This window comes from Cryptomeria japonica, chromosome 10 (assembly GCF_030272615.1).
Source record: "Cryptomeria japonica chromosome 10, Sugi_1.0, whole genome shotgun sequence".
Taxonomy (NCBI): domain Eukaryota; kingdom Viridiplantae; phylum Streptophyta; class Pinopsida; order Cupressales; family Cupressaceae; genus Cryptomeria; species Cryptomeria japonica.
The window spans coordinates 894,922,118-894,994,206 of NC_081414.1; positions in this window are offsets into that span (position 1 = coordinate 894,922,118).

Consider the following 72,089-nt stretch of genomic DNA (forward strand, 5'->3'; position numbering starts at 1 on the left):
TGAATTCTTCCATGAAGAACCAGTCAGCCAATTCTATTTGACTTCTGAGTTGAATGCAATCTCTACAAGACACAGGCAACCTAGGCATTGGAGTGCTTGTAATTTCATTATACATTGGTGCCAAAAAGAATTCTACAAAATGGTTGTAGTTCTTTCAGTTATCATGCATCCATATCTTTGGGGTCCAATCATATATTGGACACTCTGTTCTCTTCCCAGTCTTCTCATCAATCTTATAGCTCACAATTTGAAGCTTGTTGGTCTTGAATAATGCATGATACTTGGATAGGAGGAGATAGCACAAGTAGGATGAGAACCTAAATGTCTTAAAGGAACCTTTTTTGATCATCAGTAATTGTTTTTGCATGGATTTTACAATGTGCTCAATAAAATTATATCTTACTGGCTGACCTGCACAATGGATACTATAAATCATTTCAAGAAGGCTTGCACCCACTTCCCTATCATTTTCCAATCCCAGGCAAAATGACAACAAGGAAATAGTATCCCTAACCCATAGAACAAAAATGTTAGAATCATAAGGAGGCTTATGATTTTGATCCAACACAATACCAGTACCAATGTTTATTAGACCTTTGATAAATGAATCTCTGCAACTTGGATTGAGACTCTCATAATTCCCTACCAACTTTTCAAGGTCAATTTGGACATTTGAGTTTTGGGCTTCAAATCCTAGGTTCAACAAACGAGAAAATTCTCCCTTGTTTATGGATTAATTTCCTCTTTTGTATTTTTATTAACAATTGCTTTTTTATCTTCATCATAATTTTCGGCGGAGACCATGACAAAATCAGGGCAAGGGAATACTTCAGGTAACACCATGCTTCCCAATCCAACATCCCACGATGCAATTTTATTTGTTTTTTGTTTTAACATTGAGTTGAAAACAGTAAATTTTGCACTGGATGCATCTATCGCCTTACTAGACAATGTATATCTAATATCTATGATACGCTTTTCACCATGGATAGAAGGGTCATAAATATCATGGTATTCATCAGTGAAACCTAGTGTTTTAACCAGTTCAGTTAGGTGCATTTTGTTTTTCACTTGGCTTCTTGTTGAACTACTGCTTCTCATTTTCCCCATTACTATTATTGTTAATAATTTAAAATAATGCTAGATAAAAACCTGAAAATGCTAACCCTCAAATTGGACCATGAGATTACCAAAAGCAAAAAATGCTAACCCTCAAATGTAGGTGTTCTAGATTTTACCTGGAAATTGGAATTTCTAGTTCACTAGATTGGTGCAGACAGTCTCTGTTGCAACTTGCATTCCTCAATCTAGTAGTTGTTTCTGAATCTCCCTCAATTTACAGGTTTGTCTAAGAAATGAAAGATGATTATGATTTATGAGTCTCTTATTTTGAAAACTCTGAAAAGTAGAAAAGTAAAACCTAAAGGGCAAAATATCTAGAATCATGTTGTAATTTTATTAATTACTATTAATAATTATTCGATGCCGGAGGAAAAAACATTCATTACTTCAGTATAAATTCTGAGGACATTAAGAATCATGTTGTAATTTTATTGATTATTATTAATAACTATTTGATGCCGAAGGACAAAACATTCACTACTTTAGTATAAATTCTAATGATATTAAATGTAATACATTCAATTCTGGGCGCAGTTCTCCCAAATGTGTTCACTTCCCACATTCGGGCCGAAATCCACCCTAATCCATTGATCTTTTCTCATCCAATGGACAAGGGACCAAGGTACCTGTTGTGACTTTACGGGTTTATTTTTTAAGTCTGTTTAATAATTTTAAACTTTCGCCCAAAAAAGTGCTTTATAGAGTTACTTATATTTAATTAAATTTAAAACGTTTCAATTTCGGGTGAAGTTCTCCCAAATGTGTTCACTTCCCACATTTGGGCCGAAATCCACCCTAAGTCGTTGATCTTTGCTCATCCAATGAACGAGGGACCAAGGTACCTATTGTGACTTTATGGGTTTGTTTAATAATTTTAAACTTTCGCCTGAAAAAGTGCTTTAATAACTTAATTATATTTAATTAAATTTAAAACATTTCAATTCTGAGTGAAGTTCTCCCAAATGTGTTCACTTCCCACATTCAGGCCGAATTCCACCGTAAGTCGTTGATCTTTACTCATCCAACGGACGATGGTACCTGTTGTTAGTTATCATGGGTCCCATGACTTCTGCCAGTTTTCAGACATGTCACCATACTCGTGTCACTTTTCTGAGAAAAGTTCTCAGAAATCTGTTCACTTCCCACATTCACCCCAAAATCCACCCTAAGTTGTTGATCTTTGTTCATCCAACGGTCAATGGTACCTATTTTAAGATATAGTGGGTCCCATGACTTCTGCCATTTTTCTGGCATATCCCCATAATCATGTCACTTTTCAGGTTTGATTTGTAGTCTATTTAATCATTTTAAACCTTTTCCCAAAAAATAATAAATATAATTTAGTCTATAGACTTAATTATATTTAATTACATTTAAAATGTCCAATTCCCTAGCCGTTGATCTTTGTTCATCCAACGGTCCATGGTACCTATTTTAAGATGAAGTGGGTCCCATAACTTCTGATAAATACTAAGAGGGGGGGTGAATTAGTATGCCAAAAATCTCTGCACTAAAACACTTACATAGTCTAAAGATAAACCGATAAAGCAGTCTAACAGTTAGATCGGTTACCACACATTCAAACCAAAATGCGAATAAAGCATTCACCCACAAAAGCAATACAACCATAACACAAGATATTTGACATGGAAACCCAACTGGGAAAAACCACGGTGAGATGGAACTCACAAGTCACTATCTGCAAAATAGAAACTAGACCGGTTAAGGTCTTACAATGTTCTTCACCAGAACAGATCCTGTTAGGAATCTCAATCTCTGTGAGGAGATAAGTCCAATTAAAGACTACCTTGTTAGAGGATTTTAGATTCACATGTGTGAACCACCTTGTTAAAGGATTTTACAAAGGCTTTGAGGCCTACCAAGTTAAGGGTTACAGACTTGTCAAAGATGTGAGTAATCAACAAGTGTTTGATCTATTTAATACCACAAACTGCTTGGTTAGATCCAGTATTGCTCACAGATAATGCATTCCAGCATTACTTCAATCTTCTCTCTCTCTTCACAGTTACAACTTGATCTTCTCAGATAAGATCGTTCTCAACTTCCACCTTAAACCCTAGCACGACATTAACCCTTTCAGCAACAACTTAAAACCCTAGACATGATGTCCTTTTAAAGGAATCTGATTTCATGTCGGTCCAATAGGATTACATTACAATTTCCTAGGTTCAATGCATCTAGACGTACTCAGTAACATGACACAAAAAGCACCATCAATGTGTCGGCACCATCAAACAATCGATGGATTGGTAACTCATCACAAAATGTCGATTGGTAACTCATCACAAAGTATTACCGGTTCATACAAAATACCGGTTGCTGGTTTGACAAAAATGAAGACTAGTAAGAATGTGTTGTGCCACTTTTCTCCCTCATGCCTCTTGGGATCTATGAACCACTTGGGGTCGACATGCTACTTCAGACTGGGAAACACATTTTGTAAAATCACCACTAGTCTAAAGACTAGTGTACAACATACCGGTTGGAACAAATACCGGTTGAGCACAAGCTCATACACATAAAGGGGATCTCAATACAAGTGTGTGTCCATCAATGATAATCACAACATAAACAACAAAAATGCCAACAATCTCCCCCTTTGGCATTGATGGCAACACTTAGGAAAATAAAAATTTTGACATCTAAGTGTTTTACAACAAAAACTTGCCATTAACAAAATTGCTCCCCCTAAGCATATACACTATCCCTTAATTAACACAGTGTATAGCAATTTTGCTTACAGAGCATAATTATTGAGACATTAGAGCATATAGCATATATCAAAGCATATATCAAAATGTCAAAACCAGATAATTCTCCCCCTGTGTTAGAAGATCAAAATTTTATAACCAAAAACCAGATATACTTCTCCCCCTTTGCCAACAATGACAAAGTACCGCTGAATAACCCTGTTTCCATATATATATATAAAAGTTTATTACAATAATGAATAATACTTGTCAAAAACTGATTTATAGTCCTGCAAAAATTGTTTCATGGATAGAGACCAGGACTCAAGTAGGGAGGTTGCCACTTCCTTCTCTATCTGCATCTGGGATACTTGTTCTTCCATGGCATCTACTATGCTCAGTTCTTGTGTGACTATCAGGGCATCCAGGTTCAGATAACACTTCTAAAGAATTTGCAGTCATGGAAGTAATAGCAGTTGAAGCTCCTGCAAATCCCTAGACCATGTACTGATCTCTTGCTCCATCTTGGCTGAAGGGATCTGGAACCAGTGAATGGTTTGCCCATATGCTACAAAGGAATCATAAGGTGTCTTAAATGTGCCCAAGTAGGACTGTAAGTCTATTTGAAGCTTTTGCTTCTTGGCTAACACATCATCACAGAACAGATGAGGTTGATAGATTTTGTTGAGTAGCAAGTTTCCCTCATCTAAGGCATTCCTTATGTCCTTTTGATCTTTCAGCAATTCAGTCCTAAGCTCATTCATCTTTTTCACTAGAGCAACATTAAGAGCCTTTTGGTGCTCTTTCTTTACATTGGCCTCTGCTGCTTCTTCCAGACTCTGCACCTGATCAACCACTATAGTACATAGAAGTTTGAGCTATGCTAGTGATGATTCAGTGTCAGGAAGATTAGTACTGGGGATTAAACCGTTAAGTGTGTCTACAGCCGCCTGAATAATATCCTGTTCCTTTTTCCTATGAATGACTTCAAGGCGCTCTTGGGCAACCTTGATGCTCTGCATAAGCTCAGGCTCACTTGCAGATTGGAGATCAATAGGACTTGAGATAGTAGTCGATTTGGCTTGGCTCCCTGTTGCCTTAGGAGTCTCCATCTGTGTGCTCTTCATTGCTTCAATTGTCTTGTCTACTTCTTCCTTCTTTTTCCTCTCCTTCTCTTCTTTCTCTTTCTCTTCTCTCTTTTTCTTCTCTTCCTCTTCCATCTTCTTCTTGTCTTCCTTTTCTTTCTACTTCTGCTCTCCTTCTGCCTTCTTCTTTGCTTCCTCTTCCTTCTTCTTTTGTGCTTCCTCTTCCTTCTTCTTTTGTTCTTCCTCTTCCTTCTTCTTTTTCTCTTCCACTTCCTTCTTCTTCTTTTCTTCTTCTTCCTTCTTCTTCTTCTCTTCTTCTTCCTTCTTTCTCTTTTCTTCCTTATCCTCTTCTTCTTTATTTTTCCTATCATCTTCTTGCTTCTTCTTTTCTTCATCTTTTCATTTCTCCTCTTCCTTTTTTCTCCTCTTCCTCTTTCTTGTTTTTCTCATCTTCATCCCTCTTCTTCTTCTCTTCCTGTTCCTTTGCCGCTTGCTGTGTGTCCTCAACCTGTTCACCACCCTGTTCGGCTTGTAGCCCCTGTTCAGTTCCCTCATAAGGTATGTCCTGAGTGACATCTTCTACATCCAGGGCATCAACATCAATAGTATCGATTGGTTCTTCCACCAGGTTTCCTTCCTCATCAGAAACCTCATCCGGTTTGGAAATAACTAGTTCTTTTTCTGCTTGGAGGTTGGCCATTCGTGCTTTGTGAGAGTTGATAGCATGAGCCATATGCTGATGAGTATCTTTTTTTACAATATCAATTCTCCCCTCCAACAACCAGAGTCTTCTTCTCCTTGTGAAGAAGAGACCTTTATTTTGATCTAGGGCATCAAATAATTGTGAATTTGATAGTTTGGGAAAGTACTGTGCAAAGACTTTCTCCCTAATCTCTTGTTCTTTTTCAATGGCAATGCACCATTTATTATCTAATGCTTTAAATAATGAATCCAATGTCTGAGATTTAATCTCTGATGGTGATCGGTCATTTTTACACAAATAAAGAATGATTTCCTATAGTACTTCATCTTTCTCCTCACTATTAAATTAATCATAATAGTCTACTAAATCATGAAGTGATTTTCTCCTAATATTTTTTACTGTTCTTTGATAATGTGTCAAAGGTTTGTATGAGGAGATATCAATATTTACCAGTGCGGATGCTGCCGGATCATTCTTCTTCACCTTCTTTGTTTGTCTTGCCTTCTTCGGCTTTTCATCAAACTCGGTTTCTTCGGAATCCAGTTCATTTTTCTTAGTCTTCCTCCTTCTTTTGAAGACTTTTGTCGGTGTTACCTTCGGTTTCTTCTTTGCTGGTGACCGCTTGGTCACTCTTGGAGTTGCAATGGTAGTCGGTGCCGATGCTGCAGGCACTACCTTGGCTTTCTTAGTTGTTGGTTCTTTTCCTTTCTTCACCAATGGTTCTTCAACTGATGCAATCTTCTCCAAGTAGGTTCCGGGCCTCTTAGCCTTTGCATCAAGAGGTGAGGTAATAAGGGTTGAGGCATACCCTTCCAGCATGTCATACATAACCTCATAGCCCATTGGCTCCACTTCCTCCATTCTAGGCTCAACAGACTCCATTAAACATTTGTCCACCTGAATAGTGAAATAGATGTCATCTTCATATTTCTTCACTATATCACCTAAGATTCTTACCCTCTGACTCATCTTTCTTCTAAACTCATCAAAATATTTGTTCAGTACTTCAGGGTAGCTGGTTCCAATGGCTTGAGCGCTTTCCTTTATCTGTTTGGTTACCGGTTGGTCAGGGGACCACTGGACATCTCCTACACTAGGAAAGTAGCCTTGGAAATAGAAGAACAACCCTACCAGTAGTTGTCCAAACTTAAACCTCAGTGAATTATCCTGTTTGATTGCCTTAAGATTCAATAGGAGTTGCCTTTGCATACCGGTGCATAAGTCAAAAGATACATCCTCTTTTATCATCCGGTAAGCGGCATTTACCACTGCACCAGATACAAAATTAATCCTGCTGGCTGAAAATGTTCTGTAGCCTATCACCATGCAGGCGTATTTCACCAGATCATCCTTGATAGGATTGACTGTCATACCCCATGAATCACTGGTTGAACTGGTGAGCTTGGCTATTTTAGTTTTGCTCACTTTTCTCAGGGCTGGCACTTCCCCTATGTTATAAAAATTGATGATTGCATGAATTGCCTGAGGCGTAATATCATGCGTCCTGTCCAGGTACATCTTGTCACCATGGACTTTGCTCAAAATAATTCTGACGTGATCCTCCATGAAATCTTCTAGAAAATATACTGTGTTGTGGAATTTCTTCTTCTCTAAGACACTAAACTCTGGTTTTATCTTTTTGTCCTTGCCACAAAATAGACCTAACTGAGTGTGAATGGCTAAAGACCCTAGGTCTTCTATTTTGCAATCAATATAATAAGAAATTCCCTCTTCAACTATGACTCTAGTTGGAACTTGTGATAAAGCATTATATTTGCACTTCCTCTGAATAAAACTTTCAAACTCTATGGATGTACTCAAACTGGTATGAGATGTGAAAGCCATTGTAGAGTATTTCAAGAACACAAAAAATACCTTTCAAACGTGAATTTAGGGCTTCCTGATTCTGCTTTACTCCACTCTCCGTCGGTTGCCAAATCACTGCTTTGTGTTCTCCACTACCACTTGCAAACTGGATTTGAATCTCTTTCAAGGTTTGTCAATTTCTTGAAATATAAGCTCAAATCGCCTTTTCTTCACTCTCCACTTGAAAACTTCTCTTTGCTCGAAATCAAATAATGAGAAATGATTTGAAAAATGCTTTTATACATGTCTCTCACCTATAGCCATTAATGCTCCTCTATTAGGGTGTAAACCCTAATTTGCCTTTTTACCATTTCTGGTCTTCTGCCCAGCGACAGGTATCGCATACCGATTAAGGTCTTTTATCGGTGTAAACTGGGGGTTCGACAACATTTCACCATTTGCTCCCCCTAAGCCTTTGAGGCTTAGTTTGCTAGTTCTGACATTTCCACACTAGGTGCAGAAACCAGTTCCTCTTCTAACATTGTTGGTTTCTTCCTCCATGTTTTCTTCATGTCACCTTGAACTTTTTCAACATCGATTTCTCCTTCCTAAGTGACCGATATATCATCAGATATACTTTTTCTGCTTCTGCAAAATCTTGCAATGTGACTCGGTTTGTTACAGTGATAGAAAACAAGTCCAGGTGCTCTCCAAGGTCCATTGTACATGTTTCCATTCTTCCTTCTGCATGTTGTAGCAGTGTGACCATGACCATGATAGATCATATAATTTTCTCTCCATCTGGTTAATGCTTGATGACCACTGCTTCTTGACTGATGATTGAAGACATTAAATCGATTGTGATTCCGGTTCACAAAAGGTTCAAGACCAGTTCCTTGGGTCCTCTGAGGATATCTTCCAGTGTTATCCATCACAGACCTGCATTCAAATGCTCTATGCCCAAACTTGTTGCATGCATAACAATGACCATTGAACTTATTGGATCTAGGTACATTGTTGATAAAATAAGGAAAATTATTGTAGGCTTTGCTCCTACATACATTGGCAGTGTGTCCTTTAAGACAGTTAAAGCAAACAGGTTTGAATTTTTCCTTACCTTTTCCTTTGAGTGTTGGTTACTTCTTTGATGCTTCAACATTTGTTCCTGAGGATTCTCCTTCCTTATGTCCAAAGAAACCAAGACCATTGGTATTCTTTTCCAGTCTAGATGACTCAAGCTTTTGCTCTAGCTTGATAGTACTTTTGCCGAACTTAGCAAGTATTTCCTTTGACTCAAAGAGTTCTTTGGAAATAGCAGTGTTTGTCTCCATTAGACTTGCATTTTCAGAGATGGCAATGTTCAGTTCTCCTTGCAAGTCTTCCTTTTCCATTCTACTCTCATGAAGGTGAGAAGTCAGTGCACTAATCTCTTGTTTCAACTTGGAGATCTCATGATCTCTATCCTTTATCCAATCTTCAACTTTTCTCCAGTTCTCAAGCTCTTGACTAAACCGAATAGTTAGTCCTTCCAACTCCTTTCTCAAATTGGAGTTTGAATCATTGAGCTTATTTACTTCAGTAATCATGGCTTCCATGTTAGCTTCATCTTCAGAACTACTTTCAGATAGTTCCATCAGCTTCTTTGCATGTTCTCTCCTTTTTGCTTGAGATGCCTTGTATTTGACCATAAGATCATCATAGGCTTGCTCAAACTTAGTGAGCCATTGAGTAAGTTCCCTCATGGTGTATTCCCCCATATCTCTTTCCAAGTGGTTAAACTTATAGAAAGGTAGGCTTTGATACCAATTGATGAATACTAAGAGGGGGGTGAATTAGTATGCCAAAAATCTCTGCACTAAAACACTTACACAGTCTAAAGATAAACTGGTAAAGCAGTCTAATAGTCCGACCAGTTACCACACATGCAAACCAAAATGCGAATAAAGCATTCACCCACAAAAGCAATACAACCATAACACAAGATATTTGACGTGGAAACCCAACTGGGAAAAACCACGGTGAGATGGAACTCACAAGTCACTATCTGCAAAATAGAAACCATACCGGTTAAGGTCTTACAATGTTCTTCACCAGAATAGATCCTGTTAGGAATCTCAATCTCTGTTAGGAGATAAGTCTGATTAAAGACTACCTTGTTAGAGGATTTTAGATTCACATGTGTGAACCACCTTGTTAAAGGATTTTACAAAGGCTTTGAGGCCTACCCGGTTAAGGGCTACAGACTTGTCAAAGATGTGAGTAATCAACAAGTGTTTGATCTATCTAATAGCACAAACTACTTGGTTAAATCCAGTATTGCTCATAGATAATGCATTCTAGCATTACTTCAGTCTTCTCTCTCTCTTCACAGTTACAACTTGATCTTCTCAGATAAGATCATTCTCAACTTCCACCTTAAACCCTAGCATGACATTAACCCTTTCAGCAACAACTTAAAACCCTCGACATGATGTCCTTTTAAAGGAATCTAATTTCATGTCGGTCCAATAGGATTACATTACAATTTCCTAGGTTCAATGCATCTAGAAGTACTTAGTAACATGACACAAAAAGCACCGTCAACATGTCAGAACCGTCAAACAATTGGTGGATTGGTAACTCATCACAAAATGTCGGTTGATAACTCATCACAAAGTATTACCGGTTCATACAAAATACCAATTGCTGGTTTGACAAAAATGAAGACTGGTAAGAATATGTTGTGCCGCTTTTCTCCCTCGTGCCACTTGGGATCTACAAACCGCTTGGGGTCGACATGTCGCTTCAGACTGGGAAACACATTCTGCAAAATCACCACTAGTCTAAAGACTAGTATACAACATACCGGTTGAGCACAAGCTCATACACATAAAGGAGATCTCAATACAAGTGTGTGTCCATCAATGACAATCACAACATAAACAACAAAAATGCCAACAACTTCTACCATTTTTCTGGCACGTCACCATACTTGTGTTACTTTTCGGGTTTGTTTTTAAAGTCTATTTAATCATTTAAAATTCTGCCCGAAAAAAAGATTTATAGTCTATAGACAATAGAATTAATTCTATTTAATTAAATTTAAAATGTTCAATTCCGAGCAATAGTTTGAGATAACTATTAAATATAATGTTAATATTATTTGTAATTAAAGATGTGCAATAGTTTGAGATAACTATTAAATATAATGTTAACATTATTTGTAAAAATTTGAAATTCAAAAATAGTATAAAACATGAAACTTAGTTTCTAGAATAAAACAAATAACTAAATATAAATATAAATTTTGATATACAATTTGAAAGGTAAAATGTTAATATTAAAAAGAAAATTTCAATATTAAATCTAAAATATTAATTTAAAGTTTAACAAAATTCTTTGAACATATGTTTATGATATATAATTTTAAAAAATAGTTTAGAAATATATATAAAAGTTCAACATAAATTTAGTGTATTGATTTAAAAAAATGTGCAACTGCAGTCCTCAACCTGTTAAGGCGAGCAAATTTGGAAAGTACAAATGCCAAGGTGGCAATTAATTGTTGCAGAAGGAGTTGCCTGCGGCATGCCGCACGAACGGAGGAAGGGGAGGATGGCAGGAAATCTTTTTCTTGATCTCATGGCATTAATGTCTTATCATGCACATTCATTACCCGACCTATAAGATAGAGGTAGAGTTTTTTACCTTTTGATCTATGTACCACTTTTTGCTTTGAAACAATTGCAGAACAAATCTATAGTTCGTAGAATCATACCTTCTGTAAGACATTTTTTGCAGGAAGTGATTTTGAAATTGTAGGTGACAATGGAGGCCAATTCCACACTTCGAACAGACAAGAATTTGGTGCCCTTTTCGGGCAAAGTATCTAATAAATGAATGCAAGGAATGTTCAGGTTTAAGGAGGAGAATTTGTGGGTGGCAGCTCGACTGACACTTACAAAGGAGGTGGCACATATCAATCACCCGTATCGAACTAACATGGAGGTTTACTCTTTGATTATGACGTGGGCTTGTGAATTTGAACTAAAGGTGGAAAAGGTAAAACTCACATTGGTCAAATTGATTGATGGGGAGTTTTTGATTAACCTAGATTCAATATTGGAGTGGGTGGTGTCAGGAGTTGGCATTCAAATTAAGGAAGGGGATGATGAGGAGGAATTGCTTTCTTTTATTTGTGGCCCAGAGGATGAAATCAACTACCAGTGTTGTGAACGAGCCCGAGTGGGGTGGGAAGCAATGAAAATCTTTGTGAAATTAACGAGGGTGGATGAAGTCTAGAAGGCTTTGCATGTGGTGGCAAGGATGGAGGTTGGTAGGGCATTGAGAGATAGGGCTGAAGAAGGAAGGACCATACAGCTACTGGCAAGCTTGGAGGGCGACCCCAACTTCGGGTGCCTAAACTACATTCCAAAAATGAAAGTTGAAGAGGAAAAAGGGAAAGACAAAGCATCAACCTCCAAGGAGGGAAGGGACTGGGAGGAGGTGACCCAGTGGGATAGTGAGACTGAGTGAGCGGCCTATCGGCAATGAACTAGTTTTTTTGTCTGCTTGCTATAAGTTGTGGGCAAATTTTGTATCTTGAAACTTTTGAATTAATAGAATGAAAAAACCTTTACTGATAAACTTTTGTATCTTGATACTTTTGAAATTTTGTATTTTGAATGACTCTATAGTATATATTTATAAAATTATAATCAATGTACAAATAATTAATGGAACGAATTGAATTTTAGTTTTTTATAGCATTATATAAAAAAGACCACGATATTAAATTTATTTCCATTGTTTAACGAATAATTGAAATAACGTAGCTCATATACAAAAAGCATTTGAAAGAAATTAATTAATAAAAATTAAATAGAATTATAGAAAGCATTTTTATATCCATAAGACTGTAAGAGGCAAACTGAAACAAACTGGAATTTGAAAAATTATCATTAATATTTATGCTTTTGAAATTTACAATTTTTTCATCAGAGACTTGAGTCCCCCCAAAACTTAAAAGACAAAATGAGTGAGCCACTGGCACTTAGCTTGTTAGGGTTCAAGGACATAGGAAAAAAAACTACAGGTAGTGGAATTGTTTACAATTTTGCCCTAAGAATCTGGCCCTCCTTCCATGTAGAATTCTTCAGACAGCATAAGCTGAGAGAATTCTTCAAGCCACATGTAGTTTGGAAAGTCGTCCAGGAGGAACCATTTCTGGAGGAAGTCCCTGCCAATCCGTGCCCATTTTCTATGACGCGTCAGCTGCTCTATATTCAGGTTTAGGAGAAATGGTTGCCTGGCCACTGGCAGTGTTTGGTCAGGGAGGAGAAGTTTGGATAAATCACTCACCTAAGGGATCCCCACCCCTACTTCTGCAAGAACGACAAGAGTAATGTCATCTATAAGGAAGTCTTCCTTAAAAACCTTCCTCAACAGCATCAGCATATCCACCTTGTCTCCTCCCAAGTCCAAAAGAGACACTAAGAAGCGGGATGTAAGGTTTGTGTTAACATAGTACCTATTTTCGTTTCACAGAAATCATCTGCTCAGCACCATCGGTACAGCCTCATTGGCGAACAACCCAACCTCCTTGCAGACTGATTGGAGGGTTGGGTCTCTAATGGAGCCTAGAAAGGCCCTTTGGTCCTCTGCAGAAATGCTTCTCAAGTGGATGGGAGTGTCCATCTTGAGAAAACAGATTAACAAATTAAACAACCTGACTAGTGAGCCTATAAACCTAAAATACCGTGAGCTCTGACGATTTATCTACCAAATGGCAAAGGCTACTTGAAGATGAAAGAAGCAGAGATCGTATATAAAATGTTGAAGCTCTTGATTGTAATAATTACTTCTTTAACAGTATTAACTGCTATAATTTTTTTTAAATCTTTCGTATCTCTGCAAATCTTTCCCATAAATGCATGAGTGTGCGAAATTGGAAACAGCTATGAAACAGTACCAAATTGGCAAATATCACATTGGAAGTCATGGGGACAGCATGGATTGCCGTAAGTGAATAGATATATTAAATGAATGAAATTATCAATCCTAATTCATGACATTTGATACGTGTCTATTGAATCCAATTCCATTCCGGGCACTTTCTGGTGAGCCATGTTCTCTTCAAAAAATTGGGTCCAAATAAAACTTCAACCATTGATCTACAATCATCGAACGGTTTAAAATCATTGATAGATTTTAGGTATGTGTCACCCTTTACATGTCAAAGAGGTCATGCTTATTGATACATCATGAAGAGTCCGAACTCAATGTATTATGTGATGTGATGTGCCTTGTCTATTAATGGCAATAAATTTATGAAATCGCCAATGGATTATATATTGTACCATAAATAACAAAATATTCACCAAAACAAATTAAATAATTTTCAAGTGGTGGATAAAAATCGCCAATACATTTAAATAATTTTTCCTTCAGAGTAAAATTTTTCGTTCATACAATTATATATTTGTTCCTTTTAACAATAATTATTCGCCTCCCACAATAAATATTTTCCCCATAGAACAAGGTATTATTCGCCAGAAATTTATGGCATTTTCATACCCTAGAAAAAAATCGCCAATACAAAATATTTTTTTCCTCATTTAAAAAAAAAATTCGCCATCAATATGAAAATTTCCCCCTGAAAATAATGTCTGATTCGCTAGGATTTAACATAGTTTCGTGGGGGGGGTTTCTTAAAGTTATCCCTAATGATTAGTTAAAGGTACTTGGGGGAGATTCTTTCCCAAACATGAAATTCATTTGATTAACTGATTAAGGATGAAGGTCTAAATCAAACTTTGACAAGGAATTATTCTTAGGATGAGGTTGATTGATTGATTGATTTTGGATAATTTGATTGATTGGATTAAGGATCGAAGTTGATGGGTTGAATAATGTGCTAAGTCCTTTAAGGATTGAGGATGAAAAATGATTAGAGGGTGACAATGATTATGGAAGAAAAGAAAATTATGGGGGAAAGGTGATGAAGTGAAAGGATACCTTAGGTGGACCAAGACTCAATAAGTGATTGGCAAAGAAGGAAAATTGTATGAAGGGATATGACCACCCATATTAGTACGGTAAGACAAACCTAAGCTTTGGTGCAAAGCATGGCTTCTCAGAGAGTCATCGACATCAAACTCATTGTTGTGACCATGGGTATAATAGTAAAATCAGTGTAGGAAGGTCCTATGTTTCAGCAAGAGTTTTCTATTGATATATAAGAACTTTTGGTGCTTAAGGAGTTATTTCAAACTAGGCTTCTTCTTCTTGACTTGATGATGGATTGACTTTTTGGGATGTTTGATTGACTTGGGCTTATGGAACATGAAGGAAATTGTGAATTTTTTATGGAAAAATGGTCAAATATGGGAAAATGATTGTTTGTCAACTACTCTTGTCAAGAACACATCAAATAAAGTATACACATTGGCCAAGTGTAATACTTAATAAAAAGCATGGAAATGATGTGGGCCTAGATTAGCCCAAACAAATTTTACTGGTTTTGACAAAATGAAGACATGCTTTCAATCATACAACCTAAGATGGAAGTTGGAAACCATTTGATGGGGTCCCCACAACAATAAAATACCTCCAATAAGAGAACATATAGAAATTCTGGTAGCACTGGCTCCACTCCACGACAATTACTTCTCAAGCATACTAGATTCTCTTACCCCAAAGATCTAAAGATCTATGCTATAGGGAATTCTTGTCTCATCTTGATGTGGTAAATGGGGGGTATCTATGGGGTACAATCCGCACACCCTGAACCATCAAACGTGGGATTGGGCTACTAAAACAAAGGTTCTTAATGTAATTTCTAAGGGATCACCAATCCAATGATTGATTCTTGAAGAAGACCACTTAAGGCTCTAACTAAGCTTATCGATGCAGAGGAGGCCTCCACATACATTGAATTCACTCAGCACTTCAGTCACCTGACTGACTTATTTATATAGTGGCTCAAAAAAAACTGCTCGAGATCATGCCAAGAGAGACGATATCCCCGATGTGTCCCAGTTCGAAGTACACTTGTGGGGTGATGAAATCCCCAATCAAGAATACCCCTCACTACAAAATAAAAGATGAGTATTGTTGGTCTCTTTTTCTCTTACACCCAAGATCCATGAAGGCGAGGGGAGAGGATACTCAAATGAAATGGTGGGCCTACCCAATAGATGTGCAAGTGCACAAAACATGGAAAACACTCGTTTATTTTAATCCTACATGCAAGGTTATCTATTCTATAATGTGAGAAAATATACTAAACTAGTGGGAAAAAATATTCTTTGACAAGCGGGGCAGCACAAAAATAGTTACTATTTTGAAATCAGCCTTGGACAATCAGAAAATACCTGCAAAAACTGAGAATGAGATTAGTAAGTAAAATTCCTAAGCCCTCAGCATAGACACTGAAGCATAGGTGCAGACGCTGAAACAGGTCTGCCTATAAACAAAAAGCAAAACAAGTGGGAAAAAAAGTTAAAATTTGAAAATTTTAATATGATTAATAAAATACTATGAGCGCAAATGTCATTCTAAGGCGTAGATGTTAAGTGTTTGCGCAAATGTCAAAAGCCTAAAAACACAGACAAAGTTAGCCGAATTTTTTGTAAATTTTTAAATTAAAATTTAGGAAGGCTTTTTTAGGTCCAACATAGACATTGAACCAAAGTGCAAATGTAGACCGTCTGTGCAAATGCTGATGCATCAAAAAGATCAAGAGCTAAGTCAACTAGCCTAAAAAAATAAACTAATTTTTAAAACAAAATAAAAAGAGTTAATCTAGATTTGTTTTTGTTCCTTTTAAATTCCACTTTTTTGTTCTTTTTAGATTGTAAAAATTAAAAAATGAAGCTTTAAAATGAGTGTCAAAAGACACTATGCGGAGAAGTTGATCCAAGCATGGAAACGTTGATGTTCAGACCTGCAAAAAATGGCAAGTTAAAAAATTTAAAATCTGCACACAGACATTGATTCAAAATGTAGACATTGATGCAGCAAAGCACAGATGTTGATTCACAGTCGCAGTCACTAAACTGGAACCTACAACCTAAAAATTCACAAAACCTCAAATTTTAAGGTTAGTAACTAGGGATGTGGGTCCCATCGAGTATGCCAAAATTAAGAGGGTTAAAAACTTCAAGTGATGCAATGGTTAATTAATCAAATAAAGCATCAAAACACTAAAATTTAAACCATTATACCTTGAAATTTAAGCTTCTCCTTTGGATTGAGCTCTTGGTGATGTTGAAGATACACCCCTCTCCAGCTTGTTTCAATTAGCTCCTTGTATGATTGTGGATTTCTCATCACACATAACAACCAAGATGATGGGATGGATGAGTGAGGGATAGAAAGTGGATGATGGTTAGGTAAGTGGTTATGGATGCCTAAGTTGCCTATAATATGGATGCAAAAGAAAATGATTTCTAGGCATAAAAGAGCAACATGAACTTACATGAGTATGAGATGTGGAATGAAGGGGACAAGACCCCAATTTATAGATTGGAAGGAGGAGGAGTGGAAAATTGAGATTGAAAATCAATTAAGGGTTGAGATTGAAGGAGATAGATGAGGTGAATTGAGAGGACATGGTGTGGAGACCAAGAGATTTGCCATAAAGGCATTTCTTGTCTCTACACTCCACAATGTACATGGGGAAGATATCCTCAAGTACATTGGGAAGGCAAAAAGGAATAAATAATTCCTTGGGGGAGGATAAGAAAATTAAAAACTCCCAAATAATGAGGTGCATTAGAAAATTATAATGGAAAAGGAATTAAAAATTTCTTGGAATGGTGAAGTGCATCGGAGGATGAGAAAATTTGAAATCCTTGAAATGACCAAAGTTGGCGCATTTAAGGTTTGGAAGGTGGAGGGGACAAAACCATTTATGGCAAATAGTTGAATTTCCTGTAATCAAGGTGATTAAGTTGTGCAAATGATTAAGGAGAGGGATTAAGTTGGTCAATGAGTGATTAAGAAGCAAGTGGGAAAGTTAGGAGGATGTGACATGAGGAGAGAGAATGAGTAGAGGAATTAAAAAATAGAGAATAATGTTAATGAAGCTTCTAGAAGAATTAATTATCCTAAATGAGGGATTAAGGAAATTGATTTGTAGGAATCACTTTAGTTAAGTTAATTATTTCAAATTAATTAGCTTAAAGAGGATTAGGAGAATTAGATATTTGAGTGACTATAGAAGAATGGGAATAATTTATTTATTTGATAAATCAATTATGTGACTATAGTGATACGATTAATTAAATTAAATTTAATTAATATTGAGAAGAATAAAAAATAACATAATTAAATTAATTAAATATTTAATTTAATTAATTTTAGACCTCTACAGGAATCTTGTCCCTATATAGTCTTTCACGAGTCTTGTATTCATTTTCAAGGTCCCCTATGTTGACGAGCCAATCAACATTGGCATTGAGAATAAAGATCTCATCAATCACCTCCTTGGTGACAACCACCAATCTTCCTCCTTTGGCCACAATCTCTCTTATCAGGTTTGTAATTATGAGCAATTTATGCAACCAAATCAATGTTTACAAAAACATTCAGGACAACTAATATTGACAAATTGTAGTTCCAAATGTTAGACACGGGCACCCATTCTTTTTTCTTATTATAGCCCCTCCTCTAGAGGCTAAACCCCCATGGTTCAATTATGGGGTCCCTACATCGAGTGGTATGATCAATTATAAACTCATCTAATTAAGAACCTAGCTTGGACCTCTTTTGAGTCTTTATTGACCCTAGGAGTTGTGCAATTATCTCCTCTAAAAATTCCATGTTGCCCTAGTTGGAGGATTCAACCATCTTCTTAGACTTAGGGTTTACATAAATTGGTATAGGCACTTGCTAGGGTTTCAAAACAAAATTCTATAGAAAGGACTCCTTAGTAGAACTTGATAATACTGTAAATTATAAAGCTAAAGCCTTAAAAGAAATCACAAAGATTACTAAATGTGCAAGTGCAATTGTTACTATGCAGAAACCCTAAGCAATTGAAATTTTGAATTACGAAAGCTATATAAAGCATACTAGAATACCACAAGAGCACAATGAGATCAGAGTGAAATGAATTGAATCAAGAATCCACGTTATAATGAAAAACTTAGCTCATTAACTGTAGGCACATATGTAGGTAGAAAGGTGCGAAGTAGCCATTAAGATTCATATTTGAATGTTGTGGCTCCAACAACAAATTCTCCTTTTAGGCGACGATGAATAGAAAAGGGACATGTAACCTTATCTTATATTTATAAAATAGTCACTATTTACAAGCTTTTCGGGCTTGCAGAGCTAGGTTTCACGAGCATATTTCATTAGTTGTGCAATCATTCTGAGTTATCGATCTCATCAGTTATGGACGCTTGTTATCTCGGCTACATGGTGGACATGTCGGGTCCATACTCTTTTCATGCCACATAATGACAGATATGTCACGATCTAATTGGTCTGCGTCTAACGAGTCATCTATAGTGGGGCATGTATCTATGCCTGAATGTCATGAATGTATTAAGCTAATTAGAAAAGAAGAATGAATCACCAATTCTCAACTAATTAACAAACATCAAACATAATCAATGAAAATCAATACAATAAATGAGAAATGCATTCAAATAGAAACTCCCTCATTCTGCATATTTGCTTCCATTGTGCTTCTCCAGTTTGAGTGGTTGGTGGCTCTCAGGTATAGCACCAATTTCCTGCATACAAATATTTAGAAGATTTTGATTCTGTGATTCTCAAAAGCTAGATTGAAATGATGAAAAGAGGTTGAATTTATAGATTTTCAACACAAAGGAGGTCAGAAATATAACTCAAGTGTTGATTGGGAGACAACTGAAATTGATTGATCAGTTAACAGAGTTGATTGATTTGTTAACTCATTTGATTGAGTAGACAACTAGATTGATTGGAGAGTAAACTGAATAGATGGATTAGTAAACTCGCTTGAATGATTAGTGAACTGAATAGACTAGGGAGATGACTGAATTGATGGATTAGTCATAAAAAGCTGATTTTGAGTTAAAAGGGATGATTGATGAGTTAACTGAGTTAACTGATTAGACAACTCATTTGATCAATCAGTTATGATTTTAGCATGTGTTGTAGGAATTTGAAATTGAATTTGATCTTCATTTTCAATTTGGATTTGAATTTGGTCATTCAAATGTTGAAATATACATGAAATTAATTGAAATTCAGATTTGGGGAAAATGTGAATTTGATGATTTGGAATTAGATGAAATTAATTGAAATTCGAATTTGGGGAAATATGAATTTGAGAGAAATGAAATTAGATGGACTTAATTTATAATTTGGGGAATTGGAGGAATTTAATTATTTAATTTAAATAATTTAAATGAAATTATTTAAACTTAGGAAATAGAATTAATTAAATAATAAAGATTATTTAACTAAGGAAAAGGTTATAATTAATCAAATAATTGATATTTAATTAATAATTGAGATATGGTTAACTGGTTAAAATGATTTGAGAATATACATAGAATAATTATAAGTGTTGAAGGGCAGTGATTAGAAAAAATAGTTAATTTAATCAAATAATTAAAGAATTACTTAATTAAATAGATGAATAATTAGAGTAGAGTTAATGAGACATTTTTAGGTGTCTGTAGGGCCCTTGTACCATGTCCATCGAGTGGGGTTGTGGAGTTAGGTCAGTTGAGCATCTTTCACTAATCACACAAGTTCATGAGAATCATGACTGTTGATCACAAGGAACTTGTACAACAAAGAAAAAAGGACTTAGAGCATGACAATGGGCTATCTAATGTGTGAGGATAGTCAAAATAACAGATAAAAAGGCTTAAGTCATCACTAAAGAAATTGGAAATGGGTTGTAGCAAGTCAACAATCAAATATAACAAAAGAGAAAAAGAAAAATGAATTAAGACTAGGGTTTAGTATTTAAGAGTCAAGGTTTAGATTATTATGTCATAAACCTAGATAATTTTAGCAAACGAAGCAAAAAATTTCACATCCCAGCACACACATAAAGGGAAAATATTGTGTTGCATAAGGGATTTCCCAAGTCAAACATGTTGAACACAAGATGTCACTGAGAGGGGGGGTGAATCAGTGATTTCCAAACTTTTCCCTTTTCTATCCTATGTGTGTATACTGGTCAACAAATATCACTTAAAGCAGACATACTAGTTAGATGGGGACTCACACAAATAAAACCAAACGTAAAAGGGACATCACATAACACCAGATGTACGAGGAAAACCCAAGATGGGAAAAACCTTAGTGAGAAGTGTTGCTAGAGACTACTGCTCCAATCCAGCCTCACAATGAAAACCTCGGTTACAACATTTAGGACACCAACCCAAGGATTACCACTTCTACTTTAGGGAACCAACCCAAGGAGCACTAACCCTTGCACCGAGCTCTAACTCAGTGATTACAATATCATCTTTTGAATAAAAAAGTTATCTTCTTATTACAAAAGAACTTTGTAACTCTCATGTATGTCTCTCCACAAGTTCTCCTCTCTTCAGATCTTTGCTAGTTCTCTCTTTGCCTTTTCTTTGCAAGAACCTTATCTCCTGTTGCAACCCACTCTTTGTTGCACCTTGCTCTCTGCTTCACCCTTACTGGTTCAGTCTCTTCTTATTCTTCTATGTTAGTTCTATTCTCTACCAGTCATGCTCTCTTTCAGTTCTCTTTTCTCTCTGCCACACTGTTGGTATCCACCATCGATCTTGATAACTTAGTCATATATCTAACATATGATTCTTGTCAGTTCTCTGTGTTGGAAATTGACACTCATTTGATTGGTTTCAATATGTTGTCATTGATGGAAACATGTTCTGGCTTTCATATCTTGGTTTGGTTGTTTACCGACAGACACTTCACCGACACTGGCACCGACTCCAATAGGTATCATCACCAGTAGGAGGAACTCTATGGGTTCCGAAATTGTAGGCTCACATGACTTCATCAAGATAATGGTACTGGAGGCTAACATCAATTTGGGAGATCCGACAATCAGCAATTGATTTTGATGTTTATGTATATGTAATTGAGCGGACATGTATATTTATTTTGTAATTATCTATGCACACCAACATAAGGCATGAAGGATTGTAAGGGTATATAAGTCAGTTGATTAGATAATTTTGTGAGATGAGATAAAAAGGATATGCGAGATATGTGAGAGAGATCATGTATGTGAGGATATTTATTTAAGAGGTTATTCCGGTAAGGGTTTAGAGTAGCATAACCGAAACGGATAGAGCTTAACCAAAACTGTATTCAGGCATAGGAGATGTTATCATTGCAGTTCAGTCATTCTTCCAGATTTTTATGTAGTTAGTGAGACTCCTTTTTATGATGAGCACCGTGCTCTAGGCTATAAACCTTCCTGCAAGTGTAGGCCCCCATATTTTGTAATATCTTTTCATATGGCTAGTGGATTGATATTGTGGGTCAAAAATCCCACCATGTTTTTTCCTCTTTGAGGTTTTCCATGTATAATTGTTTGTGTTATGGTACTCATTTGTGTGATTGGATTCTTGATTATTTTACTTCTTTCATACTTATATGTACCGGTTTACCGGTTGGTGAATGAATGTTTTAATAAGTGATGAGTTGAGACATTAGCATCTTTTTATTCCCAAAACTCGTAAGTTTTTCTCATGTTTTGATTTATATGATGGGATAGTGATGATGTATTAAAAGTTGACTATATGCATTTCAGATGTTAAGCTAAACCTATTAAATCATGTTTTATCTTTGCCAGTTGTTCCTGCAGCCATGTGATTCATTCCTGTTGCCATGTGGATTGTCTTAGGCAATATCATGTGTGAAATTAATAATTGTTTTGACTAATTAAAATAGATGTGTATGTGCTTGTATGTTCTTTCTTTTGAATTGCAAGAATAAATAAGATATTGCGGTGAAAGCTCTCCAGTCACACCAATTACAGTAAGAGATATTCAAGGAGGTGACTGAAAGATCAAATCAACAAAGAAGATGATGAGCATAAGGAACAGAAGAGGAGAAGTAGGCGCGCAATACTCATTGGTGTCTTACTCAAGTGGAAATTAGTATTATAAATACCGCCATGTTATGTTATCATTGTGGTTTTGTTTAGATCCACATTATCAGTGGCTTAACTCTGACTATTTCCCTTCATGAATATTATCTGCCTCTTCTCATTGGAGTGATCTGTGTTGTAGGAAGTAGTTGTTTTCTTTTAAATAATGGTCTTTGTCTCTTTTCAGAGGATAGAAAAGAAAAGAGAAGAAAAAGAGCAGAAGATTTAGAAATAAATTTATAGAGTGTTTTGAGTTTCTTTTGATTTTGAATAATGTATTGACTTTTGATGAACAATGAATAAAGATATGTTATTCTGATCACTTAGAGTTATTTTGGAAGCCTGGAAGCACTCATCCAAGGTGGGGCACTTGGTGAGTGTTCCTATGCCTTTGTTAAAATTAGTTTTCTTCTTTACCTACAATAGACATTCTTGCATTGAGTGTTCCTACAACCAAAGCAAACAAAGTAATTCTTGTTTGACAGCTTTGGACTTAGTATTTCTTGAATGAAATTTATGTTAATGCAGAGTTTTTTCCTGTAGCCATTTAGTTGTTTTAATTCTTGCTTACCTTTCCCGCATATATGTTAGTTGTTGCAGTAATGTAGGATAGCTATCGCATGAACTTAGTGCATATATAGTGCAAACCCATTTCAAGTATTACATCCCTGGGTTTACAATCAAATGAACACCAGCTATGGAGATAGTAACTTCATAGAGTGAATGTCCAAACTTCGGGTTGAGACTTTAACTATAGTTATTATTTTTATTGTTCGGTTGAACAATAAGGTTAAAATTGATCATTCTAGTAGAACATTGATTCAACCCCCCCCCCCTCTCAATGTTCTTGGATTCCAACAATTGGTATTAGAGCGTTGTTCCTTGGAGGAAGTTTAACACCTTGAGGAAGATCGTGAATCTAGAATCCATGGATATGAGTTTGGAGAAGCAACTTGAGGTGGCACTTGAAGATTATGATGTTGAAAGGATGAAGAGCTTGAAGTTACAAGATGAATTAAATTTTGCTCAGGAATTCATTCATATCCTACAGGAGAGGTTGTCATCTATTCAAGCTAGGAGGAAGGAACATCTACAAAATTAGGATAATGAAGAGAAGGATTTCCTTAATGAAAGATGTCAGAAGCTTAGTTAGGAGAACATGGTCATGAGGAATGAAATGCAAGCCCTAATTATAAGGATATCAAAAGAGATTGAAGGCCGAAAGAAGAAGGAAGAAAATATTACTATATCTCTAAAAGACAAATTTCAAGAATGCATCCAATTGGTTCATGAAAATGATATGTTGAGAACTGATTTAGTGCAATCCAAGAGTAATGAACAAGAATCTTAGAGACAAATGATAATTCTGAGAGATGATCTGACTATTTCAAGTGAGTACAAGGACAGATTCAAGGTTAGTTCAACATAGCTTGATGAGTTATTGAAAAGTCAAAGACAGAATAGAGATTCTAGTGGACTTGGATTTCAACAAGGTCAAAGCTCCAATACTACTAATGAAGATCAAAACCAGAAGGCATCGGTAAGGTAGCTTAATGCTTACAAATTTAATGGTAGATGCTTTGTTTATAATAAATTTGGTCACATGGCTAGGGAACATAGAAAAAGAGAAAATTAGAACTATAATTTTGCTCCTAGTCAATGTTCTAAATGCAATAAGTATGGTCATAAGACTAAAGATTGCATAATGAATGTTAAATGTTATGCATGTGGAAAATTTGGACATATGGCTAGTCAGTGTAGGTCAAGCAATTATACTGGTTTTAGCAAAGCAATTCAAAAGAACAATGTTACATGTTATGCATGCAACAAAGTTGGACACATAGCTAAGTTTTGTAGAAGTAGAAATCCACCCATTAACAATGATGGATCAAATGATAAAGGAAAAGAGCAGGTCAATAAAATCCGGCAAGATCAAATCAATAAATAGGCCAAGAAGTCAGATGATCAATCAGCAGATGGAAATACACCGGTTACTCAACCGGTAGAGGAGGTTGCTCCTACACTGGCAGGAAGCTCATCCAATAACTGAGGCAGATGCCTTAGGGAGATGAAAAATTCATTATAATGTTTCTTAATCCCCAGGAAGAGGTTCTAGAATATGTTCCAAACATTGGAAATTCTTATCTAGCATGGAGATGTTCGATCGAGATCTGGTATCTTTCACTAGAAGTCAATCATATCAATGAAAAATTAGGGTTTGTTGGAGGTTAAGAGGTTAAATCCACTTCATTTTTGATCACTTTGCATTTAGAGCGATTCTGAGCAATTCAAAGTGATTCAGAGTGATTTATAGTGAATCTAAGGTGATTCAGTGTGATTGATATCTTCTTGAGCGATTTCACCTGTGATCGAAAGAGTTCTTTAGGGTTTCACTGATAACTATTTCTGAAGTATTTATCTTTCATCATGGAAGTGGGATCATCCTCTGCACCTACTTTTATTGTAAATCCTACTGTTGTTGAGGTAAAGGATCATCCTAGGCCGATTTTCAAATCATGTCTGCATATTTCCACCTTGGATGATTCAGTTGGTGCTTTTTCCCATGTCCTGGAAGGAGTTGTATATGTGGAAGATGCCAGAGCTTACATTCACTACCACATTGAGGATTTGGGAACTAGTGATACCAAGAGCATGTATATGAGCGAATTAATGGGAGATTCTAGAAAGATCAAGCCCAAGTACAAACACATTGAGGATCTAGGGTTTATCGGCATTTTGGATATTCTTGAATTTGAAGATGAGATTGTCAGATATGTTTTGAGAAGAGTGCATGGAGAATTCATCTGGATGGATAGACCTTACAAGATCTTGAAGGAGGCCATCAGGACCATCACCGGTTTATCGCAGATTAGATAGAGTCCGAAGAAGAAGATTTTTAACAATCAAGTTAACAAGCTCATCAGTGCAACTTCAGACCGGCAATAGGTGAGGATTAACACTATCACAGATAGAGATGTCAGATTCAAAAGCATGATTATTGGTTACAAGGTAGCTCAATCAAATCATCTGAACTCTGTTTCTAGCTCCTGTAATTATGTTGTACATAAGATCATGAGGGAAAATGAGAAGTTAGATCTATGTGGATGGATGCTAGATGAATTGTTAATTAACCTAGTGAAGATCAAAGGAGAGAAGAAGGGAACATTCTGGTATGGAAATCTTATTGTCTATTTGATTCTATTTTTCATTAATGAGGCTCCTAGCTTTGGGAAGAAATAGTGGGCATTTGATATCCCAGTAGGAACGCAACTAAAACAATCTATTGCTACACTGAGTAGTCAGGGAGATGACAAGGTATGGGGTTACTTCAAGGTATTCCAGAAGGCTATGAATTCTAGAGAGAGGGTTCCAAAGAAAATTGTTGAGAAATACTCAACCGATATATGCTTCATGGTTAAAAAGGATGAAACTTTGATGGAAGTTGTCAAGCCTTAGAAGATATGGATTGATTAAATGGGTTATGAAGTTGATGCATAGATTTTGGATGCTTACACAAAGATGTTAATTTATGCACCTATTGATGAAGCTGAGAAATCCTTTAGTACTATAAAATAGAAAAAGAAAGAGGTTGAAACTGAGTTTAACCGAAAGAAGAGGGAGAAACAAGAGGGAAAGGCTAGTAAATTTGTTGAACAAGTATCTCAGGACATCAAGGCATTAATGGATGTTGTTCTGCAAAAAGGAAGGAAGAGGAAAGATCCTGAAATATTTATTGAGCCTATTCCATCAGACTCTAGATCTGAGGATAACACACCCTTAGCATTCAAGAGGGTATTGAGGAAGAAAGGTGAAGAGACTAAGGAGGAAGCTAGGAAGCAACCAATTAGGAAGGTTACAATCAAGGTACCAGTATAGATGAGAGATTCAAATGAAACACCTTCTACTCCATTGAGTACTAGAAGAAGAAACAAGATCGATGACATTGATCTTGCACTTGTTAATGTAACTATTATTCCACCCAAGACTTGTGCAAAATTGGTTAATGAAATTACTAAGGATGGTATGTTGAAAAATGTACAATTTTATTTTGTTAATGTAATTATTATTCCACCCAAGACTTGTGCAGAATTGGTTAATGAAATTACTAAGGATGGTATGTTGAAAAATGTACAATTTTATTATGAGCATTTAGATAATGATGAACAGAGAGAAGTTGAAGAAGCAGTTTTATTATATTTGGATATATATAAGAAAGCCTTCTTAGAAATTGAAAATCAAATACCAACACAGTTATATGAGAATTTAGATGCTAGAATATTATCAACTATGGAGGAGGACAAGCATATAAAGATTCAAGAGTTGTTAACTACTTGTGCATCCATTACTCCAGAGGAGTTGGACAGGACACTTGAGGTTGCATACATAAACATCTTTCACTGTAAGCACATGATAGTTAGTCTTATGTTAGGAAGGGTTAATGAGATAGTCATTGAGACCCACAAGGCATGGGCTCAATTCTTTGTTACAAACCCTAGTTTTTACACATCACCAAAGGCTAAAACCAACACTACAACTATCTCAGTTGAAGGGAAAGGTAAAGGTATAATGAGTACCACATTTACAATTTTGAAGGATATTAAGATATTGGATATAGAGCCCCTGGTAGAATCTAATGTATAGGATACAAAGATGATATCGGCAAATGTTGAGACACCGGAAAATTCAGAGAATGTACACATGACAAATGTTGAGGACAATAGTCCTCCGGATCAGAATGTACAAGTTGATGTCATAGTTCATAAGGAGGAACTGACATTAATTGATACTAAACCAAGTGGTGAAGCCATCAATGCAAGAGAGGAAGATTTAAAAGTTAATAAACCATCAGAAGAGAAAAAAGAGGAATCTGATAGGGAACCGGTAGTGAGCGCATCATTGTTGTCAATTGACACCTCACAAGTTGAACATAAAAGCTTAACTGAGATGAGTTCTATTGAGCTCATGATGATGGTTGTACAAAAGATGATGAAGGAAGGATCTATGGACAAAGAATTTATTGATCAATCTATCCCTATTTTTCATAGACTTGTTCTAGAGTGCAAATTTGACAAAGAAGTGAGCCCATCCAGAAAGCTTAAAATAATCACAGAGCACATTTCTAAGGACTTTCAATCTTTATTGCAGATATCAAACCGACAGGCATTGGAGAGGTTTATACAAGCTAAGAGAACAACATTTGATTAGATGATTGAGTCGAAGAAAAAGGAGATTAATGATAAGTTGAAGTTGATTGATAATGATTTAGGGAAATGTACTAATATTTACAGAGTATGTTGTAACACAAGTTTACTTACAGATTTAGATAAAAAGATTAAGGATACTCAAGAGAAGATTGTAGGTATAGTCAATTCTTTTGATGGTTCAAATTCTTTGACTACATCTATTGATGGTCAGATTTTGGTTTTAGAAGCTCAATTTTTAGCTCTTGAGAGGGATTAAAATAAAATTATTAGAAGAACTAAAGGTCTTAGAGGATTGGTGATGGGAAAGGGCTTGGGATAGACTAGCCTAGTCTATGCTCTTTGATCCTCCACTTGGATCACCAGGTGTTCCAACCACACCCTAGGGTCAATAGGACTTCCCTTTCTTGTGGAATCTCCTAACCTTGCCCAATCCACCCACCAACAACATGTGATTCTTGTCCTAAGCTCTCACCTACTCACAAGCTTCAAAACCCTTACATAGGCTAATAAGGGTTTATCTCTTCCTACACCTTCTCAGGTCCTAGAAAGGATAGGATAGGTCTTTGACATATTTCTCCATCCATTCATGTGCCCCCAAGAGGTTTTGACCTTCCTACTTGTTACCGATCTCACCATTTTGCTTCTTTCCTACAAAATAGGGCCACAAGGAATGTGCCCCTATTAGGCCTCCATTCTGGACTTTTAGGGCTCCCTCTTGCAAACAATGCCCAAACTTGTAAAAATTTCCAAAGGGACTGCTATTCATTTGGAAAAGGCTCAAATATTTTCTTGGTTCTGGGCCTCCAAGTGTCCGTACACTTCCCTAGGTGAATTTAAGGGTTTTTGAGGGTTTTAATGAGGGTTTTTAGGCGTGCCAGGGTCACAGTGATGGTTTTCTATCTTCACCACCTTGTCTGGATTGGTGTAAGTTCCTCCTTCTCACAAATGATTCTCCACACACCCCTCTACAACTCATCTAAAGGGTGCCTCCTTCCTTTTCCTTCCTTGCTCTTACGGAACTCTGCAACCTCAACCCTTCCTAGCCGGGCACAGTCCACTCTCGCATAGGAGTGGGTCTTTGAAAGGATTTCCTACATCTTCAAGGGATCTACTTATTCTAATATACTATATAGGGTCTACACTCCTATTCCCCATGGTTTCATGGTGTTTCCACAATGGGAATAGGAGTTGTCAACCCATTTACACAAAATAGTCCAAAACTAGACAGTAAAGAAGGAATTTACAAAGTAATTACATACACACCAAAACTTGTAAAACAAACTTAATCTAAGTGCTCAAAATGAATGTATCAACACTCAACAAGACTCCCAATATAGTTTAGGTTCCATAACAATCCATTAACAATCCTTCATTGCTCCATTTGTGCTGACTGGCAACCAAAAAAATAGTCACAGTCAAGGTCTTTTTCCTTTAGCTGTACAATCTGACATCCAAACCATCATTTTAGGGTTTGCAACAATTTATAATGTCTTTACCTTGGTTTGTGTTCCTAGGTTAGGTTTACCAAAACCAAGATAAGGTTATGACCTATTAGGTGGAAAAATTGCATGGCAACTTTGAAAAGTTGTCATGCAACTTTTTGCAACTTTTGAGCAACTTTTGCAATGTTGCTTTTCTTGACTTTTAGGCCTACATTGGGCTATCCTATGGACACAAAAATGCTAAAAGGACCCCAAAATCATCAATGGGCACACATACCCTCTAATCCAAAAGTAAACTCAACCTAGACTTGTGAACCTATGACCTAAACTAGGACCTAAACAAAACTAATGAGCTCTTGGCTCTTATTACATTTACATGGCTTCTTAAAGAAGCAAACTCCCAACAAAATCAAATGGTGGAAGAACTTAGAAGGGTGATCCTACACCAATTGGTGAGTCCCTAGTTACACTCATTGAGTGTACATAAGAAGGAGTGTATTGATATGGTTGGTAAGCCCACACTAACAACCTTACCTTCTTCATCTATAGGTCGGTTCTCCTATCAATTGGTTTGTCAAAGTGACAAAATATCCTTCAAATTTTGTACTGGCAACTCAACGTGTCTATCTGGTTGATCCAGTGCATATCTCTGATCTCATGCACCTAAGGCAACTTAGATTTTCACCAGTTGATCTCATGTGATCCTTCAAACACTTGTCTTTAACTCTTTTCTCTTATCTCTGAGAACTATGATGCATTCCATGTATAATATGAGATAAGCTCCACTTATCAGTAGGACTGGATCCTTGTCATCTGCATCCTACATTGCACCAATATGGATTCCCTATTTGAGCAGCATATCTTCAAACAAGCACATATGATTCAGTTGGCACAGTCACTATCAGTCATCTCTTCAAATGGTGACTGCATATTTATCAAGTGGGAGTCCTCTATTTCACATCCACACAACATACCAGTGGCCTACACATACTACTCCTCTAGTGTTGATGTGATTTAGGTAACATTCTGCCTCTTCATCATAATCAACCACCCAGCATCCTGCTCTCTTGTTCGTGACAACCATGCACTGCCAACATGTCACTTACTAGTCTTCAATCCTTATGTCTTCAACACAAGTCAACACTAACTTGTGTACCAGTGACTCCAATGGCCAATATGCTAGATGACATCAAAGACATCTCATATGTTATGAATCAATGACAGTACTGTACACACATCCCATACCGGTTGCCATCCTATGACGGTTTACATCAATCAAAACACAGTGCCAACAATATCCCCCTTTAGCATTGATGTCAACCCATGTAGTATCTAACATACTATAGATTCTCTTTCTCCCCCTTTGTGTAATCCATGGATTCTCCAACATGTAGTATACGACATACTATAGAATCTCTCTCCCCCTTTGACAACAATGGCAAAGGGTAGATTTTCTCTCCTCCTCATGTCCATTGGGTACTGATAGAGTTTTCTCTCCTAATTTTCTCTATCGGATGCATCTCCTCCTTCAACCATCATTTTTTGTATCCTCATAAGTCATGTCACTTGAGATGGAGAGCTCAACCATCAACTGACACCAATTGCTCAACAACCAAGTGTATATGCAACCAGAAACACATGCATATACAAGTCTGAAACCAATTGAAGGCACATGTGTCAATGAATACAATATAACTTCCGGTAAGATTAAATCATCGCCCTTTTGAAATGCAAAGCCATTTTGACCCGAAAAAGATGATATCCAGTGTTGAAGCTAACATTGATACCAAATGCAGGTTCACTTGTGCAGGTAGCTCTCCCTCTTTTCAAGCAACTTTCTCGGTGGTCTAGTTGTGATTTGAATTAAATAGGCATTGAAATATCTCACAAACCCGGACACTTCCAAAAACACCATCACACTGATACAGCCATAGACACTTGCACACCCTATGTGTCCATCAAATATGATACAAGTTAGAAATCATGGTTGTCAACTCCCCCTTAGTCATGCATCTCAGGTCCTCATTACCTATCAGGTTCAAAACTAGAGCCAAACTGCCCCATATACTGGTTGAGCTATGCATATGTGATCAATCCAATGATCTATCAGCTCCATTATGTCTACCACAACCTATGACATGATCCTGGATGTAAACAATGTCATACAATATCATCATCATGACATAAATCAAATGGGTTAGCCCACAAAGGATACATGCATACATGATCAACAACTGGGCCACTATATATCATTCACGTCTTCTCCAATATCACCTGAGACATAAAATCCCCATCCATGCTACCAGGGATAATGCAATGATCCTCAACCTCATTATCTTACATAACCTGCAAGTACCTATTAGCATACATATTGGTAACATCCTGCACATACGAGTTTCTCGTACCAGTCCATCATCACCACCAGAGCACCTACTTATAACTCATGTCCTCTTGTGTCAAGTGCCTATGATTCCAAATGCAATTTAGCCATCCATTGACTCATGTAGTAGTGATCCATCTCTAATACATAGGTGTGTAGACAAGGCAACCACTACACACTCTTACCATCTCATTTCCTTCCTTCATACTAGCAACAACCTATTTTTCCATGTGTCCTCTTCCACTGAGGGGGTGAATGATATGGTTAGTGTACTACTCCCCCTAAGGTCCTACATCTCCTTTAAGCCTTAGAAGATATTACCTCTACATTGAATGCATAGTGTCGATCCATGGCTGCATCTTCTTACTTCTTCTTCCATACTTGCTTGGTCTCATTTTTCTTCCTGTTTTTAGTCTTGGGAGCAAGTGTTACCTTCTTTTGTTGATGGGTCCTTGCATTCAGATTTTGCCACATGACTGGAGACATTATTGTAGAAGCACACAGTGTTCATGACATATGCTGTTAGGGTTCCCACAGATACTGAGAGGGGGGGGGGTGAATCAGTATCTGACCGGTAATGAAATTTTCTTAAAACTAAATATGCAGAATATAAAGTAACAGTATACCGATATGCAAGAATTAGTGCAAATAATAGAGTCAAAAGCATCCACATGAAAAGAACACCATAACACAAGATGTTTAACGAGGAAACCCGGTGTGGGAAAAACCTCAGTGGGATTTGTGACCAACAATATTCACTTACTGGCCAATAAGAGAATATTACTTATAACAGAGGCCTGCACATGCAGGAAGGCCAACTGCCTAGAGCTCACTACTCAATAAGAAGTCACACTGACTTACAATGAGGATTTACACAAATCCAATATTTTGTACTGCTTTACACTAGCATCTTCAATGCCAGATTCAGTACCGGTTCTTGCTCTATTCTTTACATATACCCTTGACCTACGATTCGCACATTAGGTCTGCCTTATAATTTATTTATTGCTTTCTATCCATATCCTACAAAAGCCTACAATGATCTCTTTTATATACAAGAGTCATTTTACAATTTTCCAAGTCAACTTACAATGATAAACAAAATATTACATATCAAAAATCCTGTCGGCCTCTATGCCGGTATACATATTTCCTTCTGTGCCGGTGTACATCTTATGTGCCGATGCTGATGTAGATTGATTTTGTTGATGCCGGAGCACTGTTTTGTTTGAGTAATGCTTTGCCAGTATAATGTCTTGTCGGTGCCATAGGATTGCAAGGTTCCCTGAGTAATGCTTTGCCGGTGCCATAGGATTGCAAGCTTGCCTGAGTAATGCTTTGTCGGTGCCATAGGATTGCAAGGTTGCCATCAATGACAAAACCTTCAATCACACACAATGTCTCATTGGAGTGTCCATATGCCAACAATCTCCCCCTTTTGCAATGATGGCAACACTCATGAGAAATTTCAAAAATATATCCAAAAAAATGTGTAGACCAAAAAATGTTACCAAAAATGTGTGAGCTCCCCCTGAGCATGTGATCCTTGTGTTTTGAATTTTCTCATCTACTACTCCCCCTTTGGCATCAATGACAAAGGTTAGTAGATTTTGTAGTTGTACCAATTCATAACCTCAACCTTGTAGTTGGGTAGTTATTATCTGAAGAATATCTCCCAAAATTAAGTTTATGCCATCCATAAACTTCTTGCTCTCCTTTATTGCTATCTCAATTCTGTATACTGTACCGGTGAGATGCTACAAGTGCTCTGCCGGTGTTTTGCTACCTTGTGTTAGTGCCTCTGAGATTTCCTTACGTAGAGATGCTAAATAGTCCAATCTTGGACTTAGTTTAGATCTCAAAAATTTTGCCTTGTTTATTATTTTCTCTTTTTCTCTTTCTAATTTGAGCAATTCTTCCTCAAAATTTGTTATCTTTTCCTCAAAAACTGATAACGTATCGGGTGAGTTAACAAAATTATCAGCAAGTTTATTGATCTCTTCCTGTACCTTGCTCATCTTTTTGTCTACATCCGTGGTCAAAAAGTTTATCTTACAGGTGTCTTTGTATAGAGTTTTGTAATCTTTCAATAAATTGGACAATTCCGGTAGAAGTGTGTCAAATTCCCTGTTACACTTCTTTATTCCTTCCTCAAAGAATTTATGTTTCTCTTTTTCTACACTTTCCTTTATAGTTTCTACCTTTGTTTGCTCAAAATTTCCAGAAATATATTTACAAATTGTATCCAACTGGCCTAAAGAATCTTTGTTGGCTATATTACAATTTGGAGCTATTGATTTCAAAACTGGAATTGAATCATCTATCGCTTTATAGGCTTGTGAGATATAATCAGTTATTTTCTTGATAGATTCAAGCAATACCTCTATTACATTTGATGGTGACCCAATAAACTGAGTGCCAGTGGAAGTGACCATGCTAGTATTGACCTCTGGTAGGTCTGTTTGTGTCTCCATCTCTTTAAGCATAGTTCTTCCTACATCATTTCTTACCAATGGCATCTATTCTGGAGCCTTTAGCTCTGTTGGTTGCTCTGTTTGTGTTCCAGATTCCATCCTTTTCTCTGAATTTGCTATCAGTTGCTCTTTGTTTCCTATTGCTGGTTGCTCTTTGTTTCCTATTGCCGGTTGCTCTTTGTTATCAGATTTATCTGTGGTATCCTTATCTACCACTATGTTAATTTTTTGAGTATCAACATTCACAGTATATAGGACTTCAGGATTAGGATTATTATCCTCTGTGTCCATGCTCTCAGCTGCCGATTAATCTTCTGCAATTGTTGTTTTTACTAGTGGAGTATTTAAAGGAGGTGGGGGTAAGTTGTCTCTAATCTTGATACTTGGTGGTCCACCAACTTTACCTTTCCCTTTGTCCTTTTGATATACCAGAATGGGCTTGGGATTCCTATATTCTTCTTGTTTTTCTTTTTCAACCAAGAATGTATCCCAACCATCTTCTATTTCATTTGAAACTTCAGTAACTCTACCTACCATTAGTGATATTTGCCGGTGTGCAGTGGAAAAAACTGTCTGGTTGGCCTGAGCTATCAAATCATCAATTTCCTTAGGTGAGTTGACCAGGTATACTGCAAGTAATTTTTCTATTTTAATTTTCTTATCCAACTCAACTATTCCTTACCTTCTGGCCTCAAGTCTTTTATATAATTCATTAGGAATTTCATTTAGGACTTGCATCAAAAACTTTTTATACATGTCCATGTGTAATATAACACTTTCCTCGACTTGTCCTTTCTCATCATCTGATAGGGTGTCATATATTTTCCCTATGTTTTTCAATTTACCTTCTTGTGTGATCTCATTCAGCAATATGTCAAAAGGGGCCAAGTCAATGTTTGTCTTCTTCTTCTTTTTGGGGGTCAGCTTTTTCTTAAATGTGGCTTTCTTGACTAGAGACCTCACAGCTTGTTGCTTCTATCTTGTCCTTCTAGGTGAAGGAGTGGATACCGGTGAGGGGTCTCTTTTCCTAACAACTCTTTTGAAAGTTGCTGGCATAACTCCTTCTGAGGAGGTATCTACCAGTGATAGATGAGTTTCAAGTTGTTTGGCTGCCAACTCTTCTTCTGTTATGCCAGTTTTCTTTAATACATCATCTTTTATGGCTTTTGCTTGCCTAGTTCCTTTCCTCACAAATGCCTCAACTTTCTTTACTCTCTTTTTAGATTGAATTTGACTTTCGATGGTCTCAGCACTACTAAATACTTCTTCCTTTGGTTCATTGGGGTTTTCCAGAAGTGCTTTGGCATAAGTTTCCACTATGTGGTCATCTGTTTCATACCCTATCTCTATAACCCAGATTATTCTTGGGATGACTGCTTCCATCCAGATCTCATCCTTTTTTATTACAAAGCATATATCATCCTTGTATTTGTTGACAATTTCTTGTGATAGCCTGATTCTTTTGTTCATTCTGACCTTTAGTGCTTGAAAATACTCATTGATATTCTTTTCTCTATTTTCACCCATGTTGTTGAATAAGTCAGACAATTATTTTCCTGTCAGTATATCGAATCCAAAATCCTTATAGCCTATACCGGGAGCCTGTTTGGTTATATGTAACATTAAGCATACAAGCAAATTTCCAAATCTAAAGGTTCCTTTCTTATCCTTCTTGATTTTTGCCAAATTGTCAATTAACTCATCTTTTAACCATTCACAGATATCATTTTTTACATTGTCCTTAACCATGTCATAAGCACTTTTTATGCATAAACTGGAAACAAAGTTAAGCCTATTTGCATGAGTTGCTTTGTAACATAGAATCATGCTAATGAATCTCACATTTGTATTGGTCACATCATTAACCCTCAATGATCTTTTGTCGGATGTTGCACCAGTTAATTTCATTACTAGGTCATTGGAGACCTTCTTGGTTTTGTCGGGTCTGGTACCGGTGGAAGGTAACCCTGTTACTACTTTCACAGCTACCTTTGTAATTTTATGCACTGAGTCAAGCCAAAAGAATGATCCATGTACCGTGCTAAGAACTATCCTAACCACTTCCTTGGGAAATTCAAGAATGTAGAGGATTTTAGTGAATCCTAGGGTTTCAACAATTTTATGTTCAGGTTTCACATTTCTAGCATTGTCACATATAATAGATTTATACATGTTTTTGATTTCTTCATCACCTAATTCCTCTATGTTGCAATGAATATACATTCTAGGGTCTTCTGCATAAACAACACCCTTTGGAATTTGGGAAAAAGCACCTGTGTTGTCATCTTTCTTAGCTACCTCGGGAACTAGCTGAAACACGGGCCTAGGTCATTTTATAACCTCGACTACTGTAGGGTTTGCTATGAATTCAAGTGCAGAGGAGGATGCCATGATGATAAATACCTTTTTCTACCTTTGGATGGATTGATTGCTGAAGTGCTTTGCCTCTTTGCTCGGAAATCTTCGCGCTCTCTGAAAGTTTGAATTCACGGTGAAATGAAATGGAGACAAAAACCTTATTTTATAAAGTCTTTTCTGCTACCTACCACATTAATTGTTTGTCGGCAATGTATTAACTCAACTTTATTTGTCGGTAATGAAGGATTTTCAACTTCTTTTCTCTAACCAAGGGAATAATAGCACATGTGTCATTAAATTGCCAAACCCTCAAGATAATTTTCTTCAATTTGATGAAGAACATCCTGTCGGTGGAGCATTGCTCTGTCCTGCCGGTGGAGCATCATATTGTTCTGTCGGTGAAGAATTTGTTGGCTCTACTGGTGGAGGAGTAACCCCAATATTTAGATCACCTTTTCTAATCCATTGCTTTGAAAATTCTTGCTTAACCTCTTCAACCTTTTCTTTACCTTTCAAGCTAGTACTTTTGTTATCTATCGGTGTACCTTTACTTCTATAGAATTTAGCAATATGACCAATCTTGTTACATGCATAACAAGTTACATTATTTTTCTGAATAGCTTTCCCATAACCTATGCCGGTTTGTGTTCTGCATTTATTTGATAAATGACCAAATCTTCCACAAACATAACATCTTACATTCATTCTGCAATTTTCAGAGTTATGACCAATTTTGTTGCATTTGGTGCATTGACCGGTGGGAGGATTGATGTTCTAATAATTCCTAGATCTACATGCATTTGCCCTATGACCATACTTATTATAGTTAAAGCATTTTCCATTGAATTTATAAGTATTAGAGGGTCTTACCGATTTGCTTTGATCTTGGGTATTTGTAGTACCGGAGCTTTCTCCAACTTCAAATCCAACTCCAGAATTTGGGTTTTTGATTCTTCATTAAGGTACCAAGTTCTTCTGAGCTTTTCTTGAATTTTTCTTTGTGTTGATTTGTAGTTTCCAATTCCCTTTCCAAGATCTCTTTTTGTCTCATTAGTTCATTTGAGTCATTTTGAGTATGCATCAGATCTGTCTTCAATATGTCATTTTCATAGCTAAGTCTTGTGTTCTCATTTGCTGCATCACTTAGTCTTCTAGTCAATTCTTCTTCATTCTTCTTTCTGTCCTCAATCTCTTTGCAAAATCTCATAGTCATATCCTACATTTCATTTTTTGTTGTCATGATCTCTTGTTTCAATTTGCTTATCATATCATTTAGTGATTCCTTTTCATCATTTTCATTTTGCAATTTTTCACAAAGTTCTCTTCTCTTGTTTCTTGTAACAGTAAGATTTTCTTGAAGTGCCTGAATAATGTCCTGAGCTGCTTTTAAATCATCTTCTAATTTGATATTTTTCAACTTCTCTGCATCATAGTTAGTAAGAGCTCCTTCAAGTTGCTTCATCAGATTTTCCATCTTTATCGGTGTCAAGATCTTCCTCAAGCTGTTAGGCTTTTGAAAATAGAGGACCAAGCTCTGATACCAATTGTTAGGGTTCCCACAGATACTGAGAGGGGGGGGTGAATCAGTATCTGACCGGTAATGAAATTTTCTTAAAATTGAATATGCAGAATATAAAGTAACAGTATACCGGTATGCAAGAATTAATGCAAATAACAGAATCAAAAGCATCCACATGAAAAGAACACCATAACACAAGATGTTTAACGAGGAAACCCGGTGTGGGAAAAACCTCAGTGGGGTTTGTGACCCACAATATTCACTTAATGGCCAATAAGAGAATATTACTTACAATAGGGGCCTGCACATGCAGGAAGGCCAACAGCCTAGAGCTCACTGCTCAATAAGAAGTCACACTGACTTACAATGAGGATTCACACAAATCCAATATTTTGTACTGCTTTACAATAGCATCTTCAATACTAGATTCAGTACCAGTTCTTTCTCTCTTCTTTACATATACCCTTGACCTACAATTCGCACATTAGGTCTACCTTATAATTTATTTATTGCTTTCTATCGATATCCTAAAAATGCCTACAATGATCTCTTTTATATACAAGAGTCATTTTACAATTTGCCAAGTTGGCTTACAATGATAAACAAAATATTACATATCAAAAATCCTGTCAGCCTCTGTGCCAATATACATATTTCCTTCTATGTCAGTGTACATCTTCTGTGCCGGTGCCGATGTAGATTGATTTTGTTGATGCCGGAGCACTATTTTGTTTGAGTAATGCTTTGCCGGTATAATGTCTTCCCAGTGCCATAGGATTGCAAGGTTGCTTGAGTAATGCTTTGCTGGTGCCATAGGATTGCAAGGTTGCCTGAGTAATGCTTTGTTGGTGCCATAGGATTGCAAGGTTGCCATCAATGACAAAACCTTCAATCACACACAATGTCTCATTGGAGTGTCCATATGCCAACATATGCATGATTGGGGGACCTTTTGTTAAACTAGTTAGACCATCTTCTTTTGGTCATGCCATTGTAACCTGCTTCTAGAACCAGTGGACCTCTTGATCTTGCAGGGACATTTCTCGTTTAGTTCCATGTAGGTCTCTAACTTCCATATGCTCTATATCAATTTCTATGTTGAGCATAGTTACTATACTAGTTTTCATGTGGCTACATGTTCATCCTTCTGCAATCATGACATTTAAGGCTAAGACCATTACACCTCCAATAGACAATAATCTTGTCTCTAGGAGGAGAAAACTACTATTCCTAGACTTCAGTCTTCATTCATCTTCTCTATGTCTATATTCTTTGCATGCATAATAATAACCGAAGAAAGGGGGCACATAACTTACAAATTTGGTTTTCCATGCATGAGGAGATCTTACCAGTTTAGAATCTCCATTTCTTCTTCTTCGAGGATGGACCTTGGATTGTCCATTCTCTGCCTCTCTTCCATCTGATCTCTTCTATTCCCATACTTTCTTTGTCTTGTGGGTGGTAGCATTTCCTTGTCTTCTACTGGTAGGAGGTCTTCTTTGCTAACTTCTTTTTTTCTTGCTTCTGATGAAGCTTCCTTCTCCAATCTTCCCTTTTCCTTTAGGATCTATATTGTTCCTCCTTGTTGTATTGGTCTTCATCCTTTGCTTCATGTCTTCATTGATTGTGGTTAGATCAACCATCTTTTGGGGATCATCTCTAACTATGAAGGTCTTACCCTTGTTATCTCCATTTGAGGAGACAAACTGAATGTCCTTGTGGGAGACATTCGTGCTAGTGGAGCATTCACCAACACCGCTTCCTAATCCTCTGGTATCCTTGGCATGCTTTTTCTTTTTCAATATTTTATCCAAGGCATCACTACTATCATCAAACAGGATTCTTACCTTGAGCTCATCCTGACATTTCTCAAGGTCATTTCAGAAAATCTCCATTTCTCCTACTAGCTGTAGATATTCTTTATCTTTTGTTTCTATCTTAGATGCTAGATCTTTACACCAACACACCTTGGTGTCTTCTTGTTGAGTCTTCAACTCTAAGATGCATTTCTCAAATTCTTCAAGGCATCTGATCAACTGGTTATGTTCCACACCTATGGCATTCTTGAATAACTTGTATTCATTCCTCACTCTACTAAGTTCTTCGAGTGCACTTACAAGTTCTCCTTCAAGATCTACTTATGCTTCATCTTCATCTTCACCTTCACTATCACTGCCAAACACATCTTTCTGATAGGAATGATCTGCATGATCATTCTCAGATGTGTGCCCCTCATCTTATGACTCTTGATCCATGAAGACATGGGTTCCTTCTTCATCATTCCTACGGATGCTAATAGATCTTCCTTCATCATCTGAAGATACATGAGTTGCATTTCTCATCTTGTCTTCACAAATGGGTTCTGTAGTAGTAGGCTCATTTCCATAGAGCTTGTTTAATCTATCCCATAAGCTCTTTTCCAATTTGCATCTATCTACTTGTCAGGAGATATCATCTATGAGCCCACAAAATATAGCCTTCCCTGCTACATCATTATACGGGTTTCCTCTTTCTTCATCTAAATTGGTGGGAGTAGTGACTTTACTAGAGCAACCATTTACAACTGACATCCACACATCAAACCCTAAGGAGGATAGATATACTTCCATCCTACAACTCCAAATAGAATAATTTGAACCATCAAGAATAGGAGTAGGGATTGACACAAAACAAACTATTGTGTTCAAATACCAGAATCTACCCAAGCTAGATAAATATTATCGATAGGGAACCTAGGCTCTAATACCAGTCAACAGATCTCACTTAAATTAGACAAATTGGATAGATGCAAGACTCACACAAATGCAACCACACATAAAAGGGACATCACATAATACCATATGTACAAGGAAAATCCAAGATGGGAAAAACCTTAGTGAGAAATGTTTTTGGAGACTATTGCTCCAATCCAACCTCACAATGAAAACCTCAGCTACAAAGTTTAGGGACCAACCCAAGGAGTACCACTCCTTCTTTAGGGCACCAACCCAAGGAGTACCACTCCTTCTTTAGGGCACCAACCCAAGGAGCACCAACCCCTATACCAAGCTCCAACTCAGTGATTACAATATCATCTTTTGAATACAAAAGTTATCTTCTTGTTACAAAAGAACTTTGTAACTCTCATGACTGTCTCTCCACCGGTTCTCCTCTCTTCAGATCTTTGTTGGTTCTCTCTTTGCCTTTTTTTTGCAAGAGCCTTATCTCCTACTACAACCCTCTCTCTATTGCACCTTTCTCTCTACTGCACCCTTACTAATTCAGTCTCTTCTTCTTCTCTATTGGTTCTGTTCTCTGTTGGTTCTTCTCTCCATTGGTTCTATTTTCTCTCTGTCACACTACTGGTATCCACCACCAGTCTTGATAACTTAGTCAAATGTCTACCATCTAATTCCTATCAGTTCTTTTCTTGCCTTCTTTGTAATCTTCTACAACTCTTCTCTATTAGTTTAGTCACCACTAGTGAACTCCTCTGTTAGACTCAATGGTCATCTATCAGTTGCCTCACTATTGTTCGTTGAACTCTTCAACCCAATTCTCTCTCATATTTAGTCTCTTCTTTGATTGTCTTTGAGCACTTGACTGATTTTCTCTCACATGTAGTAGCAACACTCTCACATTCAGTATCTCGAACAATATCTTTAGCTCACATACTTATAGCCATATTTTCCCGCCAAGATGTGGGTTTGAAGATTGGTACGCTAGGGTTTCTGCCATGCACTAAATTTGCATCTAATCTGATCTTCTGATCATCATGACATATCATATTAAATCTAATATCATGTCCTTGATTAATGTTCAGGACTCAATCAATGAGCATCACCCAACTATTTACCTTGTAGCATGTTTTTCGGCCTTTTGTCTAATCAATCACATGAGTGATGCAATTTCCCTCTACCCTCTTTGATCTACAAGATCAGTCTATACTGGATCTCTATTGTTTCCTTCATCTCGAGTCACAATCCTCTAGCTTCATTCCTTGAGCTTCATAGTCATCATAAATGTTGGACCAGTTGCCAATGACTTCATCGACAAATCACACTGAGTTGTGCATCCATGCCACTTCACCTCCACATGGCCCCTTTGTTGGCATCCACCATTGCTAAGTTTTTTATGTCAGTCTGAATAAGATCACCTACCAACCACTCAACTAGGTACATCTACCAATTCATAGACCCTGTCGATTATACCCTAACTGGTCTTCCTTTACCCTTGCATTTCATTTCTCTTCCGGTGGAGCACCTAAACTAGTTAGCACGCATGAAAACCTACCTCGTGATCACCTTCATTAGATGGAAGCCTTCTGCATCTGCACTTTGTCAGCATTACCAGTGGACATAGTTACTGATGAACACCTTGATGACACCATGTCATCAATCTTCAACATGCTCCATCTAACTGCAACTGCTCAACCTTGCCTTCTTCATCTATAAGTCAATTCTCCTATCAATTGGTTTGTCAAAGTGACAAACATATCCTTTAATTTCTGTATTGGTAACTCAGCATGTCTAGTTGGCTAATCTAGTGCATATCTCTGATCTCATGCACCTAAGGCAACTTAGAGTTTCGCCAGTTGATCTGGTGTGAGCCTTCAAACACTGGACATTAAACCTTTTATCTTATATATGAGAACTATGATGCATTCCATGCATAATAGGAGATAAGCTCCACTTACCGGTGGGAGTAGATCCTTATCATCAGAATCATGCATTACACCAATGTGGCTTCCCTATTTGAGAAACATATCTTCAAATAGGCACATATGATCTGGTTGGCACATTCATTGTCAATCATCTCTTCAAATGGTGAGTATATCTTTATCTAGTGGGAGTCCTATTGTTTCACAACCACATAGCATACCAATGACTTGCACATACTTCTCCTTCGGTGTTGATGTGATTTAGGTAACATTCCCCCTCTTCATCACAATCAACCATCCAACATCCTTCTCTCTTGTTGGTGACAACCATGCACTACCAACATGTCACTTACCGGTATGTAGTCCTTATGTCTTCAACACAAGTCAACACTAACTTGTGTACCGGTGACTCCAATGGCCAATATACTAGCTAACCTTCTCTCCCTTACTAGTGACCTGCTATGCTAGAAGACATTTAAGACATCTCATATGTTATGCATCAATGATAGTACTGCACACACATCTCCCATACTGGTTGCCATCCTATACCAGTTGACATCAATGAGAACACAATACCAACAAAACCCCATGGTGGTGATTACACCTTCATTATAGTAATGTTGGATGAAAGAGAGCTTACCCATGGTATGGAAGAGGTTGAAAAACCTTAAAGGAAATTCTTTAATTGACAAATGATATATTTGATATGAAACCTCTTTCCTTGAAGATTCACACAAAGCTTGATGTTTCTTTATGTGTTAAAGTGTACCTTCATCATGGAGAAACATACAACTTGATCATAAGTATTGAACTTGAATGCTTAATTGCAAACCTCTCCTTAATTGGCTTGAAGATGCTTGATTGAATGCTCAATTAGAGTGATACAAATGCCCGAAGGGATTTGTATTTATACACAACTTACACCTTTTCAAGTTTAGTTTTTGAAGAAGTTCAACATTGGGGACCACTTTCTTACTACTTGAATAGATAACTATTTGAATTTCAAATTTGGGGCCAAAATGGTTGGACTAGGGCATTAGATGCCATAGTCCTAGAATTTTGGGTTGAAATAAAGATCAATGAGTAGAGGATTTCACTTAGCTTCCAAAAATGGCCATGAACTAAGCACAATCTGTTGGAAATTTTGAGGAATCAATTATTTGCTGCATTGATGTTTGTCATTTATGTCAATGCTAGCTTATTTGGTTATCTATCGGATTCCAGTAGAGTGGTTGGTCTTTGATGATGATCAGGAGATTTGTCTCTGGTATGTTCCAATTGGTGGAATTGGTTTGGTTTGGTCATTCATGTTACTCAGATGTGTGTCACATTCAGTAGGTTTAGGATTGGTGATCTGAAAGCTATCATATTTTCTAGTAAGCCTTTTGGTTACTGGTAAGGGTTCTACCGGTAGAGCTTTATTGAAGATCTTTTGATGGATTCGATAAGTAGTGTTGGTTCGGCTTCTAGAAGGTTTTCAGGATGTTGATGGTTATCGTGTTCATGTTCCAGATGACTGGTGGTATTTCATTTGGCTTATGGCGACCTATTTTGGGTTCGGTCCTATTCTGCTAGGTTATGGACTGGTTTATGTAACGTGTTGGTAGATGCTCTCAATGCGTTACCAATTGGATTTATTATTTGGTTAATTTTGTTTTGGTCTTAGGCTGACTTGGATTATCATTTGTTTGCAGGTTTATGTAATGGATTTATTGTATTATCTTTTAGATGGCCGACCTAATTGTTTGGGTCTCAGGTTGGTATAAATATGATATAAGATCTCTTTGTAGATCATCGGTCGTGGTTATGGGATTATCTATCTACGAATAAAGTTTTAATTATATACAGAGGTCTTGTCGATCATAGGTGATCAAACTGGGTTTGTGTAAGAGGTTTAAGACCTCCAGCATTGAGCTTAACCGGAACTATGCTCAGGCATAGGAGATGTTATTCTTGTAGTTCATTCTTATTTCCAGATTGTAGTCTAGATATCTTTTGTAGTCGGTGAGGCTCCTTTTGTGATGAGCAGTGCACTCTAGGTTGTTGGCCTTCTTCCATGTGCACATCCCTTATTGTAATCACATACTTACTACATAAGTATCATTTGACTATGGGTAGGCTTACCACTATGGTTTTTCCCTTTACCAGATTTTCCACGTATAAATCTTGGTGTTATGTGTTGTGGATGCATGGTATTTGGTTTATGATTTATGTTTGTGCTTAATTGATATATCTTCTATTCTAGTATTTGGTTTATGCATTTTGGTAAAAGGTTTTGTGTGCTTAAAGTTTCATAATCTGTTAAAAACTGATGCATCCCCCTCTCAGTTGTTCACTGGTTATCCTAACAGTTGGCATTAGAGCTTGGTCCTCTCTACAGAAGCTTAACCACTTGAGGAAGATCCTATGGAAACTAGCCATTCCACTTCAATTTCTTACTGGAAGGACAACCCTAGGCTTGTTGGAACAAATTATAGAGTATGGAAGCTTCGGATGGAGACTCATCTGAGATATCTTAGCAAGGAGATTTGGGAGATCACTGAGACAGGCTATACCCCTTATGATTTGGCATCTCGCAACCCTCCTCCTGCGGACTTGGATAAGAACATTGAAAATGACTGTAGAGCTAGAGAAGCCCTTTTGAGTGCCCTTTCAGATCAACAAATAATGGGATTAACAAACAAATCATCTGCAAAAGATATATGGGATAAGTTGGAGTCTCTGAATGAAGGTGACCCTACTGTCAAAATTTATAAACCTAATGGTTACCGGATAAGGTATGAGAACCTAAGAATGGAAGAAGATGAAAGAATTACTGCTTTTATGGAAAGAGTCAATGAAATTATTTTGGGAAATCAATGTTGTGGTGGATCTATGAGCGAAGATGAGATTGTTTCTAAAGTATTGGGAGCTTTACCATCTTCTTACAAGATGAAGGCTATTACAATTAATTAGTTTAGAACAATGTCTAACACTTCTGTTAATAGGGATACTTTGGTTGGAAATTTATCTTCTTTTGAGCTTGAAGAATTCGGTCCTCAAGGAGTTGCAAAGACAGATTCTACATTCAAGGCATCTACATCACCAACCAACAAGAGTGATTGGAAAGAATTATATGTGAAGGAACTGGAGGATATGAGGAAACAAGATGAAGAACTTGGAAAACTTGAATCCCTATTCGCTAGAAGAGTACCTAAAGGTCCGACAGGAAGTAAGTATGAAGGAAAATCACCTTTCAAATGTTTTGCATGTAATAAGATAGGTCATTTTGCATCTAGATGTCTTGAGAGGAATTCAAGATTTGAGGAGAAAGATAGAAGATATTTTAAGCCTAACCATGCATATGAAAACAAGCATAAGTACAAGAGGAACAAAGACAAATCATGCTACTATGCTAATGAGGAAGGTGTAACTGATGATTCTAATGATGAACCGGCAAAAGATTTAGGTAGTGGATCCGACAATGGAAAGGAATGGATATTCTTAGCTATCAAGGAAGATGCTCTTGAACCTATCATTCATAATGAAGAAAAGGCCCTTGCTGCTAAATTTAAAGACAATGATGAATGGGTAATAGATAGTGGATGTTCACATCATATGACTGGAGATAAAAGGAAGTTTTTATCTTTGCAAGAATTTGATGATGGTCTAGTTAGATTTGGAGATGACAAAGCATGCATGATCAGAGGAAGAGAAAATATATCATTGGATTGTAAGCATAACACTAATAATGTTTACTATGTTGAAGGTTTAAGGCATAATCTTTTGAGTGTAGGACAGTTGGTAGATAAGGGATTTCAATTATAGTTCAAGGATGGAAAATGCAAAATCATCAACAGATCTGGATTGGAGATTGCAACCGATACTCAGACTAAAAGTAACATCTTTCATTTGAACTCCGGTGAGAAGACATGTTTGATTGCACATATTGATGAGAGTTGGCTATGGAATAAGAGGTTGTGTCATGTGATTTTTTATTGCATTGTAAAGATCAGTTCAACTAAGGTAGTTAGAGATATACCTAAGATTGTGAAGCCTCATAATCTGGTATGTAAGGAATGTCAAATGGGAAAGCAAGTCAGGAATTATTTTAAGAGTATTCAAGATAAATCTAATGATGTTCTTGATCTTGTTCATACCTATTTATGTGGTCCTGTTAGAATAAGAAGTTTTCAGGGTAATAGATATTTCATGCTAATCATTGATGACTATTCTAGAATGATGTGGGTTACTTTTCTAAGGGAGAAACATGAAGCCTTTGAAAAATTCAAGAACTTTAAAGCTATGGTTGAGACAGAGACAGGATTGAAGATCAAATTCTTAAGATCTGATTAGGGTGGTCAATTCACATCTGGTGAATTTAATAGTTATTGTGAGAAACATGGGATAATAAGACAGTTGTCTGCATCCTAGACACCTTAGCAGAATGGTGTTGTGGAAAGAAATAACAAAACTATCTTGGACACAGCTAGATCTATGATGATGGAAGCTAATTTTCCACATATCTATTGGAGAGAAGTTGTGGGCACGGCAGTGTACACATTCAATAGAGTTCTTATCAAAGGAGACACCGGTAAGACACCTAATGAGTTATGGTTTGGTCATACACCTACAATAAAGTATTTTAGAATCTTTGGTAGTAAATGTTATATCAAAAGAGATGATTCCATTGGAAAGTTTGATCCTAGATGTGAGGAAGGAATATTTCTTGGTTATTCAAATGAAAGCAAAGCATATAGATGTTATAACAAAAGATTGCAGAGAATTGTGGAAAGTGCTAATGTCAAGGTGGATGAGCAGTACAAAGTTCAAATCAGAACTTATGAGAGAGAACTGGAAGTGGAAATGATCATAACTAAACCGGTAACACCTATATCAGAACAAAATGTTGAACCACTTACTCCACAAATTCAACAATAACTGAAGATCAGAGTAGATTAATAGAAAGTAAGAAGACACCTACATATGTAAGGTTGAACCATTCAGAAAATTAGATCATTGGAGACAAAAGCAAAGGGGTGACGACAAGGAGAAGGTTGGAAGCTGAAGATGTATGTTTAATTTCTCAAATTGAACTAGCATCAGTTGATGAAGCATGTAAGGATGAATGTTGGATGAAATCTATGGAAGAGGAATTGGATCGGATAGAAAAGAACAACATGTGGACTTTAGTTCCCCGACCTAAAAATAAGAATTTTATTGGAACTAAATGGGTTTTTAGGAATAAATTGAATGAAGATGGACAAGTTGTGAGGAACAAGGATAGATTGGTATGTAAAGGATATTCTCAGAAGGAAGGAATTGATTACGATGAAACTTTTTCTCTGGTAGCTAGGATTGAAGTTGTGAGATTATTTCTTGCTTATGTTGCCCATAAGAAATACAAGGTTTATCAAATGGATGTTAAGTGTGCATTTCTAAATGGAGATCTTGAAGAGGAAGTCTACATTGAGAAACCTGGTGGATTTTCACTTTTAGATGACAATAACATGGTTTGCAAATTAAGGAAAGTTTTATATGGATTGAAGCAAGCACCTAGAGCTTGGTATGCTAGATTAGACAAATATCTTTTGAAGCTTGGTTTCACTGAAGGTAATGCTGACAGTAATTTATATTATAAGATCACTAATGATGACATATTGATTATTGAGGTCTTTGTGGTGGATATCATTTTTGGAGGTGAGGAAAAGTTATGTATGGAATTCTCTGATAATATGAAGAATGAATTTGAGATGTCTATGATTGGAGAAATGAGATTTTTCTTAGGTTTGCAGATTATTCAGACTAATAAAGGTATTTTCATCTATCAAACTAAGTATGCTAGAGAGTTGTTGAAGAAATTTGGTATGCAAAATTCTAAACCAATTGGTACTCCTATGGTTACAAGTGAGAAATTGACAAAGAAAGATGTATCATCTCCAGCAAATCCTACAAGGTATAAATCTATGATTGGAGGTTTGTTTTATTTGACTCAGACTAGACCGGATATAATGAATGTAGTTTGTATTGTATCAATATATTAGAGTGATCCTAGAGAGAATCATGAGAGTGCAGTGAAAAGGATTTTCAGATATTTACAAGGAACAACTGAATATGGTTTGTGGTATCCTAAAAATGATGACTTTACATTATGTGCATATACGGATGCAGATTGGGTTGGAGATATAGATGATTGAAAAAGTGCATCCACTAGAGCTTTATTTCTTAGAAAGAAACTTGTTTCATGGATCAACAAGAAATAGTCATGTACTTCTTTATCTACTATATAAGCTTAGTATGTTGTTGTTGCTACTAGTTGTACACAAGTTCTATGGATGAAGCAAATGTTGAAGGATATAAGGGTAGATTTTAATGAATGGATAGTTATTCACTGTGATAACTCTGCTGCTATTGACATATCAAAGAATCTGCTATTTCATTCTAAGACAAAGCACATGTCAATCAAGTATAACTTTTTGAAGGAAAAAGTGGAAGAAAATGAAGTCAAATTGGTTTATGTGAACACTAAAGAGAAGATTGTAAATATCTTCACTAAACCTTTGCCTAAGGAATCATTTGAGTACTTTAGAGACAAATTGGGGGTCTCTGCCCCTCCAGTTAAGACTTGACTGATGTTGATTGGCATCAATCTAGTATGCATTATCAGAACTATCATTCATTTTGGATTGATGAGTTGATGCTACTACTCAGGGGGAGTAGTCAGTTGTGTGGTTCAGAGGATCTATGATTTTTCTTTGATGTTTATGTCAGATTTCTGGCATTGATATCAAAGGGAGAGAGATATATATATATATGAAAAATAGAGCTTAATAGAGATATCAGTTACATGGGAGTTTGGTCTATGGTTTGGTTATTTGGTTTAGAACTTCATTGTCATATCATTTGTCATATGTCTTACGTTGGGGGAGACTTGTTTGACACTTCTTAGCACTTGGATGTTTTTCATATCTAGTGATTCCATCAATGCAAAATGGGGAGATTGTTGGAAATTTGGAGGAATGGATTATGTGTTGCATTGATGTTTATCATTCATGTCAACACTAGCTTCTTTGGTTATCTACCAGATTCTGGTAGAGTGGTTGGTCTTTGATGATGATCAGGAGATTTGTCTCTTGTATGTTCTAATTGGTGGAATTGGTTTGATTTCATCATTCAAGTTACTCAAATGTGTGTCACATTTAGATGGTTCAGGATTTGGTGATCCAGAAGCTATCATATGTTCTAGTAAGCCTTTTGGTTACCGGTAAGGGTTCTACTGATAGAGATTTATTGAAGATATTTTGATGGATTCAATAAGTGGTGTTGGTGTGGCTTCTAGAAGGTTTTCAGGATGTTGATGGTTATCGTGTTCATGTTCTAGTTGATTGATGGTATTTCATTTGGCTTATGGCGACCCATTTTAGGTCTAGTCTTATTCTGCTAGGTTATGGACCGGTTTATGTAATGTGTTGGTGGATGCTCTTGATGCATTACCAGTTTTATTTATTATTTGGTTAATGTTGTTTTGGTCTTAGGCTGACATGGATTATCATTGGTTTGCGGGTTTATGTAATGGATTTGTTGTATTATTTTTTAGGTGGCTGACCTAATTGTTTAGGTCCTAGGTTGGTATAAATATGATGTAAGATCTCTTCGTAGATCATCGGTTGTGGTTATGGGATTATTCGTGTGCAAATAAAGCTGTAATCATATGCAGAGGTTTTGGGCAATCATAGGTGATCTAATTGGGTTTGTGTAAGAGGTTTAAGACCTCTGGCATTGAGCTTAACCAGAACTGTACTCGGGCATAGGAGATACTATTCTTGCAGTTCATTCTTATTTCCATATTGTAGTCTAGATATCTTTTGTAGTCAGTGAGGCTCCTTTTGTGATGAGCAGTGTGCTCTGGGCTGTTGGCCTTCCTGCATGTGCAGGCCCCTTATTGTAGTCACATATTTACTATAGAAGTATCATCTAACTGTGGGTAGGCTTCCCATTGTGGTTTTTCCCTTTATCAGGTTTTCCACATACAAATATTGGTGTTATGTATTGGGGATGCATGGTATTTGATTTATGCATTCCGGTAAAAGGTTTTGTGTGCTTAAAGTTTCATAATTTGTTAACAACTGATTCACCCCCCCTCTCAATTGTTCACTAGTTATCCTAACACAATCATGCATGAATTAGGGGCATGAAGCACAACCAACAAAGTGAGCCCAAAATGAGTGTGTAATTATAGAGGAATAAAATTTATGACACTAAAAGAGGCTACAGAAAGAGATGGATAATCCTTCTACTTATCTTCTCCATAAGCACTAGGTAGATAAAGGTATAGTTCATCCAATTCCACATCTCCCAAGAAATTAAACATATCATCCTTTGAATCTTTCTCTTGATCATCCATGATATCTAACAAATATTATAAACATGGGAATAATAATCAAACTTGCCACCGAGATGCACTTTAAAAATCCTCCCTCTAATGGCTCTCTTGTTGATTCTCTCCACTCATGTTTTTAGATTATTTAATTGAGAGCTCTATTGAGCTTCCTAACCTTGAAAAAATATATTGTAAAACAATATAGTTTCCTTAATATCTATTTTACATGAGATATCAGAATTATTTGGGAAAAAGATTGTTTCCTCATAATTTCTTTTCTATTAATTATTATAGATCAAATACCTTTCTTGTAACCTATAATCTCCAAATAATCTTCATATTCACCTCAAAACCCTAAATAGAAATAGAAATAATTTGTAGAAGAAAAGGATAAAGCTCTTCAATCTACATCATTGGCCAATCATTTAACCATTAGCTCTAGTATATCCTTCTTTAACAATTTAAACCAAATCACATATAGCAACATCATTCTTTGACATATTTTTTAGTCTTTACACAATTAATATATTTTTAAATTATAAGTAATCTTTTATGTATGAGTTCCTATTTAATTTATATATCAATTTCAATATATGCCTTTGGACTAATATCTTCCAAAATTTTATCAATATATTTTATGTATTTTCTAGATTAGTTAAAAAAAAAATTATGAAATTAATCTTAAGAAAGTGTACTAAGTGATACTAATAACAACTACCATAGCTTATGATCACAAAGAATGTCCATATTAATTCTTGCTATTTTAAATGACTATGTGGTTAATAAATTTAATATTTTAAAATTTTAAATGCAATAAGAAATAGATGAAATCTTATTTATATTTATAATTATGAGAATTATAGACTTAAAGTTTTTAATTTTTGGGGCTTATTTTGACTAAATTATTATTTACACAATGATAAGTGTATGTCGTAAATGTGGAATCAACCTTCAATAGAGAATAACACTTCAAACATACACATGAAACATTGCATTGGAGTTAGAAATCAAAACAAAACAAAGCAAGTTAATGAATCAAAACTTTAAAATCGGTCCATGCTCCTCTATCTCTACCCTCACTTGGAAGAGCACTTGATCCTCAAGATGACAACCTAGAGAACGAGATTTAAATGATTCTAGGATCAAAATGGATGCAACTATGATCCTAGTGAATGATCTAGATATGAAACTAGATAATGATATGGTGCAAGATATTGATATGAAGCTAAAACTAATATGAAAATGATACTAAAATGAAGCTAACATGAGAGGTTAACATGATATATCTAATATTATAATGCTATAAAAAATGATCTAAAATGATATTCTGTCAAAGAGAGATAATGTGTTTAATGTTATGAGACTATAATGTAAATGCATAAAAACTTGATATGGAGAATGAAGAATGAGAGCTCTATTTATAGGTAAAATAGGGCAATGGAGGGTTGAGATTGAATAATCTCAACAAGGGATAGGATTGAAAGTTACTCAATCCATGTTTACAATTTTCACCAATGAAATGGTGACAATTGTCAACAAAAGGTGGCTTGAGAGGAGATGCAAGAGGCATTAAATGCCTAAGAAGACATGAAGGTTACCTTAGGAAGTTGGGTGAAGGTTGGGTTAGGGTCATCCATATATAAAGCTTTTACCCAAGGGGTAATCTCTTGTGCAAGGGTTAGATAGGAAAACTAGGGTCAAAACCATTAGTGTTTAATGAGACCCTTGAGTTAGATAAGGGTTAAGTTGGAGAGAAAGTCTCTAACCATGAAGGGAGGTTGAATTAACCATTAATGGTTTGGAAGACTTCGAGGACAAATTTGTAAGTCCTTCCAAATTTGGGGGAACTCAACAAGTTATCTTGTTGAAGAAATAAATTTTTTATGCATTTAGAAGAATTTCTTCCAAATTTGAGAAGTGACCTCCTCAAATTTAGGGAAAGGATATGATTAGAGGTATTAACCTAAATAATTGAAAAATATTAGATGGGTTCTAGAAGAATGATTAGGAGGCAAGTGGGAAATGTAGGAGAGGGCAAGTGGGAGAAAAAGAATTTTAATTAAAATAAATATTTTATTTCAACTAAAATAGATGCAACTTGCATAAATACAAGTGGGGGGATTTTTATAAATAAATTAGATTTATTTATATGCAAGGGTCAATTTAATTAAATGTAAATTTAATTAAAAGGAAGAAACAAGAATTAATTAAATAAAGTTATTTATTTAATTAAAGGCTGGAAAAGGTTTAGATGAATTTAATTAAAATAAATTGAGTAATTCATTTATTCAAATAGATGAAAATGAAGAAATTAATTAAATAATATTTAATTAACAGGGGGGATGGGGTTTAAATAAATATTAATAAGGTGGTCAGATCTATACATCTACATTTTTCCCCTCTTTGAAGTGATGTGTGTGCACATGTTGATTCAAAGAAAATTGTTGGATATGCTGCCAAAATTTTTCAATATGATGTTGTCGCCAAACTTGTCGATATGATGTCCCAGATATGAAGAATTGATTTGATATGAAAAATTGGTATGAGCCTGATGTCGATATGAGACTGATATGAAATTGATGTTGAGATTCGATATGATGCCCCAGATGTGAAGAATTGATTTGATATGAAAAGTTAATATGAAGCTAGTGTCGATATAAAATTGATATGAAATTGATATGGAGATTCGATATGATAATGCCCCCTTGGGAGATTGTTCATTTACTAAAGGCATGAATGATCTCTCAAAAGAAGAAGAAATCTATTTTGAAGATATAAGAGTGGATAGTTGATGACATGCATGGGTTTGATAAGATTGATAAGATTGATTAGAATAAAATTAAGTGTAGTTTCAGGAATAACACCTCCTCTATAAGACAAAAATGATCAAAGCATCTGATTTTAGGAATGATATATCATGTATAAGACCTGATCAAAATGTCTAGTTTCAGGAAAGATACATCTTATATAAGACATGATAGAATGTGTCAAATTAAATGGATTGATATAATTGATAAGATTGAGATCAAGTATGGTTTAAGGAATGACACCTCCTATATAAAACAAAAATGATCAAAACATCTAGTTTCAGGAATGATATATCTTGTATAAGACCTGATCAAAATGTCTTGTTTCAGGAAAGATACATCCTGTATAAGACATGATAGAATGGATCAGATGAAATAGATTAATAAAATTGATAATATTGGGATCAAGTCTAGTTTCAGGAATGACACCTCCTATATAAGATAAAGATGATCAAAATGTCTGGTTTCAGGAATGATATATCTTGTATAAGACTTGATCAAAACACTTGGTTTCAGGAAAGATACATCCTATAAAAGACATGATAGAATGGATCAGATGAATGATGAAGATATGAAAGTGAAGAAAGATTCCATGATGATGTGATAGATATGCATGTGATGGATGCAATGATGAATGTGACTAGATGATGATGATGATGATATGCAACTAAATGCAGATTAAAATGATAATGATAATGTAGCTAATGGAAAGCTTAATATGATAATGATAATGCAGCTAATGCAAAGCTTAATATGAATTCTTATTCTCAATGTTGCCATCTATTTTGATCAAAGTGCCAATTCTTCCTTTGTTTTCATCATCGAGCCTTGATTTGTTGAAAGTTGATACAAGCATCATGGTATAATTGAACCATAACGACTTCAATATAACTTACATGGATTTTGATATTGTAAGATAGCACATGCATCAAGGTATAATTGAACCAAGATGACCTGAGTGTTGCTTGCGTAAAACAGACAAGAGTTAACCTTTTTCCCAGACAAATCTGCAATGTCTTCAGTAATATGTTACCTGATCACGTCGTAAGACAAATTTGCATAATATAAGGCTTCACTCCCAAACAGCAGACAAAGAAAACATCACATTCCTTCCGTGCTTCTCTAGTAGTTGAGACATCCTAAAACTCACTTAGGAGATATGATAAGAAAAAATTAACAACCATAAGTAAGCATGCATGCTATTGGAAATGTATTCTTGTCAAGTAAAACATCCTGGAAATAGATCTTTTGTTCAATTCCAATCAGTTCAATCCTTGATATCTAGGCTTCTTACTTTGTTGAGGTCATTGTTGGTTGTTCTAATCCTTGTTGTCTTGCTACATGTTTGGTCCGATGTCTAAAACCCTCAAGGAGAAATTCCCCCAGTGAGGTCAGAATTTTGCCACTTGTTGTTGATACTACTTCGATATAGATATATACACTGATCACCAAGACATGGTGGGATATGATTTGGATAACAAATTCAGATAAATTAAGGACAGTGACTACGCTAAGTATGTCTTGGACTAATAATCATTTGTGAATTTCTAGTGATGGCTTAGATGGGTGGATATGATATGAACAAATAGATGGAGGAACTGCTCTATCACAAATAGAGAGCCTATTTCTAGGTTTTAACCACTTGCTTTTATTGCACTTTTTTATTTTTTATGATTTTTGAAAGATGAAATATGTACTGCCATTAATTGATAAAGATAAGGTTAACTAGAACAAAATCCAATAGTCATACTGATCTATACCATTGCTTTGATTACTCGATGATTGATAGGAATGTCTAGTTTCAAAGAGTGAGTACCCCATATAAGACTGATCTGTTTGGTTTCGAGTATACCTATCCCTGTATAAGACATGTTGATGTTGATAGATTTTGAGTGATGAATTGATTAACAAGACATATGATCAGTTTGATTGCCAACTTCGAGAGTTACTATTAAAAAGAAAATATTGAAGAAATGAGGAAGACTAATGTGGGCATAGCGCATACATGCCCCACAGGTCCACCAAGGTTGCATTGGTATGAATCTTCATTGTCAATATGGATCAAGTGTTGATATGGGTCTTGATTCGATATGAGTCCTGATTCGATATGGGTCTTGATTCGATATGGGTACTGATTGTCGATATGGGTCCTGATTGTCGATATGGGTCCTGATTGTCGATATGGGTCCTGATTGTCAATTTTGTTCTTGATTTTGTCAAAAAAAAAATTTATTTTTTTGTTTTTTTGTTTGTGGACATTTTGATTTTTGGAGTTTTTTGGATTAGAAGAAAGATGTATTTGGCTGCCCCAATGTATAGCAAGACAAGGAACATTATGAATGGATGACTGAACCATTGAGGTGGAAATGGATAGGAGAAAGACAAAGGTAGCTTATGAGGAGACACATCAAGAGATTTTTGAAATCATGTTTTGTCCTTAGTTTTGATCAAGATCGAGGATGAAAAAGGGGATATGGATAGAGATAGGATATGGCTAGGAGAAACAAGATCATAGATAGTGAGGGATGATGGAAGCAATGAATAGGTAGGATAAGGGATATGGACTACTGTGAAGAAAGATCATAGTGTTGGCAAATGCACACTCCAATGAGACATTGTAGGTGATTGAAAGTTTTGTCATTGATGGCAACCTTACAATCCTATGACACCGGCAAGGCAATCCACCAGCACCAGCAAAATTAGATTCTACACTGGCACATAGACCACCGGAATCGGCAGTGAAAGGAAGCATACCGGCATAGAAGCCGACATGAATTTTGTTAATATATTTTGTTTATTATTGTAAATCATTGTAAGCCAACTTGGCAAGTTGTAAAATGACTCTTATATAAGAGAGTTCATTGTAGAACATTGTATGAGGAGATGTAATATATAGAGGAATGTAATTAAGCGAAATAAGGTAGACCTATTATGCAAATTATAGGTTAAGGGTTTATGTAAGAAGCAGAGCTATAAACCGATACTGGATCTAGCATAGTAGATGCTATTTTGAAGTAGTACAAGAAATTAGATTTATATAATCCATTTTGTAAGTCAGTGAGACTTCCCATCTTGTAATTGAGCAGTGAGCTCTAGGCACTTGGCCTTCCTGCATGTGCAAGCCCCTCTTGTAGTAGTAATATTCTCTTATTGGCCAGTAAGTGAATATTGTGGGTCACAAATCCCACTGAGGTTTTTCCCACACTAGGTTTCCTTGTTAAAATATTGTGTCATGGTGTGTTTTTCATGTGGTTGTTTTTATCTCTATTTATTGCATTACTTTCTGCTTATCGGTACACAGTTCTAATTTTCTCTACATGTTTTAAATTAAGAAAATATTATCACTAGTTAGATACTGATTCACCCTCCCCCCTTCTCAGTATCTGTGGGAATCCTAACAATTGGTATTAGAGCCTAGTCCTCTATTTTAAGAAGCCTAACAGCTTGAGGAAGATCTTAACACTGGTAGAGATGGAAAACTTGATGAAGCAACTAGAAGGAGCTCTCTCAGACTATGATGCAGAAAAATTGAAAAATATCAAACTTGAAGATGATCTAAAGGTTGCTCATGATATTATTCAAGCACTTCAAGAAAATCTTACTATTTCAAGAAACAAGAGAAGAAAACTTTGTGAAAAGATGCAAAATGATAATGATGAAAAGGAAACTCTTAGTGATATGATGAATAAGCTGAAACAAGGAAACATGACAACAAAGAAGGAGATGCAAGATATGACTATGAGATTTTGTAAAGAAATTGAAGATAGAAAGAAGAATGAAGAAGACTTGACTAGAAGACTGAATGATGCTGCAAATGAAAACACAAGACTTAGTTATGAAAATGATATGTTGAAGACAGATCTAATGCATGCACAAAATGACTCAAATGAACTCATGAGACAAAAAGGTATCTTGGAAGGAGAACTGGCTTCTACAAATCAACATAAAGAAAAATTCAAGAAAAGCTCAGAAGAACTTGGTGACTTGTTGAAAAATCAGAAACCTAATGGTGACACTAATGGTCTTGGCTTTGAAACTGGTGAAAGCTCCCGTACTGCAAACACATAAGATCATGGCAAACCACTAAGACAACCTATTGCTTATAAATTTAATGGCAAATGCTTTAACTGTAACAAGTATGGTCATTGAGCAAATCAATGTAGATCTAGAAATTATCAGAATACCAGTACACCCATCGATCAATGTTCAAAATGCAACAAAGTTGGTCATAATTCTGAAAATTGCAAAATGAATGTGAGATGTTATATTTGTGGAAGATTTGGACATTTATCTAATCAATGCAGAACACAAACCGGCATAGGTTATGGGAAGTCTATTCAGAAAAATAATGTGACTTGTTATGCATGTAACAAAATTGGGCATATTGCTAAATTTTGTTGAAGCAAGTCCTCACCTGTAAACAACAAAGGTCCTAGTTTGAAAGGTAAAGAAAAGGTTGAAGAAGTAAATCAAAACAATGGATCAGGAAATTAGAACTAAATATTGATAGGAATACTCCTCCACCGGCAAAGCAGAGTAACACTCCACTGGTAGAAGAGAGTAACACTCCACCAGCAGGAGACTCTTCATCCAACTGAAGAAAATTTCTTTGAGGGTTTGGCAAAAAAATGTGAAACATGCTATTATTCCCTCGGTTGATGGTAAGAAGTTAAAATTACTTCTATACCGACAGATATGTTAAGTGATTACTTAACCAGCAAGCATTGAATGTGGTAGTTGGCAGATTGACATTATAAATTAGTGTTTTTGGCTCCATTTTACTTCACCGAGCATTCAAACATTCAAAGAGCCCGAAATTTCCAGAGTTAAGGCATTTTGAGCAAATAAGTAAAGCAATTCAATAATCAATCTTTCCAAAGGCAAAAAAAGGTATTTATAATCATGGCATCCTCTTATGTACCTGAATTCATAGCAAACCCTACTGTAGTGGAAGTAATCAAGCACCCTAGGCCCATTTTTTAGTTAGTTCCTGAAATAGCAAAGAAGGATGATAATGTTGGTGCTTTTTCTCAAATCCCCAAAGGAGTAGTTTTTGTAGAAGACCCTAGGATGTATATTCATTGCCATATAGAAGAATTAGGAGATGAAGAAATTAAGAACATGTACAAGACTGTTATATATGATGATTCTGGTAATGTGAAACCTGAACACAAAATAATTGAAACCCTAGGATTCACAGAAATTCTCTACATTCCAGATTTCCCCAAGGAAGTTATTAGGATAATGTTGAGCAGGGTTCATGGTGAATTTTTCTGGCTAGATTATGTTCACAAAATAACTAAACAAGCAGTAAAGGCTGTAATAGGGTTACCCTCCACCGGTAACAGACTTGACAAGACAAAGAAGGTCTCAAATGACCTAGTAATGAACCTAACAAGTGCAACATCTGACAAAAGGTCTTTAAGGGTGAATGATGTAACTAACATAAATGTGAGATTCATTAGCATGATTCTAGGCTACAAAATAACACATGCAAATAGACTAAATTAAGTTTCCAGGTTATGCATAAAGAGTGCGATAATGTGAAAATTGATGTGTGTGAATGGTTGAAGGATGAATTGATTGAAAATCTAGGAAATATCAAGAAGGATAAGAAAGGGACATTCAGATTTGGCAACTTACTTGTTTGCTTAATGCTACATATAACCAAATAGGTTCCCGATATAGGTAATAAGAACCTTGGATTTGACATACCGGTAGGCAAACAATTATCTAACTTATTGAACAACATGGGTGAAAATAAAGAGAAGAATATTAATGAGTACTTTCAAGCATTAAAGGCCAGAATGAACGTTAGAGTCAGACTGTCACAAGAAATTATAAATAAATATAAGGATGACATATGTTTTGTGATTAAGAAGGATGAGATTTGGATGGAGGCAGTTATCCCAAGAACAATTTGGTTTACTGAAATGGGTTATGAGACAGATGATCACATCATTGAAACATATGCAAAATCCCTTTTGGAAGCACCCAAGGAACCTAAGGAAGAGGTATTTGGCAATGCTAAAACCATTGAAAATCAAATTCAATCCAAGAAGAGAGTGAAGAAAGTAGAAGCAATAGTGAGGAGAGGTTCAAGGCAGGCTAAGGCTATCAAAGAAGATGTACTTAAACAAACTGGTATCAATGAAGATGAGTTACAAGCACAGCAACCAAAAACTCACCTTTCATTGGTAGTAACTTCTTTAGAGAGTGACATGCCAACTGCATTTAAAAGAGTTGTAAGGAAAAGGGAACCTTCACCAGTATCCACACCTTTGCCTAGAAGAACCAGACAAAAACAACAGGCAGTAAGGCCCCCGGCTAAGAAGACAACTCCAAAGAAGAAAAATTTAACACCAAAGAAAAGGACTCAACAAAATATTGCTCCGATTGACAGACTGTTGGATGAAATAACAAAGGAAGGAAAGCTTAAAAACATCAACCAACTATATGATACATTATCAATTGATGACAAGGAGAAAGTTGAAAACAGTGTAATTCTACACTTGGATATCTATAAGAAATTTTTGATGCAAATTGTAGATGAAGTACTAGTAGAACTATTTAAGAGACTTGAAGCTAGAAGGCAAGTTGTTATAGAGCTTGACAAGAAAATAAAGATCGAGAAACTACTTGTTGTTTATCCTATTAACTCACCAAAGGAGATAGATGATATGATCTCAGAGGCTAACCGGACAGTATTCTCAACTGCACACCGGCATGTAGCACTTATGGTTGGTAGAGTAAATGAGGTTGCAGAGGAAACTGCTAATGCATGGGACATATTCCTTGTTGAGAAAGAAAAATAGGAAGAATATAGAAACCCCAAACCAATCAAGGTATATCAAAAAGATAAGGATAAGGGAAAAGGAAAGGTTGGTGGACCTCCAAGCATCAAATTAACAGATAATCTACCCCCACCATCTCAAGATACTCCACCGGTAACAACAACTAAAGATCAACCAGCTGATGAGAGTATGGATATATCACAAGAGGATACAAATCCTAATTCTGAGGTATTATATATAGTAGATGTTGATACTCAAAAGGTCAATATTGTGGTAGATAAGGACACAACCGGTAAGATAGATATGGCTAGTGAGCCATCGGTAATAGACAACATAGAAGGTAAACTGGCAGATGGGAACATAGAACAACAGGCAGAACAACAAATAGAGAAACAAGCAAAGCAATAGGCTCCAGCACAGGAACAGGTTAATACAAAATTAGTGCCACCGGCAACTGCTGAGCAAAACAAACCATTACTTAAGGAAATGGAAACATAAACTGACCTACCAGAAGTCACCACAAGCAAGGATATTGCTCCCACTGGTGGAATTCAGAGTGTTGGCTCTTCAACTACAGGATTCAAGACAACAAATGTAACTGAAGTTCTTTTAGACAATATAAAGAAAATAATAGATTGTAGTTCACAAGCATATAAGGCTAGATGACACCATTCCAATTTTGAAGATGATAGCTCCAAAATGTAATGTAGATAATAAGGATTCTTTGAGTCAACTTGACACTTTGTCTAAGTATATTACTGACAACACAGTGATAGTTGAACAAATAAAGGAGGACGCATTCAAAGAGAGGTTAGAAAAAGAAAAAGAAAAATTCTTCAAGGAACAAATAAAGAAGTGTACAAGGAAGTTTGACACACTTCTATCGAAATTATGTAGCACATTAAAGGAATTCAAAACTTTGTACAAAGATACTTGTAAGACTAACTTTTTGATAGTTTATATAGACAAAAAGATCAACAAGATACAGGAGTAAATAAATCAACTAGTTAACAAATTTATTAATTCATTTGATTCATTATCAGTTTTTGAGAAAAAGATAACAGGTTTTGAGGGAGAATTACTTAAGCTAGAAAGAGAAAAGGAGAGAATAAAAAGTAAGGCTAAGGATCTGAAATTAAGACTAAGTCCAAAACTGGACTACCTAGCATCCTTAAGGAAAGAAATATCTGATGCATTTGTACAAGGACAAAAAACACCGGTAGAGCAAATGCAACACCTCACCGGTATAGTTCAAAGGACAGAGGCCACATTAAAAGATAGTAAAAAGTTCACTGAGAACTTGAATCTGGTTTTGGCAGACCTTTTTCAGATTGTAACCAACCGGTTACAAGGTTGAAATAGGAAACTACACTCTATTGACACTTTGACAACCTTTGTCATTGATGCCAAAGGGGGAGTAGTGGTATGAGAAAAATTCAATAACTTAGGGATCATCTGCTCAGGGGGAGCACACATTTTTGGTAACAAATTTTGGACTTCAATTTTTGGATACACTTCTGAATTTTTCTCATGAGTGTTGCCATCAATGCCAAAGGGGGAGATTGTTAGCAAATGCACACTCCAATGAGACATTGTAGGTGATTGAATGTTTTGTCATTGATGGCAACCTTAGAATCCTATGACACCAGCAAGGCAATCCACCAGCACCAGCAAAATTAGATTCTACACCGACACATTGACCATCGGCATCGGCACTGAAAGGAAGCATACCGGCACAGAAGCCGACATGAATTTTGTTGTTAATATATTTTGTTTATTATTGTAAAATCATTGTAAGCTGACTTGGAAAGTTGTAAAATGACTCTTATATAAGAGAGTTCATTGTAGAACATTGTAAGAGGAGATGTAATATATAGAGGAATGTAATTAAGCGAAATAAGGCAGACCTATTATGCGAATTATAGGTTAAGGGTTTATGTAAGAAGCAGAGCTATAAACCGGTACTGGATCTGGCATAGTAGATGCTATTTTGAAGCCGTACAAGACATTGGATTTATATAATCCATTTTGTAAGTCAGTGAGACTTCCCATCTTGTATTTGAGTAGTGAGCTCTAGGTACTTGGCCTTCCTGCATGTGTAGGCCCCTCTTGTAGCAGTAATATTCTCTTGCTGGCCAGTAAGTGAACATTGTGGGTCACAAATCCCACTAAGGTTTTTCCCACACTAGGTTTCCTCATTAAAATATTGTGTCATGGTGTGTTTTTCATGTGGTTGTTTTTATATCTATTTATTGCATTACTTTCTGCTTACCAGTACACAATTCTAATTTTCTCTACATGTTTTAAATTAAGAAAATCTTATCACCGGTTAGATACAAATTCACCTCCCCCTCTCAGTATCTATGGGAATCCTAACACATAGATAGCATTGGATGAATTTAGATAGGGTAATGGATATTGGAGGAAGGATAATGGGAGATATGGTAGGAATAATAGAGTGGATGAAAATTTGACCCCAATTATAGAGGTCTTCATTTTCAAAGAGGTGATATGTAAGATTGTCACAACATCTAGCACCACTCAAATAAGTGTTCTTTGACTTTTCAAAGATAGAGACCCAACCCACACTTAGAACCTCTGGAAAAATTCAACTGAACATATCTAGCGACTAGGAAGCATACTCAAAAGGGAAGAAGAATCCCAAACTGGATAAAGGTATTTAGTCTTTGATTACCCATGTGTGTGCAACTGGGTTCATTTTGGTTCATATGATCATTGTAATATTCAAAATCCAACGTGGATAGCTACATGAGTTACCTTGACTTAAAAAGCATCCTAGATAGATCCTTTCTGCCAGCGAGCATCAATAGCCCCAACGAGGTTAAATCATTGTAATCTCACAAATATTGCTCCATTTCCAGCCAAGCATCCATAGCCCCAATGGACTTATTTGCATGTTCCCATAGCCAAGCATTTTGATATTGCATTTCATTACATTTTTCTTTTCTTGATATTTATTTTCTTTCTCATGCTTTTGATCTTTTGATATTGTCTTTTTGCTCTTTATTTTTCTTGCATTGGCTTGTAAGTGATGAAACTTACATGGGTCTAATAATTACAGTGGTGTTGAAGCAATATTTTAGATTTTTCACTAGCCATGTCTTCGACTAAGAGATCACAATGATTTAAAGAAATTGATTAAGTGTATGAGATATAGTAATAAAAATATGTCGGTACTCAGTACCAAGATACGATAAGTGTTTATTTTCTAGATTGAGTGTGTATCCCAACCAAAAGAAAATGTTAAAGAGGAACAACCTCGAATTCTAAAGCATTTCATGAATAGATATCTAGGAAAAGGACTGAAAATGAGATTCGAGCACAAGCAAGCATGTGACAAAATGACACAAATGCCTATTTCATAGATGAAGGATTTATGCAAAGGACTAAATGATAGGGATTGAAGGAATGGAAAAGAGGTGTTGGATAATAGATAGAATGTTTCAAGATTTGTGCGAGGATAGATGGAAATATATTCAAGATGAGTGTTGGTACACAACTTAAGAAGTGATGAAGAGATGGAGGAAAATTGAATTTGGGACATAAGGACCCAAAATAGATAAAGGAAATGGAAGAATAGTTTTGGAAAGATGTTTAGATAGATGGTTGAAAGAAGTTCAAAGATGGTGCCATTTTTTATCTTTCTTATGGATTCTTTGAGGTGATGGATTGGTGTATGGATGGAGGTAAGGACCCAAGATGGATGGAAGGGATGGAGAGTTTGACTTTGGAATGAAAGGACTTAAAATGGATTTGGAGGATGAAGAGTTTGACTTTGGAATGAAAGGACCTAAAATGGATTTGGATGATGAAAAGTTTGAATTTGGAATGAAAGGACCTAAAATGGATTTGGATGATGAAAGGATCCATTGATCTTGTTCTTGACTTGGAGTAGGATCATTTGACTTTGTGCTTTTCTCTTGATTTTGAATTAGATTAGTGAAGGAGATGGAAGGGATATCATTCTCTTTCTTAGGAGATGGATGCTGAATGGGACTCTACTCTTGAGATAAAAGGGGATCATCGTGGATGGAATACAAATCTTAGGGGATCATCATAAGATTATTGATAGTTGGGATCTTGATTAAAAAAATGGGATTAGATTGGAGAGCCATGATATCTTGATCTTGATTTAGGCTAGGACTCATTTCCTTTGAATAAGATTCTTCTTTTCAAGTGACAAGGGATGGTCACATGAGTGATCAAAGTTTCAGTTTGGATAGTTTGATGTTGTTGACTTGATGAATACTTCATTTCAAATACTCAATCTTACTAAGTTGAATAGAGGGTTTGTTCGATAGGCCCCTATGACAAAGAACGTCAAATGATATGGATAAAGTCTCCTGATTTGGAAACTTGATTTGACTAACTGGAATACCTAGCTAGGTATTGTTGTTGTTGAGATAGTTGAATGATAAACTCTTGATCACTTGGTTTGATACTCCCCTAATCTTGTTGGATGAAAATGTTGCCTAAAGATAATTGAAAAGTTGATAACCACCTCAAAAAGGTGCTTTGTTGGATTTGGAAATTCTTTTCTCTCTAAGGTTTCTCTTTGCTCTTTGTTTTGAATTCATTGTTGTATTAGTTGATTTGCAAGATATTTCAATGTTCATAATAAGAAGACATAGCACACATGAAAATAATGATCATCCCTATACTAAACATTGAGTGTATGTTTTTGTGAGGATATTTTCAAATCCCTAATGTTTTCACTGGTTTGATTCACAATAAAGGACACATCAGATAGACACTTTATTCAAAGGTCATCAATAATATCATAGTCCACTAGTCTCAATACTCCATCAGCTCAAATAGCCTTGTCACCCCCTAGAGGGTGCCCATTTTTTTGCTTTTACCAGAAATTAACCCAAAGTGAATTGCTTCACAATTGGGTAGTTATCTTGGGAGATATATGGTGAGTAATCTTGGAGGTAGATTCTTCCCCACCCTTGCACTATGATATTGCTAATGTATGGAAACTGACTCTGTTCAAAGCTTCTAATGCTAAGGTTCGTAGTAAGGATTTCGTTTGGCATGGCAAATGATAAACTCAATTAAGAGGCTTCCCAAATTTTAGAACAAAGGCTTTTCGCATCACAAGGATATTAGGGGAAGGCTATCAAATATACACTTCCATTGGAGGGGATTTTCATCAGCCTCCACATTTGATTATAGTGGGTTGGTAAACTTGGCGATAAAGTTGTTTCCCACTTGGGTCATACCCTTCACACTAGCCCTTTCGAGGCTTCAAGAAGGCATACACTCTAAATGATTTAATGCTTGAAAGTAAATAAAGCAATGAAAAAGTGGGTTTGTCTTTTTGATCACCCAATTAAGGGGAGAGAATATACCTACCACTTAAGACAAAGCAATCAAAGTTCTTTTTAACCTTTTCAAAGCAATTGTTGGCTAAGTCCTATTTGGAGAAGTTGCTCCAACAAGCATGGTGCTCTTTTTATCCCACAAAGCAATTTGTTGTCTAACTAGGAAATTGAAATCCTGGTCAACATAAAGTAAAGCATGTTTACTTGAAATGGAAATCGCTTTGCAAAAAAATGGAAATATTGATTTTTCTTTTTACCTTTGCAAGAAAGTCAAAATTTGTTGTTCTTTTTAGAGCTTAAATTTGAGGTGTGAATCCTAACTTGCAAGAAAGTAAATGTTTGATTTGTTGTTCTTTTTACCTTGCAAATGTAATTCTTTTTAGAGCCAAACTGAAAATGAGGTTGATTTTTAAGCCCAAAATAAAGATGAGATTCTTTTTTAAAACCAATGAAAAAAATGAATTATTTTTAAGCCATCTTTGAAAGGAAGCAAAAAAAGAAAAACCAAATCTATTCTAACTCCTCCAAATCTGCAAGAAACTTGTTAGGAAAACCTACAAGAAAATAAGTTAGTGAAATCAAAATCTTAGGTGGGCTTCCACAAGCCTAATTTTTTATTTTTTTTTAGAACAGTGGATTACAAATTTTTGCCTCTATTTTATATGCGCAAAAATAGAGATCATATGCACAATAGAAATAGTTGTATGCGCAAAACTAACAGTTATATGCACGAGAAAAACAGTTATATGCACGAGAAAAACAATTATATGCGCGAGAAAAATAGTTAAATGCATGAGAAAAACAATTAAATGCGCGAGAAGAGATATTCAATGTGCCAGAAGATCTGTCGTATGCACGAGAATATCTATCTTATGGACTAGAATATCTATGAAATGTGCAAAAAGAACCGTCATATGCACTATTTTGCGTTTGAAATCTGTAGGCATGAATCCTGTGGAAAAAAAATAGAAATGTCTAAAAATGAGGTTTGAGCCCCACGATGGGCGCCAATTAATGTATGCCAGAAATGTGGGATCAACTTGCAATAGAGAAGAACACTTCAAACATACAAAAAAAACATTGCATTAGAGTTAGAAATCAAAACAAAACAAAGCAAGTTAATGAATCAAAACTCTTTAAAATCATTCCATGCTCCTCTATCTATAAAGATCTCTAAAGATCTCTAAGATTCAAGGTGGCCCTCATTTGGAAGAGCACTTGATCCTCAAGATGACAACCTATAGAATGAGATTTAAATGATTCTAGGATCAAAATGGATGCAATTATGATCCTAGTAAATGATCTAGATATGAAACTAGATAATGATATGGTGCAAGATATTGATATGAAGCTAAAACTATTATGAAAATGATATTAAAATGAAGCTAAGATGATATGAGATTAACTAGTGATGTCAACTAGTCTAGCAGGTTACCAATATATTCTATCACAGGTAAGGAGAGGATGCCAACTCGTAAGTGATGTGTTGACATGCTTCCTTAGAAGTTCTTGGTTCAATAGTGGATATCATGCAAGAATTCTCTTTGATTCTTCTTCAGGTTAGTACTCCAACATCCTTATCCCCAATAATATGTTCAGGATTGTGATTCAGTCTCACATATCTTGCAATAACATGATCATTATCTTCAGGTTCATCTCTTCATTATCATCATCTTCTTCTGAATTTATCTATTTCGGTTGAACTGGTACATCAATATTTGCATTGCCGATTTCAGATTTCACAGTTTCTAGTTCCAAAACCAAAATGCAAGGATCTTCATCCTTTTTCTCTGAACTGGTTTCCTCTGAGATTTTAGGATTTTCATCCACTCGAACATCAACACTCTCAATAATTCTCTGTGTTTGGTTATTAAAACACTTGTAGGCCTTACTCTTGGTGGAATAGCCAAGAAATATACCTTCATCACTTTTAGCCTCAAAATTTCTAATATAGTCACCTCTCTTAATAAAACATTTGCTTCCAAATATTCTGAAATAACTAACATCAAGTGATCTACCATACAAATATTCATAAGGAGTCTTGTCCTTACCTCTTTACCAAAATCCAGTTCATAGTGTAGACAGTTGTGCTGACAACTTCTCTCCAGAAATTTTTCGCTACACCTCCTTGTATCAACATCGTCCTAGCAACTTCAACAACTAACTAGTTGTTTCTCTCTGTGATACCATTCTGTTGTGGTGTCCTTGGTGCAGAAAGTTGTCATTTGATACCATTTTCTTCACAATACCTAGTGAATTCCTCAGAAGTAAATTCACCACCTTGATCTGGCCTCAGACACTTTATCTTCTTACCGCTCTCTTTCTTAGCTAAGACCCTGAATGCCTTGAACTTACCAAAAGCTTTAGTCTTATCCTTCAAGAATGTGACCCACATCATCCTTGAGAAATCATCATTGAAGATCGTAAAATATCTATCACCTTGAATACTTTTTGTTCTTATTGCTCCACAAAGATCTATATGAACCAAATCTAACAAATGTTCCGTTGATTTGCTCTTAAAAGTTGAGGATGTCATCTTTCCCAACTGACATTCTTTGCAAAAAGCATTAACCTGTTTGTCTAACCAAGGCAAACCTCTCACTGTCTTGGACTGACTCACTTTAACAATGTTATCAAAGTTTACATGACAAAATCTCCTATGCCAAAGCCAACTATCATCTATCTTTGCAATTAAACAGTTGTTGACTTTAGGATTAACGTCTAACAAGTTACCTTTAGTTTTCTTCCTAGTTGCAATCAGTTCACCTTTATTGCCATAGATTTTGCACATACCATTTTTAAACTCCAATGGATATCCTCTGTCATTGAGTTGCCACACTTAAAAGATTATGCTTTAAACCTTCAACCTAGTAGACATCATCTACACTACTCTTTCCATTAAGAGAAATAGTTCCCTTACCTTTAACCATGCAGGGTGAGTCATTACCAGATCTTACAACTCCGCCATCAAATTCTTTCAGAGAAATAAATTTTCTCTGATCAATGGCCATATGATGTGACCAACCATTATCAATGATCCAATCATCAGAGTTATCCATCCTGGATACTAATGCCTTCTGGTCTGACATCTCTTCTTTAATGGATAGAAACACAAAGTCTTCATTGCATCACCATCAGATTCCTCATCAATGATACCACCATCAAGAGCAATAAGACAATCTCTTTTTCCTTTACCCTTATACTTCTTGAATTTCTCTCATTTGTTCTTACTATCACCATTAGGACAGTTAGCAACAATGTGTCCAATCTTGTTGCATGCAAAACATTTCAAAGGTAATTTGCCTCTATATTTACCTATACCTATAGGCAACCGGTTGGCCAACAATGCTTCAAGCTCAACTAAACTGTCTTCATCATCAGCTTCTATGCTAGTTTTGGATTCATAATTGTGACTGGCATCTCTACTTTTCCTCATACATGGGTTAGAAACAGAAGCTCTAAATGTAGACCTATATTTTTGTACACTACCATCATAACCGTTTAATTCAAAAGCAGTAAGCTTGCCAATGATGGAGTCAAGATTTACCTTAGTTTTGTCAATGGACTTCAGCTCCTGAATAGCTGCAACTCGAATAGCATAGATTAGTAGTAGGGTTCTCAGTACCTTATTGATCACTGTGGAATCTTCCACTTTACCTCCTGCACTCTTAATTTCACCGACTATCTCTTTTATCCTTTGACCATATTGTTGGATATTCTCACCTTCAGCCATCCACATGTTATCAAACTTTCCTCTTAGACTCTCTTCTTTAGCAATCTTAACATGTTCATCACCACTATAAATCTCTTCAAGTTTTTTCCATACCTCATATGCAGTTTCAAGACCATGAACATCTACATACTCTACATCAGACAAATAACTGACAATAGCCTCCAATGCTTGATGATTTTCTAATTGCTCTTTCTTCTGATCATCAATCAACATCTCAGTAGGTGCAACATACTTAGTATCGACATGTTCCCAATATTGGCTTCCCAAACTCTTGATATAAATTTTCATTTTGTCACTCCATATCCTATAGTTCTCTCTATTAAACTTTGAACCTTCCTTCTTCATCATGATCTACAGATCTTTACCTCAAGTTGTTAGGCTTAGACCTTAGAGGACCGGATATTCTCTAATACCAATTGATAGTATGATGAAAGAATAAGTATCCGATCAATTACTAAGAGGGGGGGTGAATCAGTAGATAGAAAAATGGATACAAACTTCACCAATCTCAAAAATCAATCTCTCAAAGTAAACTTAGAACTAACAATGTAATACCTCTGTCAAGATAAAAACTCATAAGATAAACCGGTTGACTGTTACAAAAAATTAACAATAAACAACTTATTCATTTCTCAATGCTTCCAGTTATCACGACTTATCAAAAATAGTTAAGTAGTTAAGTAAATCAACCATGAAAACATAACCACAAAAACATTCACCACTTGACACAAATATTTTTGATGTGGAAACCAAAATAGGTAAAAACCATGGTGAGATGAGACTCACAAGATAACTATCTGAACTCTTCTGAAGTTTGCCATGTTAGGAGCCTATCCTGTTAAATGTTTACAAAGAGTCCTATTAAGAACTAATCCTATTAGAAATCACCTAGTTAAGGGATTGACTACAAATACCTTGTTAGAAGCAATACCCTGTAAGGAGTAACCTTGGTAGAGGATTTGAAAATCCAATCTAATGGACTACCTTGTTAGAGGATTTAAATAGCACAAATCTTGTTAGAGCTTACCCAGTTAGGGGATTTAAATTATGTTGTAATTGTTAGAAAACAAGAGGAATTTGTTGATATGTCTGAATAGCACTACACTTGCATGATCAGATCGATTTCATGCTCCTATCTTCCTTTACTCAAACTGTAGATACATCATATGGTTCGACAACCACACACTCAACTCAATTGTGTTTATCTCTTTGCCAACTCGTTAAACTAAAAAACTTCATCGAGCTTATAAAACAATCAATCAGGTTGGTAACATAATAAAAACCTAATTCTCATAGAGATTACAAAGAAATTGGTTCAAGTATGACCGTTGGATTACATAGCAATCTCTACACATCAATTAATAAAATATTGATCGCTCCTTGATCACCGCTTCATCAGACTTAGTAACTCATCACGCGCTTTGCATTAGATGCAATACATTTTCTCATTCCCTAGAAAAAAAACGTTACAACAACTCGCCAAAATCTCTTGGAATTATCTTCTTACAATAATCATACATATCATAATCATTACCGCTCATCATCATATCATAAGCCAATATAACCAATTCACCAGACTTAAATTAGTTAGGGTTTATCACAAACAACAGGTAGGGTTTACCAGTTACATCAATAGATAAGGTTTACATTGGTTACTGGTTCACTCCACAAATTCTTCCTACTAGTTACAAGAACAATATTACAACAATATCAATAATATCACTACTGGTTTAATTGACATCAATGACAACATAACATATCATTAATGCAATCTTCATGCAAATGCCAACAATCTCCCCCTTTGGCATTGATGGAAATACAAATATCAATACCATTTATTGTTGCGTGATTGTGAATGGGAATCCTGGTTTACATTACCAAGTATTGACCATGGTCTCCATGTCTTCAGCTTGTCACTGGTTCTCCTTCCCATAATCACATAATTCTTCTCCCCCTTTGACAACAATGCCAAATTGAAAGTAAGACATGTAATGTCAAATTTCACTATGCATCATCAACATTCTGCAACTTAATGCTCCCCTATGGAATAAATCCACTTCTACACCAATCCTTCTGTAAAATTCTGCAAGTAGCTTTGGGACTGATGTAATCTACATCATACTTAACTGACTTGATGAAGAGGGACAACCCCTAACTGACTTCTAAGATACTCAAAAGTAGTCTTAGGCAGAGGTTTAGTAAAAATATGTGCAAGTTGTTCCTTGGTAGAAACATGCTCCAAGATCACATCTTTACTCTATACTTTTTCCCTCAAGAAATGATATTTCAATTCAATATGATTGGTTCATGTGTGCAAAATAGGGCTCTTGGAAATATTTATGGCACTTGTATTATCGCATAAAAATTTTATAGGTTCTAAAATCTTCATCTTAAAACCTTCCAAAATGTGCCTCATCCATATAGTCTGTGTACAATTCATGTAAGCTGCAACATACTCAACTTCAGCAATAGATTGTGGAGTACAACTCTGCTTCTTACTACTCCATGAAACAAGTA